At 41.2% G+C, this 60,948-nt stretch overlaps 1 protein-coding gene across 2 annotated transcripts; it reads left to right on the top strand.

The window, feature by feature from the left end:
- The first annotated feature begins 569 nt into the window (after positions 1 to 569).
- Positions 570 to 48,547, top strand: TMEM40 (transmembrane protein 40). 2 transcript variants are annotated; one of them, XM_020981093.2, is made up of 12 exons: positions 570 to 746; positions 37,018 to 37,098; positions 38,091 to 38,240; positions 38,634 to 38,687; positions 39,756 to 39,806; positions 41,265 to 41,300; positions 41,416 to 41,448; positions 42,720 to 42,770; positions 44,091 to 44,162; positions 44,260 to 44,334; positions 45,910 to 45,972; positions 47,792 to 48,547. In XM_020981093.2, exons 2-12 carry the CDS (start codon positions 37,026 to 37,028, stop codon positions 47,809 to 47,811), a joined length of 678 nt encoding a protein of 225 aa, XP_020836752.1. In that variant the 5' UTR covers positions 570 to 746; positions 37,018 to 37,025; the 3' UTR covers positions 47,812 to 48,547. The 2 variants fall into 2 exon arrangements, with proteins under 2 accessions (XP_020836752.1, XP_020836750.1); XM_020981091.2 differs by lacking the exon at positions 570 to 746 and adding an exon at positions 21,520 to 21,949.
- Positions 48,548 to 60,948: the final 12,401 nt, after the last annotated feature.

Raw genomic sequence — 60,948 nt, 5'->3', positions numbered from 1 at the left:
GGAGGAAACGAAGAGTGATAGGCACAGTAGACAGCAAGACTGTCTCTGAATGTGAAAGACCTGGGTTCTGAGTCTGTGATCATGTGTCAGTTATTTAACTTGTCATTACTGGAGGGGAGGGAAGGCAATGAATGCTTTGTAACTGGCAGGTTGTCTTTAGACTAGCTGATAGCTCTCCTAGGGTACCACTCTTTTATTTCAAGGGTTGGTATACAGCTTACTTGTGAAAACTTGCTCTTAAAAAACCAGTGGTACCCCCAGACAAAAGAAAAAAAAAGCTATTGTAGTTGCTTTATAAAGTATTTGAAATGCTAATTTACAGCTGTGATTATATAGCAGTTGGGTTAGCAGGCCTATTCAAAATAATTGAGTCTCTTCAAATGTAATCTTCCTTACAAAACTGAAGAATGAAACTAAATTGCAGAAAATCCATCCAAAAAAATCTTCTCCCCCCCCCCCAACAGGACCCTCCCCTCCTCCGGAAATGTCATCTCAAGCAGCCCAGAAAACTTCAAGATCTCCTTAAGGGAGCATAGGGACTGGATCTGAGATTGCCTTGTTAATGAGGGGCTCAGGGGAGGAAACTCCCCTACCTGTGCAGACACTTTCTCAGAAATGTGTCCTTGCCTAGTGCACTCAAAGGACTTCCCAGGATCACATACCCAGGATGGGACAGAGAGACATCTAAAATTGGGCTTTTCCCAGCTTCATAGCTGACTCTAACCACCTCACCAAGCTGCCTCTGTGTAAGTAAAAAAATAAGTGCTGTATGTCCATGTTTTGTTGGACTTTGGTTGCATTCCTAGGTGGGAAAACAAAACCTATCTTGTAAAAGGGCCCCCATAAGCAGAGATATAATGAGGATGAGAGCACCAGGCCTGGAGTCAGGAAGACTTGATTTTTAATCTGGCTTCAGACTCTTACTAACTGTGTGATCCTGGGCAAGTCACTTAACCCTGTTTACCTCAGTTTCCTCATCTATAAAATGGGGATAATAATAGCATCTACCTTTCAGGGTTGATGAGATAATATTTGAAAGCACCTAGTACAGTCAGTACCTGGTACATACTAATGGCTATATAAATGTTGTTTTTATTAGTTTAATTATCTCAGAATGTGTTAAAATTTCTCAAATTCATCACAAAATATTTCATCTCTATCACTACATTTGTGAATTTGGGCAAATTATTTAATCTCTTTGGGTCTCAGTTTCTCCCATGTAAAATAAGGGGGATGGGTAGGACTAGGCTGCCTCTTAGGTCCCTATTACTCTCTAAATCTGTGGTCCTGTGTGCGAGCCTGTGATGAAGTTTGTGAGCCTGGGCTTTTTTTTTTTCATTTCAAAATCTCCTTTTCCTTTTTAGATGGCAAATCCATTTAACTTTCAGGGCAAAAAAAAGAAAAAAAATCACTAATACTTGTGTTTTCCTATAGTAACACTGCCATCTTGTGGCTTTTTTGGGTATTGCCTCCATTTCCTTAAGCTAATAACTGCAAATAAGACCTTCCCTTCCTGACATTTTGATTACAATTTGTTTATGCCGCATCTTACCGGAAACTTTGCCTGATCCCCTCTCTAACTCACCAGGAGCCCCGAACTGAGAAGTGTCACTCCAACTTACAAATTCCGTGAACATTTTTTAAAAATCTGGTATTCCCTTCCTTATTCTGCAAGTGTAGCAGCTCCTTCCCATGGCTGATCATTTCAGAACCTTTGACCTGCTCCGTTTCAGACATGGGCTGGTTGGTCTCTCCTCTGGCATCCTGGTGGCTTCTCACTCCTAGAGGCTCATGGTAGTGATGACAAACTTAGCCAGGCCAGTAGCAGTAGGGATTAAGTATGAGCCACCATGCCCAGCTCCCATGAACACTTACCACCTTGTGTCTTGTTTACATTTTAAGTTTATATGTGTTTAATGTACCCTGTTAGATTATAATCTGTTTTAAGAGCTCACATTTATATAACACTCTCTAGTTTACAAAACATTAGTACTCATACTTCATTTGTTTCAACCAAAAGACTGTGAGCATAATTCAGAGAATCAATGTAACCCATGGCCTAATTTCCTAGGCTTATACAAACTGGGTTGTGGGGGCAGCCCTGGGGAATCATATCTTTTTCTCTCCTCTTGCCCTCACTCAAAGTTTCCTTTGGAAAACTGCAGAATATAGCAATAGCTCATGCATAGGTCTTCATAGCTATGGACAAAAGAGCTAATAGCTCATTGCAAGCACTCAAAGTAACAAAGCATATCTGAAATAGGACTGCCTTTATTTTGCTCCACAGAAAATGTAAAAAATGTGTAAAGAATTCATCCTAATCTAAACAATCAGTACATTTTTCATCGCTTTCCAATGCATCTAACCTTTTCTTTGAGGCCCCCATACTCATAGCTTGGACTTCTCTAGGAAGGGGAATGAACTAGGAGTTACTAGAAAGGCATTTTTCATCATTACTACCCCTTTGACATTCTGTTGAGTTCCATTTTTTTTTTTACTCCTGCTTCATGGTATAGTTAGTTCTCTCCCTTTGAAATGATTGTATTATTCATATTCTTCTTATTTCCACTGGCCTGGAATCTGTTACTATATTTTACATAATAACTTCCAATAGTATAAATTTGAATACATGTGACTACTTTAAGAGAGCCATTATTAAATAATGGTGAGGCATTTTATTCAAAGTCAAGGAATTGCAATTCACTGTCTTTTCAGACAAGGATGCCCAGAGAGGGGAGTTAAACACGGGTTCCATACACTCAGGAGGGGCAGCTAGGTAGGTGGAGAGAACATCGGGTCACAAGCTGTCTACTGCTTTAGCCATGGAGCCATTTGAAATGCTGGCTTTGGTGATGGGGACAGGGGGAGTCTATATGATTGAACATCAGGGTCAGTGGTGTTTTCCAGAGGCAGGTTTAACCCGGTTCTGGTAAGTTTGAACAGGTCCTGATAACACAGCCTAGACAATAGCCTTGAGGCAGCTGTTTCAACACTATTATGTCCTTTGCCCTAATAGCAAGGGCAGTTCAAAGTCCACAAAAGGGAGATGATCCAATTCAGTTTCACTCTTCCATGATTCTTTGGAACCAAGGGGAGGGGGATTGGTTGGATTCTGGAGGAAGTTGTGTCAACGTGCTGGTCACCTTCAGGAACCAAAACCCACTCTCTGGTGTCTGTGTTCTTTGGTCTATGTTCAGCTCCCTCTGGATCTTTCCTAAAAAAGGTGAGGAAAAGGGGGCCAATACTTCTTTTTTTATAGACCCAGTCAAAAGGGGAGACCTGAGATCTAAAACAGTCTGAGCCAATTCATTTATACTCAATTAATCCTTAGCCGTGAGACAAAGAAGGTGGCCTCTTTCTCCCCAGGAGATTATCAGTGGGCACCTTCACACCCTCCATGGGAAAATTGGGAAGATAGAATCTTAGTCCTAAAGGCTTACCACCTTGTAAACTTATCAAATTGATAAGGAATCAAAAATTCCTCAGACTTAACTACAGATAGCAGCTGGAAGGTACGTTAGAACATAAAATGTCAGAGCTGAGAATTTATTCCAAACAGAACATTTTAAATATAACTACTGACATTTATCTAGTGCTTTAAAATGTGCAAAGTTCTTTACACACATTTTCTTTTCACACCAGTCTCACAACAAGCCTGTGAGGCAGATCCTACTGCTATTAGTATCTTCATTTTCCAGATGAGAACACTAAGTTTCAGAGAAGTGGAAGGACTTGACCAAGGTCACATAGTAAGCAACAGGCAGGATATGAAGGGATTTCATGATTCTATGTCCAATCTTCTAATAGCTTATCAGGCTGCCTCAGGGAAGGAGACTGAGACTCAAATCTGGAGTGATGTCCCCAAGCTCCTTCAGCTAATTAGTATGAAAACTAAGAGTAGAAACCAAATCTTTGGAGTCATAATCATTTCAACAATTCAAGTCAAGTCAATAAGCACCTACTATGTGCCAAGCACTGTGTACGCTGGGGACACAAAGAAAGGCAAAAAAACAGTCCCTACAATTGAGGTCAAAGTCTAATGGGAGAGATCACATGCAAACAACATACAAGCAAGGTGACTAGGTGGTGCTATAATGCGTGAAGCTTCAGGCCTGGAGTCAGGAAGACTCACCTTCCTGAGTTCAAATCTGGCCTCAGACACTTACTAGCTGTATGATCCTGGGCAAGTCACTTCACCCTGTTTGCACCAGTTTCTTCCTCTGTAAAATGAGCTGGAGAAAAAAATGGCCAACTACTCCAGTGTGCTTGCCAAGAAAACCTCAAATAGGGAACACAGAGTTGGAACATGACTGGACAACAATATGTGAACAAGTTACCGATAGGATTAATTTACAGGTAAATTAATTTGCATTAATTTAATAAACAGAGAGAAGGCACTAGAATTAAGAGGGATCAGGAAAGGCTTCCTGTAATAGGTGGGATTATATAGCTGGGCTTAAAGGAAGCCAGGAGGCAGAGATGAGGAGGGAGACTATTCCAGGCATGGTGGACAGCCCAAGAAAATGGCCATGGCTGGAAGATGGGGCGTGTTGTGCAAGGACAATATCTCTAGATTGTGGTGGAGGTAGGTAAGGTGTGAGAACATTGAAAAGGTAGGAAAGGTCCAGGTTATAAAAGCTCTAAAAGCTAAAACTAGAATTTTATATTTGATTATATTTTATTTTATATTGGTAATAGGGTGATTGATATTAGGATTGATATTACATTTGATTGGTTTTTATATTATATTAGAAGGGAGACACTGGAGTTTATTGAATGGGTGTATGGGTGTGTGTAGGGGAGACATGGTCAGACAGGGGATTTAAAATCAATTGGACAGTTGAGTGGAGGATGGAATATAATGGGTAGAGATTTCAGGCTGGGAGGCCAGTCATTGGGTTATTGCACAGTCCAGGTGTGAGGGAGATGAGACCCTGCACCTGCGTGGTGGCAGTTTCAGACAAGTGAAGGGGATGTCTTAAAAGTAAAACAGGTGGGATTGGCAACTGTTTGGATATGACAGGTGAGCAAAAAGGAGGAGTTAAAGATGGCACCTAAAGATTCCAGCCTGAGTGACTGGAGGGATGGTAGTACCTCAACAGTAATAAGGAAGTCAGGAAGAGGGGAGGGTTTGGGGAGAAAGATAATGAATTCCGTTCTGGCCATGTTGAGTTTAAGATATGTGTGTACAGAACTTCCAGTCTGAGATATCCATTAGGGAAGCATGAGATGGCTGGTTTGGTGGGGGATTGGTAAGTAGATTGGAAAATCATCTGCATAGAGATGATCACTGAATCCATGGGAACTCATGAGAGCATCAAGAGAAATAACAGAGTAGGAGAAGAGAAGAGGGCTCAAGTCAGAGCCTTGGGAGACACCTCTGGTTAGCAGGATGACCTGGAAGACAGAAGAACTGTCACATAGACAGGAGAACCCAAAGAAAGCAGTGTCCCAAAGACCTAGAGAGAATTCCACAGGTACAATGCTGTCCAGAAAAAAATATGGTGGGTAAATGCTAATGAAAACATACAAACTGTACAAAATAATTAAGAAAATTCCCAAGGGGATCATCATGGGATCTTAAACAATGCTTATTTTAAGGTGAGTGAGAAAGGAGAATTCAGTTCAACACAAATTAAACAGCAGGAGTACAATAGTGGACAAAACATGGTGTTCATTCTCCAGGATCGATCCCCCAAACTGCAAAACTCTATTTAAATTAAAATAAACAAACAGTAAATTGGAACATACTGGGTACCAGGCACAGTGCTAGACTGGAGATACAAAAGCAAAAATCTGAACAAAAGAATCTGTATCAAACATCTTCTAAAGTCTTCCTCATTGAGGATGTCTCTTCTTCCTCTCCCTCTTCCTCTCTCTCTTCCTCTTCTTCCCTTCTTCCTCCTTCCTTCTCCTCTTTCCCCTTCTCCTCCTCCTTCACCTCTCTCTGAGATTCCCTCCAGATCTCAGTTTATGATCCCATCCCTTGCTGATTGTACCAACAAGAAAGACTATTGGATTTAATGTCAGACGTCATTTGAATCTCTGCTCTTCTACTTAACTACCTATGTGGTCTTTCTGGGGCCATCTCCAGTCATCCTGATCTATATCTTGCCACTGGACACAAATGGCTCTGGAGGAGAGTGACACTGGTGATTTTGCACAGCCTTCCCTCGCTTAAATCCAATTCACTTCCAGGTCATGATAACATCTTCCTGATGTCATGGTCCTCTTCAAGAATGAAGGACAAATGAGGCAGCTAGGTGGTGCACTGGCCTTGGAGTTAGGAGGACCAGAGTTCAAATCCAGCCTCAGACACTTGACATTTACTAGCTGTGTGACCCTGGGCAAGTCACTTAACCCCAATTGCCTCATCAAAAAAAAAAAAGAGGAGGAAAAAAAGTTTAAAAAAAGGATGAAGGACAAACCATACAATGTGACTTTTCTCTGAACCTCAGTTTCCCCAACTCTAAAATGAAGGGCTTGAATTAAGATGCTCTCTGATAAGCACCATTTCTGGAGCCTGGGATGTTTCCTTCATTACCTCTACATGCTAGTTATCCTGGATTTCTTGAGAATCATCCCAATTGTCACCTTCTGCAGGAAGCCTTTATTGGTCCTTCTAGCACCTTGTGCCTTCCCTTCCAAAGTGACCTTCTATCCATTTGTGTGTACATTATATGAACCTGTTCATTTATATATTGTCTCCTCCATTAGAATGTAAGCTCCTTGATCATAAAAAAGGGAAAAGGACCCACATGTGGTGGCAAAGAATTGGAAAATGAGGGGATGCCCATCAACTGGGGAATGGCTGAACAAGTTGTAATATATGCATGTAATAGAATACTTTTGTGCTATAAAAAATAACGAGCAGGCTGATTTCAGAAAAACCTGGAAAGATTTATATGAACTGATGCAGAGTAAAATGAGTACAACTAGGAAAGCATTGTACACAGTAACAGCAACATGGTGTGATGATCAGCTATGACAGACTTAGCTCTTCTCAGCAATACAATGATCCAAGACAATTCCAAAAGACCAGAAAATATTATCTACATCCAGAGAAAGAATTGTGGATTCTGAATGCAGATTGAAGCATACTATTTTCATTTTATTTGTCTTTTTGTGGTTTTTCTCTTTTGTCCTGTTTCTTTTTTCACAACATGACTAATGTGGAAATATGTTTAACATGATTGCACATGTATGACATATATCAGATGGCTTGTTGTCTTGGGGAAAGGGAGAGAGAAAAATTTGAAACTTGAAATCTTATAAAAATGAATGATGAAAATTATCTTTATATCTAATTGGAAAAAATAAAATGCTATTAAGAAAAGAATGTAAGCTTCTTGAGAGCAGGAACTGTTTTTGTCTTTCTTTGTGCCTCCATCACTTAGCACAGTGTCTGACACATAATAAGAAAACACAAAGTGTTGATTGATGGAGTGTGTGAGCTATTGTACAAATACAAGTGGTCTGCAAATTCCAAAAACTCTGGGTAAGGCTGTGGGAGTGTTCTCCTGAGAGTTTTATGTTTGCAAACTTCCTTTCAGAAAGGAAATGGCAAGACCAAATGAACTACCCTCTCTTCTCCTGGGATGGGGGGGTGGGTGGGTTATAATTTCTAACAGGATTTTCCCTAGAAGGGTGGGACCAAATCAGGAGGTGGTAGGGATTCTTTTGTCTACTCATACATCTTTATACATAGCAGTAAATCTGGTTGTAAAAAAGGGGGAGCATTACTGGTTCTCTTCATGTGCTCAGCATATAGAGGTGTTGCAATAAAGAGGTTTCACAAAAGAACAAGAAACCTAAGGAAGTTACAAAAGAAGAGGGTGTGATACAAAGAAAGGCAAAAACCAGTCCCTGCCATGGAAGAGCTTATATTCTAATGAGAGGTAACATACAAACAACTCTATTTATAGGATATTTCTACGGGGTAAATTGGAGGTAATTATATAGGGAAGGCACCAGTACGGGGGAGAGTTTGAGCCTGGGGAGGACCTTTTTTTTTCTTTTTTGGTGAGGCAATCAGGGCTAAGTGACTTGCCCAGGGTCAAGTGTCTAAGGTCAGATTTGAACTCGGGGCCTCATGACTCCAAGGCTGGAGCTCTATCTGCTGTGCCACCTAGCTGCCCCATGGGAAAGACTTTTTAAAGAAGGTAGGATTTGAACTAAATCTCGACAAAAACCAGGGAGGCCAGGAGGCCGAGTCAAATAACGAGAGTGTTTCAGATATGGGGGACAAGGCAGTGAAAAGGCGGCATGAAGAGCCTAGAGGGAGTGATGTATAAGGGACAATGAGGTTGCCAGTATCTCTGGATTGTAGAGTATATGGAGAGTAGTCAAGTATAGGAGTCCGGAGGAAGGAAGAGGCCCATTGAGTAGATAATTTCTAGACGGGAAATGCCCATTCTGTTGTCTCTGATTAGCATTATCAAAGATTCTGCCACAATGGACCTTGCAGTTCTGGAAGGAGGACTGTCCTCTAGTAACACTAGTGAGATAGAAAGGAATCTGGGGGTTTGAGATCTAGTCCCAGCTCTTGAAAGGGAGTGTGCAGCCCTGGAAGATTCTGAAGAGAGACACTGGTCCTCCTCCCTCACTCCCCCCCTCAAATGCCTTCTTTCTGGGATTATGACCTTGTCGTCATCGTTGTCTTCTTCTTCTTCTTCTTCTTCTTCTTCTTCTTCTTCTTCTTCTTCTTCTTCTTCTTCTTCTTCTTCTTCTTCTTCTTCTTCTTCTTCTCCTCCTTCTTCTCCTCCTCCCCCTCCTCCCCCTCCTCCCTCTCCCCCTCCCCCTCCTCCCCCTCCCCCTTCCCCTCCTCCTCCTCCTCCTCCTCCTCTCTCTCTCCAGCCCTGGGCCTCAGTAAAGGCTTTACAAGGCTTGTGAAGTGGGGACGGGATCAGTAGTGTAGGGGTATTCAAATGCAGGCATGCGCTGCAGCCAGCTCCAGCCAGCCCCCGAGATGTGAGCATTGGATTTCCAGCAGGAGCATTCACACCTTGGACAGCAGCAAATGCTACAAATCAGGGCTTGATTGATCATTTTGTTGATTGTCTAGATGGTGGGGGCGGGGAACCTTCAGCCCAGCTTCACTTGAGGACCCAGAGGGCCACACGGGGCCTCGAAGCCTCAGATCTTCCCCCTCCCATCTAGACATAAGAAAGTGATGGACGAAATGTTAACAATGCAGATTAAACTTTAAAGTGTGTCCTGAATAAATTTTTTTCCCTGTATCAGAGAGCCGTTTGTTAAACATCTACCATCACACCCCTGGTCTTCCAGTTTCAAAGCCACACTGCCCAAGTACTCTCTCCTAAAGGGCTATTAAGAATTACAAAATTCATGGGGCAGCTAGGCGGCGCAGTGGATAGAGCACTGGCCCTGGATTCAGGAGGACCTGAGTTTAAATCTGGCCTGAGACATATAACACTTAATAGCTGTGTGACCCTGGGCAAGTCACTTAACCCTATTGCCTAGACCAAAAAAAAAAAAGAATTACAAAATTCCCAACCCTCATCAGAACAAGATTTTTTTTTATTTTAAGATTTTATTGTCATCTTTTGTTTTTACATAATTCACTTCTTCAATTTTGAATGTGTCCCTCTGCCCCACTCTGCGCCCAGGGAGCCATCCTCATCGAGGATGAATAAATAATAACAAGGAATAACAATGATTAAAAAGAATGAGAGGGGGCAAAAAGGAAGTTTGAGGAAATTTGTCATCTTTAACCCAAGTATGACCGTATATTTGATGTTAGACCCTATTGCCAAACCATGTCCTTCCTCCTTTATAACATCTTTAATACACCTGCCTTTCACTCAGCTCCCACAACCACACCCTCATCCAGGCCCTCATCCCTCTCCCCTGGACTGTTTGAATAGCCTTCAAACTGGTTTCCTCACCTCAAGTCTCTCCCACTGCAGCCCATCCTCCATTTAGCTTCCAGAAAGATTTTTCTAAAGCAATCGCCTGACAACATCTGCTCAGTAAGCTCCAGGGGCCCCCTGACACACATTTATAAAACAGAGATTGAGGTGGTTTCTCTACAATTTGATAAAGAGTGATTTTTTTTAAACCCTAGGAAAGGGAAGCCTAGAGGACCAGGGATGGAAAATCCATTTCAGGAAACTCCCACTAGGCTCAGAGAGCACCTGGGTATTCAAATTCTTTTATGGGCTATGACAGATCAACGTACCTTTCAAGTACCACACTAAGAAATGGCCAGTTCCTCAGCAGTGTTGAGTCTGAGTCATGTGGGCCTCAGCCATATAGCCCTGCTCCAAGAACACCTAGAAGTCACCTTGTGACTGGAAACGATCTGGCTAGTGCATTAGTCACCTTCTAGCAGGTATCTTGAGCTCCTCTGAGGCATGTAGCAGTCACCAACTAGGCATTTCCCTCCTCCTTCTCCCTGTATTCCTTAATAGACCTATTGGTTTTTCATGATGGCCAAGATATCACTCTCTGCTCCTTGAGATCCCCAAGTCCTTCAGACCACATGATCTTCTGCCCAGGGATTTGTTTTTGTTCCCTATCCTGTGAAGCCTTTCCTTCCAGCGCTGGGGCAATAGAAAGACCACCTGGCTTCAGATCCCCTGTGACATGTGTGGTCTTACACAAGTCAACTTCTTGGTGCCTTAGTTTTCTCATCTGTAAAATGATGGCCGTTGTACTCTATGGCCTAGGAGACCCTTGTCAGCTCCAAATGTAGGCTATAGAATCTATGTTCCTAAGCTAAGGTAGTGTTTATTGTTTGTACCAAAGGCTTTTAACCAAGGAAGGAAGAAGGAAACAAACATTTATTAAATGCCTATGAGGTATCAGGCATGGGGCTAAGCACTTTACAAATATTTTCTCATTTGATCCTCACAACAACCCTGGGAGGTAGGTGCTAGTATGATCCCCCTTTTACAATTGAGGAAACTGAGGCTTGTTAAGTAACTTTTCTGGGGTCACACTCTTTGTAAAATATCTGAGGCCAGCTTTGAACTCATGTCTTCCTGACTCCAGGCCCAGCATTCTATCCATTGTGCCACATAGCTAATGAGGATCTATAAGCTTTGAAAAATTTTTCATAATTGCATTTTTATATAATTAGTTTCTTTTGTAATCCTCTATATTTCATTTTACACATTTAAAAACATTCTGAGAAGGGGTCTGTAGGTTTTGCTAGATTAACAAAGGGGTCCGTGATATAAAAAGGAGTTAAGAACCTGTGGTTTGTAATGCCTCGTATCTTGAGCCCTATCCATTGGTCATCTCTTACTCATGTCCACTTAAAAAAATCTCTGACTAACTAGGGATCAGTAAATACTAATGGGCATTTTATTCGGGGTCAAGGGATTGCAATCCGGGGCAATGCACTGTCTTTTCAAACAGGGATGCCTAGGGAGGGGAGTTACAACTGGAGTTGTATACACGCAGGAGGGGTAGCTAGGTAGAAGGATGGAACAGTGGGTCCGAAGCTGTTTACTGCTTTAGCCGTGACACCATTTGAAATGCTGGCTTTGGGGGGGGGCAGGGGGAGTCTATATGATAGACAGCAGGGGAAGGGATGGTTTCTGGAGGCAGATTTAACCCAGTTCTGTCACATTTGAACAGGCTCTGATAACACAGCCTGGACCTGGTTACAGGAGGTCACACGCAATAACCTTGATGCAGCTGTTTCAACATTGTTAGGTTCCTTGTCCTAATAGTCAGGGCAGTTCAAAGTCCACAAAAGGGAGATGGTCCAATTCAGTTTCGTACTCAAATATTTTACACAATTCAGAATAGTGGAAAGAACACTGGACTGAGTGACAGGAGACCTATGTTCAAGTACTGACTTGGGATTTGGGATAAGTTATTTGGCCGTTTCAGATCTTAGTGTATTCAATGAATGGGGTGGAACCAAGCCTAACATTCTGGGATTATGAGTTTCATTCTTGTGGAAGGCAGCGATCCTATGTTAAAGTTATCTTCATTATCCAAAGTATTCGGTCCAGAGCTCAGCACGGGAATTTGCTCACTGATTGAATGAATGCAGTTACTCTGCCATAACTCACTTAACTCATGTAGTATTTAGCATTGTTTCTAAGGGCATGGCTATGACTCAGGAGTCCTGAGCCACCTGGCAGGCCTCCTCCAAGCCCTAACCCCAGGTCATGGTGTTAGAGATGGGCTATCAGTCAGCAAGGACCTCTTCCTTTTGGAAGGAGACCAAACAAGCCTAAGTCTTCCTAAGTCTTCCATAAGGCATAAGGCACTGTGGTGCCATGAACAGATCTCCATACTCGGACTCCAGAGGGAGATCTACAATTTAAACACATATTTAGTCAGTCAATCAATCAATGAACATTGATTAATTAATGTTAATTAATTGAATAATTAAACAACAAACTGCCTTTAGTCCTGGGGATTAAACAGACTCGGAAAAACAGTCCCTGCCCTCAAGGAAATTACGCTCCATCATGGGGTCAGGGATTTCACTGGTTTAGGGAACTCTAGAGCATCTTCTCTGAAGCTTAAGATATTGCCTAGAGCACCACGAGGTTACCTTACTTGTTTGTGTCAAGCTAAAGGAAAAACTTGAAACCCAGCTCTGTCATGGCCACCAACTTTCTATCCAGTACTCCGCACTGATCCTCAATGGGAGAAGACAATATGTGTAAATAAATAGATGTGTATGTAAATGTGCATGTATTTATATATATGATACTAAGCACCTACTAACTTGGACAGACTTTGAAAGATAGTAGAGGATTAGAAGGGCCTGGTGTGTTATGAGGCATGGGGTCATGAAGAGTCAGACGTGACTGAATGAACAAAAAAGCACCTACCGTGGGTGAGGCTCTGTGCCATGGGCTGAGGACAAAAAAGGCAATAACAAATAGTGCTTGCTCTCAGGGAGTTTACATTCGTTCTGCCAGGTCAGGGCTTCGTAACTTTGTTTAAGTCATGGACCCCTTTGGCAGTCTGGCGATGCCTGTGGACCCCTTCTCATAAGAGTGTTTTAAAGGGTGTAAAATGAAAAACCTAAGATGACAAAGGAAAAAATGATAGGGAATACAGTTATCAAATTATATTTTCAAAAGTTCAGAGCTATGACTGACTTTGATAGACTTATCTCTTCTTAGCAATGCAAGGATCTAAGACAACTCCAAAAGACTCATGATGGAAAATGCTCTCCACATCCAGAAAAGGAACTTAAGAGATTGAAAGGCAGATCAAAGCATACTATTTGCTTTCTCTCTCTTTTTTTTGTTTCTTCCTTCTTGTGGTGTCTCCCATTGGTTCTAATTTTTCTTTATAAAAAGACTAGTATGGAAATAGGTTTAATAGGAATGTATATGTTGAACCTATATCAATTTACATGCCCTCTTGAGATGGGGAGAGGGGAAAAATGGGGGAAAAAATTTGGAACTCAAAATCTCATGAAATGATTGTTTGAAAACTAAAACTAAATAAATAAATTTATTAATAAAAAAATTGATCCCAAAGACTAGCTCTGAGTCTAGCATAGTTCCCATTATACAACACTGGCTCTTTTGGCAAGTAAATGCTTGATATGTATTAAAAAAAAATTTCAGAGCATCAGGTTAAGAAGTTCTGTAACCAGTAAAGACAAGTAAATATAGGATGAAGTGGAGGGGTGGGTAGAAGGAAGAAGCACTAATAAGTGGTGGTGGAAATCAGACAAGTACTTCCCTGGACCAAAGATTTGGAACTGCAAGGGACTTTAGAAGCCCAAACTCCTCTTTTTGTAACTGAGGAAACTAAGGCCTAGGTAGTCATGTGATTTCCTTAAGGTCACACATATAGAATGGTTAAGTACAGGTGGGATTTGAACCCAGGTCCTCTGACTCCATAGCTACTGTACCATGCTGCCTCCTCACTGAGTACCCACGTCGTCTGGGTGGGAGGATACAAAAGCATGAAGCAACCAATACTCTCTGCCTTCAAAGGGCTTGAAGGCTAGTTGGGAAAAAAAAGAGGATCAAAATGACATCATGGTGTCAGGGTCAAAGTACCATGTGTCCAACTGTGGCTGATCAGACCAAGTTGGGGAAATAAGGCGTAAGTAAATGTGCAAAGAGCTAAACACACGTCACTGGCCTGTCCAGGATGAATTGCCCTTTGAGTAGTGGATGCAATAGGAGTCAGAGGAGGGACACATCACTGTAGGCCTGAGGCCTGGGGGAAGGCCACTAAAAGTTATTTCCCCTGTAAGCCACAATTTCCCCATCCCTTTAAAAAAGGTTCTATCTTTTCTGAACTGCATAATTCCTAAGGTCCCCTTGAGTTCTAACGCTCTATGAGAATCAGCAGTCCAGGGGCAAAATTGAGTCTAATTAAGTGACATAAGCTTCCAAGAAACATAAAATCTTACATAATCCTTAGTGCTTAACAAAGTAGAACTAAAAGAAATAACAGACAACAAACAACTGAAAAATGCATTTGGTCTATGTCCCTTCCCAAGTCAGCCTGAGGTTTTGTTACTTTTGGCTTTGTTTTGTGTGTGACACACACATACGTATATATATATATATATACAAGTATATTTATAATGAATTCACATATGTGGTGTACATACATATATATACACACACATGTGTTACATATGCATTGGTGGACACACATCAGAGTTGAGGTAGATTTTGCTCAGGGGGAGATTGCCTTTTTTAATTAAAATTTTGTGTTTTTTTAATTAATTAATAGAAATCTATTTTCTTTCCCTCCCACCTCATTGGAAAAAAAAAAGAAAGATGTCTTACTCTGCCCTATAAATCTGTCATGTCTCTGTAATGAATAGCATGTTTCATCACCAGTCCTCTGGATCATGGATGATCATTGTATAGATCATAGGTCTTGCAGCTTTCAAAGTTGTTTGTCTTTACAATGTGGATATTGTTGTATAAATTGTTCTGGTTTTACTCATTTCATTCTTCATCAGTTTATCAAAATCTTCAGAATTGTTCATTTTTATAATATTGATACCAGAAACATAGACGGGCTCTTTTTGGACTGGATTTCATTGGTGCTGGGAGCTGCTCGAGAGGAAACCCCATTCACCTCAGCATCTGTTCTAGGACTTGGGATCTCAGAGGGCTTCCTTGCATAGAGGTAAGAGATAAGGGTGAGAGAGGTTCAATTATCCAGGGGAAGCTGGAATTTCCTCCTGCTAGGACAGAGCAGTTATTAATCTCTTCACTTGCCGTAATGGCTATTTTCATCCTTCAAAAAGTGACAGAACCAACAAGGGGAAATTGTGTTCTGGATCTTTTTGTTTATGCCAGAAAGGCATGGTTGCTGCTGAGGAAATGATGGGAAACTTGGAGCAAAGGATCTACTGCCCCCATCTTAGAGTTTGTACTGAGGAGGGAGAAAAAAGTGTGACTAGTCTTGACCTGCACCCTAGATTTGGGGAGAGGCGTCAAAGGGTCCAGAGAAAGGAAAAGTAGGTGCCACAGCCTAACATTTTATAGGGTGATATCCCAAGAGAGATGGGAAGTTCTCGAGAAGTTCTAAAGAAAGAAATTCTGAAAATACAGAAATAATTCTGAAGAGAGAGAAAAAGAGACCAGTATCACTTTGAAAGAGGTCTCCAGTGCTTAGTACTGTACTTGGCTGTGCCCAATTTAATAATAGAACATATAATAATGTAATAATAATTTAATAATATACTGCCTTCTCACACTCTTCCTCAGTCTCCCTCACTCCCATATCCAACCAACTGCCAAATCTTGACATCTCTGCTTCCACAGCATCTTTCACATACAGCATCTATTCTCTTTTCACACAACTACCATCTTAGTTTCGCTCCTTATCACCTCTCGTTTGAGCTATTGCTATTGTTTCCTAATTGGTCATTTTATCTCTTATTTGTCCCACCCCAATCCATCCCACCCATTACTGAAGTGATGTTTCTTAAGCTTAGATCTTACCATATCACTCCCCAGTTCAATAAATTATAGTGACTTCCTATTGCCTCCAGGATAAAACATAAGCTCCCCACTTTGGTTTTTAATGCCCTTCACGACATGGTTCTAATTTAAGTTTCCAGCCTTATTATGCCTTATTCCCCTAGTCACACTCTGCAGTCCAAATAAACTGGTCTTCTCTCCTTTCCTCACACAAGCTGTTCCATCTCTGGTCTCTCGGTCTTTGCACTAGAAATCTTACATGCCTGGGATGAACTCTTTCCTCACCTTCATCTTATAGAATTCCTCAAGTCTTTCAAGATGTAGATCAAGTTCCACCTTTGACATGAGCCCTTTCCTGATCCCCCAACTGCTAGTGCCCTCCCCTCGTGACTTTTATTTAACCATATTATATTTGTAATCTGGGTTTCAATATATATTTTGCATTTATTCTATATATATTTATTCTAAATATTTATTCTATTTTTTACAAACATGTTTTCTCCTTCAATAGGATGAAAATTCCTTGAGAAGCATTATTTCATCTTTTGTCTTTGCATCTTCAGCAACAAGCCTTATGCAAGAATCATTGTAGATGATTCATAAATGCTTCTTTATTGATTGACTTGGATAAGAGCATAGATGACATTGTTAAGAAATTTGTCAATGACACATTGCATGAATGTTTGGTCTCAAAAGCATCAGGCTAGAACATTGAGCCAAATCAAATAATATTAAATTTTATAAGAATAAAAGCAAAGTCTTGTCATTAGGTTCAAAAAATCACCTCACTACTTGGGGTAGGAAGTTGTTTATGTGAAAAAGACCTGGGGGCTTTAGTGGCCTGCAAATTTTGTGATTCAACAGCATGATGTGGTCATCAGGAAAACTAATGCAAACATATGCTACACATTAAGAATAGCATAGCATTCAGGAATATGAAGGAAATATTGTCCCATTGTACTCTGTCCTGGTCCATTCACATCTGGAGTGTGGTGTTCCATTCTGAACACCATTTAAGGAAGGACGTGGATAAAGAGGAAGAGATCCAGAGGATGGGGACAAAGATAGTGAGTGGCCAGTTCATACCACATGGGAATCATTTGAGGGAACTGGATATGTATACCCTGGAGAAGTCTTAGGAAGGAGAGAAGAGCTGTCCTCAAGTACTTGAAGTCCTAGTAGCCATCTTGTTCTCCTTAAATCCAGAGAGTAGGACTAGCAGTAATGGATAAAAGTAGTAAAGAAGAAAACTTAAGTTTTAGGTAAAGAAAAACTTAAAAATAATCCCGAAAGTGTGGTGGGCTTCCTTGGAAGAGAGTTGGGTTCCCTTTGCTAGTGCTTGAAAAGCAAAGATGAATTCCCACTTGTCAGGTACCTAGTATGTATGTACAACTATCAATTGCAGAGCAGAAGCTGATGGGGAGGAAGTTTCCCCACAAGAAGCTCCCTACACCAAGGAAATTGTAGATCTGGTCCAAGTATGTTGTGTAGCAGTTTCTTTCCTCAGGTCAGCCTTGCCTGAGGCACCTTCTGACATTAAAATTCTACAATTCTGTATTGACCCTTTCATTTGGAATCTATCGAAATCTTTCTGTATTGAATGAATGGATTAAAAAATAGCCAAGCATTGTACTACATACTGAGGGATACAAACAGAAAAAAACTAGACAGTCTCTTTTCTCAGGGTCATTCTAATGGGGCAGGGGAGGAAGTCCAGGGAGGGAAACAAGACTTAAAGAGAATTCAGCTTCAGGATAGATAGGAAAGCCCAAAAGTCTGTAGTGTAGCTACAGAGCACATGGAAAATCTCAGGATTCCCTAGGGTATTAAATGTGTTTAAATGTATTTTCTTTAAACAGTGTGTTTTAGGATTCTAGGTTTAAAAAATAAATCCATTCCATGAGTTGTATTCATTTTATTGGAGAGTTTCATCAGTTTACATTTAGCACAACACTCATAAAATTTGTATTTTCTTCAGTTTTTCCAACAGAGAATATGTTCTTTCTCATTGTTAGTTTTTGTAGGATTCAACCTAGGCTTAACTGGACCACTATAAGCCACTTATGTTATGTTATTACCAATGTCATTTTCTCTAAATGGGACTTCCCACTTATCAGTGATGAGACCTTCACTTTGGGATCATCCTAGTGCCCTTTTCCTTCCCCCTTTCTGTCCCTCCTTCCCTTTTCCTCTGTTTCTCTAAAGCTTTCTGAATCATTTAGTGATTCAAATGAAATCCTGACGGTAGCTCAAATTTTGTTAGCAACTGGTTTATCTAGATTTAAGAAGTATGGATTGTTTGAAACACTTTCAGTTTTGGCTCAGGGGCTTAACTATTGTTCAAAGGTTTTCTTGAAGTATATGTGCCTCTCTGTAAGATTTGCAAAATCTGCTTCTCAAATATCCAGCTCTTGTTTTAACTATGTATAGTAAATTTTTTTAGGTAGATAATTCTAGGTTTTAAATCCATGCTTCTTAATTTTGTCTATATTGTACTCTGGTTAATCTGATTGTCCCTTGCCTTCCCTGAACAGTTCACTGTGATCTTATTGTTTTTTGGAAAGTGAGTTCCTTATTTCTTCTGGCAGCTTAAAGTACTTTTCCTTTATCATTAGAATGTTGAAGTTTAATCATAATGTTTCTTGGTGTTTTCAATAATAGATTCTTTTTCTTGCAGTCCTATGGATTATTTCTATGTATATTGTAGTGCTTGTTTTTTCTAGTTAAAAATATTTTCTTGAAAATGTCCTGGAGGGACACCTAGGTGATGCAGTGGATAGAGCACTGGCCCTGGATTCAGCAGGACCTAAGTCCAAATCTGGTCTCAGACCAAACACTTGACACTTACTAGCTATGTGACCCTGGGCAAGTCTTTCTTTTATTTTGCTAAATATTGTGGAGTGTTAAGAATATTGAGGAAAACCATCCTCTAGGGCCATCACTGAGTCTGTGTATTTTCAAGTTCTTTGATAATTTTGTGATTTTTGAGCTTGTATTTCCAGTAACCCTGTATTTGTGTGCAATCCCATTCTTTGGCTCCAAAGTCCTTTGTTGGCTACTTCTGTAGGATTTTTTGAAATTTTCTATTAAATTCCATATATTTCTCATTTTCTTCATTATTTCCTAGTTTTTTAAAGCATCTTTTATTTGAGCTTTTGTTCTTCCCATGATTAAACCCCCCCCCAAAAAAAAAACCCTTTCCTTAAGATCTATTTTTTATTCTTATGGCTTTCTTACTCAGACTAATTCTTGCTTAATTTATTTAAATGTGCTATTTATCTATTTGTAATATCTCTTTCTATAAAGTTCTTTTTTCATCTGTGTAGTTCCTCATCCTTTAGCTATTTTTATTGCTCCAAAATATGTATTGGATTAGCACTTTTTGTGACTTTGCTCATTCCAGTTTTGGTGGATTTTCATTTTCATGTGTATGGGTTTAGCTTTTTTCTTTCTCTTTGATATTTGTTTGTTTCTATTCATTGTTTTTTCTTTTCTCTCCTCTTCTTTTTTCTTTTCTCTTTCCCTTTTCTCTTCTCTCATTTACTCCTTTATTTTCTTTTTCTTTTCTCTTCTTTCCTTTGACTAGGCCTTCCTTTCTCACTCAGGTTGGAAGTGCAGTGGCTACTTACTCATGGACCTGATCCCACTATTGATTTGCATGAGAACTTTGACTTCTTTTATTTCCAACCTGAGCTGGTTTGCCCCTCTTTGAGCATCCCAGTGCCTCTCTGCTCCCAGATTCTCACCATATTGGCACTGGACTTAGTGTGGTTGTCCAATCATCCTTAGTCTGACTGAAGCTCTGAACTTTTGAACTCAAGCAACCTGCCAGCCTCAGCCTCCCCCACTAATAGAGATGACAGGCATATGCTATCACATGTGGCTCTTTTTTTTTGTTTTTCAAAAGTAATGCAAGAAGCTCCCTTTGAACTTGGACATATTGCCTGGAAAGCCTCTTTCCACTACACTCTGCTATGTCATCCTTCATAGTAAGAGGATAATCCAGTCTTATGCCTTTCTCAATTGTGACTCCTACTATATATATCTAACATGAAATAGATTTCTTATCAAAATGTGAGTTCTTTGAGAACAAGAACTATGTTGCTTTTCTTCTTTGTATCCCTAGAACCTAGCTATATATATATATATGCACACACACACACACACACATATATATACATATATATGTATGTATGTATGTATGTATGTATGTATTTTGGTCCAAGCCTGTGATTTCATCAGTCTAATGAATTTCCTATGTAAAAATATCTTCTGCTTAGGAAGACTGCCAACTTAGCACATAATAGGTGCTTAATTGGTTGATTCTGGAGAGCAATTTGAAACTATGTCCAAAGGGCCATAAAACTGTGTGCACTCTTTGATCCATCAATACCAGTACTAGGTCTGCATCCCAAAGAGATTTTTTAAATTAGGGGAAAAGGACAAAAAATATCTATAGTAGCTCTTTTTGTGGTGGCAAAGAATTGGAAATTGAGAAGATACCCATCAGTTGGGGAATGACTGAACAAGCTGTGGTATATGAATGTATTGGAATGCTATTGTGCTCTAAGAAATGATAAGAAGAATGATTTCGGAAACACTTGGAAAAACTTACATGAACTGATGCAAAGTGAAGTGGGCACAACCAGGAGTAACAGCAATATTGTACAATGATCAACTGTGAATGACTTAACTGTTCTCAGCAATACAGTGATCCAAGACAATTCCAAAGTACTCATGATGAAAAATGCTATCCATCTCCAGAGAAAGAACTGGTGGAGTTTGAATGTAGATTGAAACATACTATTTTTATTTATTTATTTTTTCATGGCTTTTTTTTTTTGTGGAGGGCTTGTGTTTTCATTCACAACATGACTAATATAGGGAAAAAGTGTTGGCTGGATTGAATTGAGTGTCAGGGCATCTTATTTACTAACAATATATTCAGGTTTTTTTCTGATATATTGAGGGAGGGACAAAGATGTGGAAACCTCTTTTTTAACTCTTCTGCCCAAGGATATACAATCCATCTGAAGGAGACATGACCTAGGTTCTACATTGGCCTTACTCTGTGATACTGAGCAAGTCTCTTAACTTGTCTGGGCCTTGGTTTCTTCATCCTTCAAACAGGAGTGAGACCCTCTCCATCATCTCCACTGGTTGGTCATAAAGAATCAAGACTTGCATGTGAAAGTACTAGACAATTAAATCTTTGAATTTAGAATTGGAAGTCACCTTAATAGTTATAGTCATTTACCTCCAAGAAGGTAAGTGATTAGAGATGTTCAGAGACCCAGAGAAGAGAAATGAGTTGTTCAATTTCATATAGCCAATGAATGGAAGAGCTGAAACTAGAATTCCCAGATATGTTCCCTGAGAGAGCCCATGGTCCTCCATGGCTCACCAAGAGGGAGCTACCATAGACCCAATCTTCCAAGGAAGTTTTTCTTTATTACTGTACACACAAAGACCCCTAATCCTCATCTTCTTCCTTTCCTATTCCATCTGTTACCAAATCGGCCAGCTTGTTCTTCCCACAGTTAGGAAGTCAAACCAGTTCCACCCCCACCCAGACTCATCAGGCAGGTTTGTCGGGGAAGGCAGCTGTGTAAGACTGGGGGACCTCAGTGCTGCCTATGCCTCCCTTGGGCCAGAACGTCAAAGAAATCCAGGGAGCCTGGAGACAGGGAAGCTAGGCCTGTGTATCTGTTTGCTCCAGAGGGTTAGATAACAGGATATCAGGAGCTCCAGCCTCTCTCTGTGGTCCATGTCCTTGAAGGGGACCCTCCCCTCCTAGAAGAACAGAAGAAGAGGAGCAGCCACAGGAAAGGAGGAAGAAGGCATGACTGTAGAGATGAGTCAGAGAATGGGGCCCATCGGGGAGGGAGCTGGCCAGAGTCACATGCTTGCTCATTCACAGCCCGTCATCTGTGGTTGGGCAGGCCTGGCCTCTTCTTGGATATCTTCTTCTGTCCCTGTCAGCTGTCACATCTTCTGAAGCACATAGCAGCAGTACTCACTGCCTCTGCCTCCGAGAACAGGTACAGTAGGCACTGTGCTGATTTTCCAGTGGGGTTGTGTTTTCTTCTGGGTTGTTGAGGGGAATGGGGGGGGGCGGTGGAGGAGAGAAGGAAGGAAGATTAAGGGCAGGATCTCTGCTTAGGAGTTCTTTTTAATTAATTAGTGGTGACTTGTTTTCTTGAGGGGGGAAGCTAAATTATTGTTTCTTATTGTCTTCCCTCTTCTTGGGTGCTTTTAAGCTTGAAACCTTTCTGTGCTGTAGTAGAAATGTACTGGACTAAGAGTGGAGAGATTTGGGTTCAAGTCTTGGCTCTTACACTGATAAGTTGCATGACCTGGGGCAAGTCATTTCATCTCTATGGGTCTCAGTTTCTTCCTTGAGTTAGACTAGGTTTAGGCCTTCTTAACCTAGGACTCCATGAACTTTTTTTTAATTCATAACTATATTTGAATGTAACTTGTTTCCTTTGTAATTCTATATATTTTATTTTATGTATTTAAAAACATGAATCTAAAAAGGGGTCTTTACCAGATTGCCAGAAGGATCCATCACACACACACACACACACACACACACACACACACACACACAGCTAAGACTTTTTGAACTAGGTGATCTCTAATATATTTTGGGGCAGCCAGGTAGTACAGTGGTTAGAGCACCAGACCTGGAGTCAGGAAGACTCATCTTCCTGAGTTCCAATCTGGCCTCAGACACTTACTATGTGTGTGACCCTGGGCAAGTCACTTCACCCTGTTTGCCTCAGTTTCCTCATCTGTAAAATGAGCTGGAGAAGGACATAACAAACCATTCTAGTATATTTGCCAAGAAAACCTTAAATGGGGTCATGAAGAGTCAGATATGACTGAAACAACTCAACAGCAGCAGTATATCTTTGCACTGAAGTGTTCTGTGTTCTAAGGGGCCTCAGGTATCTGACTTAAGTTCTAAGGTCCCTTCCATTTCTCATGTTCTGTATCCTAAGACCTTGTCCTAATCTCTGATATTCTATATCCTAAGGACTCTCCTACCTCTGATATTTTGTAATCCTAGAAGCAATCCCCTTCTAATTTCACCAGTGTGTCTAACCAAAAGAACATGAAATTGCTCTCAAATGAATGAAATTAGCATTCTCTGCTATTCCCAGAAAATTGAGGTTCCTGACCATTAGAAAAGTTATTTCTAAGGTTGGTTAGTTTCTCCTTGGGAGGATGTCAAGATTCCCTTCTTTCAAGGCTTCTCTGTCCCTGTGTTTTGGATGGAATCTTTGGGTTTCTTGATGGGAACTCACCTGTACAGCCTATGGAGTCTCACAGAATCACAATATCTTTGTACTGAAAGTGACCTCAGGAGCTATTGAGTCCCATCTGAATCTGAACAGGAATCTCTTCTATGATATCTCTGACGCAGGGTCATCTAGCTTCCACTCAAAGACCTCCTGGGATGAAGAACTCACTGTTCCTCAGTGCAGTCCATAACGTTTTAACTACCTCTATAGGAAGACCCATTTTCCTGACTTCCAATCTGGCCTCAGATACTTACTAACTGTGTGACCCTGAGCAAGTCACTTCACCCTATTTGCCTCAGTTTCCTCATCTGTAAAATGAACTGGAAAAGGAAATGCCAAACTATTTGAGTATCTTGGCCAAGAAAACCCCAAATGGGGTCAGGGAGAATTGGATACAACTGAAAAAATGGTTGAACAACAAGAAAATTTTTCAAAAGCTTCCCCCCCAAATTCAGCTCAAGTCTTCCTCTCTGCAACTTTTACCCATTTTCCCTTATTCTGTCCTCTGGGGTAAAAGGGAACAATCCTACTTTCACGTTACAGCCTGTAAGACTCTTGAAGATAGCCATCAGGTCCCCTGTAAGTAAGCCTTCTCTTCTTAAGGTTCATCTCCTGGTTCTTAAATACATAGTCTCCAGGATGGGAAGTAGCTTCTCATTGGCAAAGGTCAGCAGGAAATGGCAAACCACTCTAGTATACTTGCCAAGAAAACCCTTAGTGGGGTCACAGAGAATCAGACACAACTGAACCGACTAGAGAACAACAGAAAAAGGGACTGGGTAGGTGACCGGATATCGGGATATCTGTGAGGCCCAGAGAGTACTCAGAGGATCAGATGGCAGACTAGCCCCTCTCCATGCAGGCTGGGTAAAGGGGCCACATATTTGGGAAATCACAAAGATCACAGATTTTAAGCAGGAAGAGACTAGTTTAACTAGCACAACCTTCTCATTTCACTCCCGAGGTCCAGGAAAGTCAAGCGATTTGTTCCAGGCAATAGAGGCAAGAAGCGGTAGAATCGGGATTTAAACCAGGATGCTCTTATTTCGAATCCAGGACGTTGCACCAAGGAGCCTTTGTGGGATAACTTAAGTCCTTACCATCTTGGTGGGAATGATTTAATCGATTTGATTGGTGTAGTGGGAGAAGGAATGTTGGGTATCTAAGATTGTGGGGACCCTGGGCAAGCCACTGAAAACCAACTCATTTATATAGCATCCTATAAGGTAGGTAGTGTATATCTTATTATTCCCATTTTACAGATGGGAAAACAGAGACTTAGTGAGCATAGCGTGATGATTAGAGTGCCAGAATTAGTTAGGAAGAGCTGAGTTCAAATCTCACCTGAGAAACTTACCAGTCCAGTGACTTTGGGTGAGTCCCAGGATCATAAATTTAGAAATAGAAGGACAAACTTTTATTGACAAGCAAACTTACTGACAAACTCTTCCAATGTCTTTACCCTATTGGGGTCCCAGAGAGTCTGCCGTGACTGACAAACAACTGCCTCTAAATTCCAAATCCGACACTCTTTCCACTGTGCCACTTAAACTCTCAGCCTCAATTTCTTCCTATGTAGAATGGGGATAATGACATCTACAGGACTTCAATCGCAGGCACGTTGTGAGCATCTAATGAGATCATGTAAATTCCTTTCAAACCTTAAAGTGGTACATAAATGTTGTTTATGTATTATGTTAGCTTATTGTTAGCATTGCTCAAAGCTACATAACTGATAAGTGTGAGAGAGCCAAGACTTGAACCCCGGTCTTTTTAACTCTCAAGAATGGCGCTCTTTCTATAACATACCCTGTTGTTTGTAGACCAGAGTTGAACATACAGCCAGCAACTCTCTTCAATGCTGCAGAACCAGATTAAAACATAATTGGGAAATACTAAACAAAATAAATAAAAATACAATAGAACATAGGTAATGTTAATATGTGGTTTTCTAAGTTAGTTATTTTTCAGTCATGTCTTACTCTTCATAACCTGGAGTTTTCTTGGCAATGATTCTGGAGTGGTTTGCCATTTCCTTCTCCAGCCCATTTTACAGATGAGGAAACTGAAGCAAACAAGGTGAAGTGACTTGCACAGGGTCACACAGCTAGTAAGTGTCTGAGGCCAGATCTGAACTCAGGAAGGTGAGTCTTCTTGACGCCAGGTCTACTGCACCAATGAGGTAGAATTTAATTTAATTATGTTCATTGACTCATTTAAAGAATATTCCTTGAGCCTCACCTTAGTGCCTCTGAAAGGAATATGAACTGTACAGGTTGTCCGTTGCCTTGGGACAACATCTGTTTTGGTTTCTGTATTAGCACTGGTGCTAATAAATGTTTGATTGGTTGATGATTGATGGGGGTGGGATTGACTGGTCAGTTAAGAGGCTTAGGCCCCACCTCCAGCTTAGCCCCTGCAGTGTGATTTTAGGTCTCTAGACCCCTGTTTCCTCACCCCTGAAACACACATGGATCAGACTTGCTGAACTTCCAGGTGCCCTTCTGCTCTGAAACTGAGGATTCTATGTTGGTTTTCCTCCTAATGCCTCATTGTGAAGGGGCCAGGAAGAATCAAGAAAAAGAAAATTAGGATGTAAGCCCCTTGATATCAAGGATTTTTTCATTCTTTGTATTTGTAGGTAGGAAGCCATTGCCCTTGGGACAAAGTTTCATTCTTCCATTTATCTACCCCTTCTGGTAGGGCAGTTTTGGCATCTGGCATTTGGAAGCAAGCATTTATTAGCACTGTGCTAAGCACTTTACAGTTGAGTAGCACAGTAGATAGAGTGCCAGGGCCTGGAGTCAGGAAGATTCATCTTTGTGAGTTCAAATCTAGCTTCAGACACTTACCTAGCTGTGTGACCCTAGGCAAACCACTTTACCCTGTTTGCCTCAGTTTCCTCACCTATAAAAAGAGCAGGAGAAGGAAATGCCAAACCACTCCAATATCTTTGCCAAGGAAGCCCCAAATGGGGTCACAAGGAGTCAGACATGACTGAAAAACAACTGAACAAAACAAATGTCACTTTGAGTTTTTTCCCACTACCATTGCGGTTCAGAAGAAGGTCAAACTGTTACTTGATCCTCCCCCAGCATTCTGGGAGTTAAAGAAGGTAACTATTATAGTCATTATATGAATGAAGAAATGGAGGTCAAGAAAGGTGAAATAGCCTAGGGTCAAACTCAATAGAAATGGGGCTACTGTACCATATGTAAAGATCCCAGTGGGCCTCATTGACTTAGAAAATCACATATTTGATTTTCCACAACAACTCTCAAAGGAAGGTACTATTATTATCCCCATTTTACAGTTGAGGAAACTGAGGTAGATAGAGGCTAAGTAACTTGCCCAAGGTCACATAGTAAATGTCTGTAGCTATATTTGAACCCAGATTTCAAAGCCAAAACCTTCAAAGCCAACCTTCCCATGGAAGGATCACAGGTACTGAGTGGGATGAGTCCTCGAACACCATCTTGTCCATCTGCTACATTTTACAGATGAGGAAATATAAAAACCAAAGATGAAATGACTTAGCCAAGGAGACAAAAGCATATGGCAAATCAGGATTTGAACCAGAAATATAGTCACCCCAAATCTTTCACTTCCAAGCCTTTACTACTGTCCTAGTCCAGTCTCTGCCACTGATTAGCTGTGTCACAGTGGTTAAGCCAATTCCATCTGGCCAACCTACCTAGCCTACCAATTCATGAAACATGCATGTGGAAGCGTTTTCAAAGAGATAAAGTACTACATAAATGTGCGCTATTATTAATTATTAATAATAATATTACCAATTATAATGAATAATGTTATTAATAGTCACCTCCTACATGTCTACTTCTGTCCTTTAAAGGTAATATGAGGACCAGGAGGGTGGAAGGGAAATGGACTGCCCTTGGAAAAGCCTGCAAAAAGACACTATTCCAAGCTTTCTCTTGCCGTGATCAAATTGGTGTATGGCAGTCAGTTTGGGTCACATGATGCTTTAAGGACTTTGATAAGCTCTAGAGTATGAAGAGAAGGGCAACCAGGTTGGTCAAGGACCTGGAGATCTTGCCATATATGGAAGAGTTGGAAAAGTCATGGAGCAGGGAAGACTAAATGTTTGAAGAACTGTCATGGAGGGAATGCATTTGATTTGTTTTCGTTGGCCCCGGAGTGCAGAACCCAGAGCAAGGCATGGAAGTGGCCAAGAGGCAAATTTAGGCAAGACAAGAGGGAAAAAATTCGTTCTGGGTGGAGCTGTCCAAAAGTGGAATTTGTCTCCAACTTAGTCCAGGTCTGGCTCAAGTTCAAGATCTAAAATGGTTGATTCAACTCGGCAAATTTGTGGAACACTTTTTTCCTAAATATAAACAAACACTAGGAAAAGCAATATAAACAACTCTAGTGTAAATAGTGTAAATAGGGGCAGCTCTCCAGGCCCCCACCTAAGAGTATATACAAAAGTCAATAACAACAGCCTTCCAGTGAGAATAAACAACTCATCAAATTGGAAGGGTTAATTAAACCCTCCCTCCTTCCTCCAGGTTTCTAAGGATTCCCTTCCAGAGAGGGCCTTAGGCCATTCCCATTCAAGATCCAGTGGTGACCAAGGACTATTCACCTACTTTAAAGAATTAATGGTGTTTAGTCTGATCTCTCCCTTAGGGCCTAAAATCTGGACTGAAAGAACAAAGACCCCGGCAACCACAAGTGTGACCCCTCGTTGGATTAGTCTTAAAAAGAATTCTTTTTCGAGTGGGTCTTTGGGGACTAAATTGGATGGGGTGGGTATATGGTCCCTGAGATTTCCTTCAGCTCTCAGATTCTAAGATTCTTTGGGAACAGTCCTGACTTCAAGGTTGACACTGGGTTTTTCACGGGGACATAGGCAAGTGCTTCTCCCGTTTGGGCCCAAATGTGCTGGTGACCATGCACTAGTCTCATTTGTCTCCTGGGGAGGTGAGGAACAGGAGTGGGACAGGTCTTCCATTCTGTGCTAACTTCCCAGCACTGTCGGTACAATCTGTAGAATGGGGATAATACTTGTACCATCTACTCTTTGAAGAGAAAATATTGAGCTTCTGGAACTCTAAATCTAAATGGCTCAAAGGCAGCAGGATTTAGAATCTCAGGCTATTAAAGAGGGGGAGGGGCGTTGGGGATTACGTAGTCCATCCCCCACCATTCTATAGATGGGAAACCTAAATCCCAGGAAGGAGAGATGTGTCCTAGGTCCTTCAAGGAATTAAAAGCAGAGTCCAGAGAGTCCACATTGTAATGTGGATTCTTGAGAGTAAGATTCCAGGAGGGCAAAAATTTAGAGTTTTCATCACCTTGAGAATTCATAGGTTTTGTAGTGGGAATGGGAGGAAATGCACAGGTGGAAGAAGGCACAGAATTCTATATTCTTAAAGAGTTGGGGTAGCTGGAAGCAGAAATAATGAGATATCACCTCTTCTTTCCTTCCTTCCTTCTTTCCTTCCTTCCTTCCTTCCTTCCTTCCTTCCTTCCTTCCTTCCTTCTTCTTCCTTCCTTCCTTCCTTCCTTCCTTCCTTCCTTCCTTCCTTCCTTTCTCCCTCCCTTCCTTCCTCCCTTCCTTCCTTCCTTCCTTCCTTTCCTAGTTACCACCTGGGTCTTAATTCTGTACTGGCCAGAGTAGTCCCCACCTATGTGATCTAATTTGAGAAGTTCCTGCGTGGTCCTAATTCCCACCCACCCAAAGACACCCCATTATTATAGGTTAATGATTGAAATTCCATCATTAGTGATTCATTCCTTTTCATCAAGCATTTCCTTTTCCTTATCTTCCTTTAAAATGGAAGTATTGCAGAGATAGGCAAAGAAAGCATTCAGGGTTACTCAGAACTATCAGTTCCTTTCATCTTAGTGGGGGAACAGGTCCTAAACTCTTATAAGTCAGGGAAAAGACCATTGAAAGGCAGGATATAGGGCAGAAAGTGAAGGTCAAACTACTGATCTTCCAGGCACTGGCACCGTGTGTTAATTTTTTTTTTCCACATCCCAATCTTCACATGACTCCAGTTAGAGAAACTAAATCCCTCAGAAGCCCAAAATAGCCCAGGAGGCTGAGGAATGTACTCTTAAGTCTGAGAGAGCTCCATTAGCTTCCCCTGTGTCATTGTCAATGTCTAATTATAGCTGGTCTATATATAACTCATGCATAACTGTAATTACTGTTTGTTACCTACTATGCTTGGCTTGAACCTGTTCCCCCTCACTCAGGACTAGAGGACAACAGTTGGGATCCCCTGGAAGAGCCCCTAATGCTGGCTGATGTTTAGGACACGTTGGACTAATCTTGTATGATGTGTTTTAAGAGAATGAGTCCAATGAGTGGGAGGAATGGGAGTCTCTTAAAATCTCATGTTTCCTACAAAGCTCAGCTCAAGCACTGTCTTCTATCTACGTGAAGCTTTTCCTGATTACCCCAACTGCTAGTTCCTTCCCTCCCAAAATTACTCTGCATTTATTTGTATATGATGTGTACACACACACACACACACACACACACACACACACACACACATGATCAAATCAGCCAATACTTAAAGAAATTAATTCAGGCTATTCACTGGAATGTCGAATACTGAAGATGGAGCTTAAATACTTTGGCCACAGAATGGGACTCATTGGAAAAGATTTAAGGCAAAAAGAAAGGGGGTTGGCAAAGGATGATGTGGATAGACAGTGTCATGGAAGCAACAAACTTGAGCTTGGGCAGACTTTGGGAGCTAGTAGAGGATAGAAGGACTTCATGTGATATATAGTCCATGTGATCATGAAGAATCAGACACAATTGAACAACAACATACATGCACTTATGTACATTCTACACCTCCTATAGAATGTAAGCCTTTGGAGGGCAAGAATCATTTCTTTTTTATTTTCTATCCTCAGTGCTTAGCACATAGTAGGTGCTTAACAAATGTTTCCTAATTAATTGATTGATCAATTATGGGGTGATAATAGATATAGAACTGAAAAGAACTTCAGAGGCTAGTTAGTTGCCAGATCTTGTCTTGGACCCCTTGGCAGTCAGGTGAAGACTAAGGACCCCAACGGTTGGCCTGTTATGACACCTGAGTATCTATAGACAGGAAGATTGCAATCAGGCTCACTCAAGGGGCAGGTCTGATAACTGCAGTCATTTTGAAATGGTGATGAGTCTAATGGATATTTTGAGACATCTGCAACAACTGTAATGTGTTATGGAAATATGGAAACAATATGTATGGAAATAATACGTAAAATGTTGTGGAAATGTGATTTCTATTGGTGATGTGCTATTCAAAGTCACCCAGTGGTACTGCTAACACAGCTGAGATTGGTTGTCTGTATTCCAAATTGAAGGAAATGCTAAACTTCATTTAGAGGTAAGTGAAAATAAAGATGAATTTTATTTTCCCATCCAAGTTCATAGACCCCCTGACCTATATCCACAAAGGTCCTTGGACCCCAGGTTAAGATTCCCTTCTCTACTCTAAGACATATCTTGGAGATGTTCTTTTGTCTCCATTTACACAATCCGCTTCTCACCTCCTCACCCCTAGATCAAGCCCATATCATCTCTCTCTAGCTACTATTACAATAGCTTTCTATTTGGGCTATTTGCCCCAGATCTCTCCCCTCTCTGATTCACCCTCCATAGTGCTGCCAAAGTTGTTTTCCTAAAGCGCAAGTCTAACAACATCACCCCTCTACTCAAGAAACTTCAGTGGCTCCCTATTATTTCTAGGAATTCTATAATGTCCTTCATAAGCAGGTCTTTTCCTATCTTTCTAATTTTCTTACATATTACTCCCTTCCATGACCTCCGTTGTCCAGCTATGCTCATCTATTTACAATTTCTCATCCCCAGCCTCCATGCCTTTTCATTGCCTGCTCCCTCTTCCCCATGCCTGGAATGCTCTCCCTCCTAACTTCAGACTTTTAGAATACTTGAATTTCTTTAAGACTCAGCTCAGACAGCCTCTTCTGAGTCTTTCCATGGCCCCCCAGCTCCCACCTTCTCCTCTAAGACTACTTTTCATCTACTCTGACCAGTTATTTACAAGCTCTAGCCCCCATTAGCATTGTAGCCCCCTCTACTCAAGGGCAGAAATTTTGTTTTTTTCCTTCTTTTTCTTTGTATCCTCAGAGCTTAGTCCAATGCCTGACAGGTAGTAAGCCCTAATAAATGCTTGTGGATAAACGATCGATCTATTCTGCTGGGAGTTTATAGGAGAAAAGTGAGATCATTCACCCAAGGTTACACGAGTATAAGTGTCAGAAATAAGTGGAGAAGTTTCCCAGCAGGATCTTTAACTGCTTAAATTTTTTCAGTTCATTGTCAACTGGCCTGAAATTTCACATTCATTCACCTGTAGGTATTTAGCACATACAAATGAGTTAACCATGCAAATAACCTCCTGAAGAGTTGGAACTAACCAGTCATCCATACCTTATTGGAATTAATTTAATTTGCTGTTTTTTTCTGAATATTTAGATAAGATTAGCCTGGAGCAAATGGGAGTTTTTTATTGGAGGGGAGGAGCAAATTACGATAGAGATTACCCAAAGAATGTAGATAAAGTCGGCTATCAGTTTAAAAGTGGCTTGTCAGATCCAAGCACACTTTTTAACTCTACTTTTCTTGTTTTTGTTTTAATTTTTTTTGGGGGGGGGAAATCTTTGCTTTCTTTCACAACATGACTCATGTGGAAATATGTTTTGCATGACTGCAAATGTATAACCTGTATCAAGTTGCTTGCTTTCTCAATCAGGGGGATGGGAGGGAGGAAGAGAATTTGGAACTCAAAATTTTGAAAAACAAATGTTAAAAATTGTTTTTATGTGTAATTGGAAAAAAAAATTATAAAAAGAAAAAAAGAAGTGGCCTGATCCTGCAGTCCCCTTGTCTCTGAAAGCTCAGTGGGAAGAGCTGGTCCTTCTATACAGCCAGGTGGTGAAGTGGCTACAATGTTGGATTTAGAGTCAGGAAGTCCTGAGTCCATATCCAGCCTCAGACACCAGCTGTATGACCCTGGACAATCATGTGACCTCTACCTCAGTTCTTCATTTGTAAAATGGGAAAAATAACAGCACCTACCATAACAGTACTGAGATGATAAAATGAGACAATATTTGTAAAATACTGTGCAAACTTTAAAGCACTATAGAAATGCTAGGTATAATTAACATTTTTGGCATTTGTGGAAATATGAAAAACATTTCCCATAGCTTCACGTGCGTAATAGACATAGTGTTTGCCTTCTCAATGGTGGGAGTAAAGGTGGAAGCTGGAGGGAGGGAGAGAATTGGAACTGAAAATTTAAAAATGAATATTAAAAAACATTTCTAGGTTTGAGTTAAATGAAAATACAGATGACTTGCTTCTTATATTTGTGTGTACTATGAATCTGTGGCTGTGTATGGAGGGGAAGAAAGCTGATATGTTTGGTGACAGAATAATAATAGCTTACATGCATTTAGGCCTTCAAGAGCTGCCGAGCACATTTTATCCATTTATTGCCATGCAATCTTACGGGTTAGGTATTACAGATATCAATCAATAAGCATTTATTAAGTGCCTACTATGTGCCAGGCAAAAAGGAGCAAAATACAGTACCTGCCCTCAAGGAGCTTGCCATCTAAGGGGGAGAAAATATGCAAACAAATATTTACAAAGCAAACTATATAAAGGATAAATGAGAGATAATTAACAGAGGCGAGGCACAGGAATGAAGAGGGGTTGGGGAAGGCTTCCTGTAGGAGGTGGGATTTTAGCTAGGACTTGAAGGAAGCTAGGGAAGCCAGCAGGCAGAGAAGACAAGACAGCATTTCAAGCATGGGGTAGAGCCAGTGAAACTGCACAGTCAAAAATGGAGCATGGCATTGGTGAAAAAGCCAGGAGGCCAGTACCCCTGCATCAAAGAGTACACGGAGGAGAATAAGGTATGTGAAGACAGGAGAGGTAACAAGGGACCAGGTTTTAAAAGGCTGAACAGAGAGTTTTTTACTTGATCCTGGAGGTGACAGGGAGTCACTGAAGTTTATTGAATGGAGGATGACATTTAGTAAGATTAATTTGACATCTCCCTAATAGATCTGCTTTCTCACTCACCACAAATGCTTTTGTTTGTTTGTTTGTTTGTTTTTTAAGGCAATTGAGGTTAAGTGACTTGCCCAGGGTCATACAGCTAGTGTCAAGTGTTTGGTCTGAGGCTGGATTTGAACTCAGGTCCTTCTGACTTCAGGGCTGGTGCTCTATCCACTGCTCCTCACAAATGCTTTTCCAAATGTCTTTTATCGCTCCTCAGGCCTCCCACAACTCCCCCTCCTTCCACCCTGTCAGCTGACAACATGGCCTCAACTTGAAAGCCTTGGCTAAAAGGTCCCTCTTCTCCCCCCTCCTCATTTCACATCACCCAGACCCCTTCTGCCACTGGATTCTCCTCCACCCCTGTCTCACATGATGAGGTGACCCTTCTCCTTGCCAAAGCAAATACTTCTACGTTTACAAGTGATCACATGCCAGTCCATCTTTTCTAGAGGATTGCTCCTTCTCCTCCCCCTCCCCCATTAGTATCCACTCTATCTCACTAATAGTCTTTCCCTCTCTATGTGCTACTTCAGTACTGTCTCCCCTGGCAAGTCACCTAACTTTATTTGACTCAGTTTCCTCATCTGTAAAATGAGCTGGAGAAGGAAATGGCAAGCCATAAAGTATATTTGTGAAAAAATAAACAAACAAAAAACCCCCAAACCTAAATGGGGTTATGAAGAGTAGGACAGGACTGAAACAAAAACAAATATGCAGGTATCCTCCCTATTCTCAAAAAAACCCTCCTTTGTTCCATCCAGTATCTATTGTCTCCCTCTTTCTTTTTATGGCTAAATTCTTTGAAAAAGCTGTTGACTAACAGAGGCCATCATTTTCTCTCCTCTCACTTTATTCTTTTTTAAAAAATTAATATTTTAAAAATTACTTGTAAAAACAGTTTTAACATTCTTTTTAAAAAATTTTGAGTTCCTAATTCTCCCCCTCCCTCTCCTCTTCCCCGTTGACAAGGCAAGCAGTTTGACATATGCTCTCACTCTCTTCTTAACCCCTTACAATCTGGCTTCAGACCTCATCATTCAACTAAAACTGCTCTCTCTGGAGTAACCAAGGACGCCTTAGTAGACAAATATAATGGCTTTTTCTCAATCTTTGTTCCTGACTCTCTTCTCCATAATTCTCTCTTCTCCCTAGGTGTTTGTGATACTGATTTCTACTATTATTCTATCTATCTGACCACTGTCTGTCCCCTTCGCTTCATCCACATCAGACTCACTAAGAGTAGAGATCCCCAAGGCTCAGTCCTGGGCCTTCGTCTTTCCCTCTCTACTATTTCACTTGGTGATCTCATCAGGTCCCATGATTTCAGTGATCATCTCTATGCAGCTAAATCTCAGTTCTGCTTGTCTGTCACTAACCGCTCTCCTAATCTTCAGTCTTGAAGCTTCAACTGATTATTAGACATCTCAAACTGTACAAGCTACATTTTACTAATTGCAGATATCCCCCACACGTCTTAAACTCAACATGTCCAAAATGGAATTCATCTTTCTTCTCCAGCCACCTCTTCCTGCCTTCCTAACTACTGTATTTCTGTTCAGGGTACCACCCTATCCTCCCAGCCACTTACGCTCCAAACCTGGGTGTCATTTTTGATTCCTCACTCCCAATATCCAAAGAGTTGCCAAGCTCTGTTGTTTCTACCTTCCTAACATGTCTTGTACACTGTCCCTTCTCTCCTCTGACATTGCCACCACCCAGATATAGACTGTCATTACTTTATACCTGGAATATAACATAACATAACATAACATAACATAACATAACATAACATAACATAACATAACATAACATAACATAACATAACATAACATAACATAACATAATATAACACAACATAATATAATATAATATGACATAATATAACATGATACAATATCATATACTATATATTATAATATAATACACCATACCATAATATAATATATTACACCATGTAATATAATATAACATAACACGACACGATATGATACAATACGATACGATACGATATGATATGATGATACAATGCAATATGACATGATATAATAGGCTGCTGGTTGGTCTCCCTGCTTCAAGTCTCTCCCCACTCCAATCCATCCTTCCTAAAACCCAAGTCTGACCATGTCACTCACCTACTCAGTAAACTCCGGTGGCTCTCTATTACCTCAAAGGTCAAATAGAAAACCCTGTTTGGCTTTAAAGTCCTTCATAGCCTGGCCCCTTCCTACCTTTTCAATCTTCCTCTATCTTAGTCAATCCAATGACCTTGGTCTCCTCACTGTTCCTCAAACAAAACTATCTGCCTTCCACCTCCAGGATTTTCATTGGCCATCCCCCATGTCAGGAACTCTTTCCCTCCTCATCTCTGCCTCCTAGTTTCTTTGGCTTCCTTCAAATCTCAGCTAAAGTCCCATCTTCTGCAAGAAGCTTTTCATACTCCTTCTTGATCTCTGCATCCTTCCTTTGAGATTACTCCCAGTTTATCCCCAAAATATCTTGTTTATACATAGCATTTTCATGCTGCCTTACATTGTATACTTAGCACTTAACCACAGTCCCTGACACATAGTAGTTACTTAATAAATGCTATTTGACTGACTGACATCTGAGTTTAGGGTGGACTGGACTGCGGAGGAGGGAGGGAGACTATTACAATAGGTGATGAGGGCCTGGACCATGGTGATGGTGGTGTCAGAGGAGAGAAGGGGGTATATATTAAAGATGCTACAAAGGTAAAATCTACAGGACATGGCAACAGATTGGAAAAGGTGGGGGGAAGAGAATGAGGAATCAAGGATAACGACTAGGTTTCATGTCTGGATGACTGGGTGGACAGTGGTTCTCTTACCAGTCATAGGGAAGTTAGGAATAGGGGAAGGTTTGGGAGGAAAGATAATGAATTCCCTTTTGGACGTACTGAGTTTAAGATGTGTGTAAGAGGTCCAGTTTGGGATGCTTATTACTCAATTGGAGACTCCAGTCTGGAGGTTAGAATAGCGCTTTGGACTAGACAATTAGATCTTAGAATCCTCAACATAGAGATGATAATTGAATCAATGGCAGCTGATGAAATTCACCTAGCTAGCGAGTATCAGGTTGGAGCCCAGGTCTAACCTCGCTCAAACTCCAGCTCTTTCCCGCTCCAGCCACTCCATGTTGCCTCTCTCAGGAATAACAACAATAAATAATAACAATAGCTGGTTTTTATGTAGGGCTTTAAGGCTTGCAAAAAGCTTTTGGAGGCAGTTGGTGGCACAACACCCAGAGCACTGGGCCTGGAGTCAGGAAGACCTGTGTTCACGTCTGGCCTCAGACACTCACTAGCTGTGTGACCCCAGGAAAATCACTTAAACTCTGTTTGCCTCAATTTCCTCAACTGTAAAATGGGGATAATAATAGCACCTACCTCATAGGGCCATTGTGAGGATTAAATGAAATAATATATGTAAAGTGCTTAGCCCAAAGCCTGGCACATAGTAGGGGCTATATAAATGCTTATTCCTTCTCTACATGTGTTATCTTATCTTCCCCCCAGAGAGTGGAAGGGGCTTGCCCTAGGTCATAGGGATTAAATGTCAAAGTCAGGATTTAAACCTTCTGTACTCTGATTCCGTGTCCAGTATTCTTCCTACTATATATACTAGATTGCATTGCATTTCACTGAAATGAATTGATAAGTCTAGCATTATCATCATTGTGATTTCTGCAGGGAAAGCCATGGCCACTACTGGAATACCCCCTCCACCTTGGGATGAACACAAGCCAATCGAGGAAGATACTGCACAATCAGGTTAGACCAGATCTACCTCTGATCTCCAGAAGGCGAAGACCAAGCAGTATGACCTTTAGAAGAAGGAGCTCTTTGCCAGGGGGATGGGGGAGGATGACTTTGGTCCAGCATATATTTCCACTACCATTGGCCCTGTGACCTGGGGTCTAGGTAGCTTCCTGCACTTCTTTATGTAGTTCCTCAAGAGTTCCAGATGCAGGGATTTCCTAGGCTATAATCCATATCCCAGGATGGAGCCTTGGAGCTCCTGAATGTTTGGGTTGGGGTTGGATAGATCTAAACTTTATAGTCATCTGAAAGAGGACCCCATCTGGCCCAGGAATAGAAACTATGGTAAAAAGTTTGTTCTGTTCCCTTTCACTTTAAGAGAGACAAAGCCAAAGACCATAAGATCCCAAAGTCTTATTTAAGTAAAATTTCAACTCCCTTAGTACTTACCACAGTTCTCTGCCCACCATGAATCTTAAATATTCATTGAATCTGTCATACTGAAAAGCCCACTGGTGAAACCACTCTGGGATAGATCAAAGATTTGGGGGTGGGAGTGGAAACCAGGACTTAGAATCAATTGACAGGGGAGATTATTGGGACTTCCAAGTCAGAGCCATGTCCAATGAGGACTATTCCACTAAAACTACTGTCCATTTGTTCACTAGAGTGCCAAGGACTCTGAAGGTCACCTAATGAATTGTAGTTGTGGGACAGAAACATTCATAAAATAGTAAATTAATTATTCCTCAGATTCATGGGATTTTGGAGGTGGATCATATAGTATCAACTCCTCATTTGTAGGTCTGTACTACTGCCATTACTACCCCCATTTTACAGAGGAGGAAGTTGGGGCTCCCTCTGTAATGACCCTCTGCTTACCAAAGTTCAAGAGAACTCCTGGTTGAGTAGAAAAGCAAGAAACTCTCTAGTGATCCTTGATCTCTGATACAAGAGGGTGAAGGCAGGCCTGATCAAAGTCTTCTGTCTTATGTGTTTCACAGAAAAAACAACCAAAGTCACTGAAAAAGAAGAGGAGCATCCTCTTTCAGAAGGAGAATATAAAAATGCCACTTACTTTCCACCTCCATCACCACCGCCACCAAAGTCATCATCATCATCATCATCATCATCATCGTCCTCATCATCATCAGGTAAAACAATTTTCACTTTGGATCTACTTTTAAAAATGTTTTTTATTGATATTTTCTGTTTCTTACATCACTATATTATCCCAATTATCCCTTCCCTAGCCTCTGTTATCAGTAAATAATCCTCTATTTGGGATGTTTAGGGCAGTGTTGGGTATGGTTTATTACCCACTTGAACAGGTCAGTACTTCCATTTATTCCATTACCTCTTGCCTTATGTTCCTCATCTCCATCCTCTTCGGGAAAAGTTAAGTTCATTGAAACATAGCTCTGACTTTTGTGGTTGGTTAGTTGTAATTGTGTTCTTTTTATTTTAACATTTTTATTATTCTTTAATTAAAAAAAGTTTTATTAATTTTCTGTGATTATCCTCAAATCTGGACTCTGTTCTTATAGATAGCAATAGTGATGAGGACCAACTCCATGGGATTGACAAAAAAACCCATCCAGGTGAGTTCACTAGCAGTGGTGTTAAAGTTGACCTGTGTGGAAGGGGAAAATCAAAGCACTAGAGACTCTTAGAGCTGGAAGCAGAGCTACAGCTGTGATCCTGCACTGGGGCAGCTGCAAGTTTACCTCCAGTCCAACTTTTTAAGACAAATTCAATTGGGAGTTGGTAGAAGAATGGGAAAGACCTGGGAAAAGATCGCTGACCTTTGGACAGAAGTAGCCATATGGGGAAAGACCCCAGCATGCTGGCTCATTGGTGTGACCCTGAGCAGCTGTTGGGGAGGCTATCCCCTGGGGAGACACCAAGGAGGTCCAAGATTCACCTGATTCAGCAAGATATTGCTGAAAGGAGGAGGAAGTACCATCTTTTAATTGACTAATTATTCTTGCCAACTTGGTGCTGTGCTTAATTATTTTAATCTGCTAAAGTTTTCAATCACAACTGCTCCCAACGTCCTTCACATTTTGGCATCTTCTTGCAAAACCCTAGTCACCCAACCTTAGTTAGAGGAGATGCTGGAGTTCATTTAGTTCAAACCTTTTCTGAGCACAGGAGTCCCTTCTATAAGTAACCCTGATGAGTGGTCACCCAGCTTCTGGTAAAACTCTTCCTGGAAGGGGAATACATTCCACTGTTGGAAGGCTCCAATTGTCAATTCTTCCTCGTATTGAGCTGAACACAATGTTCGCACTCATCTTAGTTCTACCTTCCAACCGCACAGACCAAATCTTCTCTTTCCCCATGGGATGGTGTCTCCAAGAGGCTCCAACCATTGCCTTGGTGCAGAATGCTTGCCCTCCTCCATTCCCCCCATCAATTCCTTCCCACCCTTTAAGGCTCAGCTCAGACACTGTCTTCCCCATGATACTGTCCTTAAACCCAGCAGAGTGTAATGTCCCTCGATCCCATTTTCTCCTCTTTTGCATTTTCCTTATATTCCAGTTATTTGGCTTCATGGTTCTCTCTTGCTAGACAGCAAACTCTGTAGAGACAGGGACCAAGGCTTCTTTATCTCTGTATTCCCTTCTGGTGCCTTGCACATAATAAATGTTTGTGTTCTCATCCAGATATCATCAAAGATGAGCCAGGGATGAAGAATGAACTTCAGCTCTACGAAGGTAACTCGATTCAACTTAACAGACATTTCAGAAGACCATAGATTGAGGGCTGGAAAGGATCTTAGAGGCAGTCAAGTCCCACCCCCTCATTGTACAGGTGAGGAAGCCAAGACTGAGAGAATAAGTAATTTGCCCAGGGTCTCACAGCCAGTGTAAGAGGCTGGATTTGAACCCAGGTCTTCTTAATTCCAAGTCCAACCAACCACACTGCCTTATATGCACAAGGCACTCTAGTGATTGTTAGGAATACAAAACCAAAAATCAAGCAACTCCTGCCCTCAAGGAACTTACATTCTATCAAGGAGAGGAGGAAATTTAACTCCTACGCAGGTAGGTAATTACAAAATCAAAAAGTTAATTAATTGATAAGTAATTAATTAATACATTGATAATTAATAAGAAACAATTTTAATAGTAATTCAGCACTAACCATTGGGTAGGTGAGGAAAGATTACCATCTTTTCAGAAGAAGCCAGAATGAGGTGCTATTGGCATGAAAACAATCAGCAAAGTGGTTTCCAAAGAAACGTTAATAGCTCACCTTTAGGAGGCAACTAAATGGTATAGTACAGTGCCGGACCTGTAATCAGGAAGTCCCGAGTTTGAATCCCACCTCAAACACTTGCTAGTGGTGCAACCCTGGGCAAATCATTTACCTTCTCAGCCTCAGTTTCCTCATCTGTAAAGTGGGGATGGTATTAGCACCTCATGACAGGATTGTTGTGATGATCAGATAAATGAGATAATACATGTAAGCTCAAAGTGCTATATAGTTGTTAGCCATTATTATTATTATTTGCACTTTATATAGCAATCTCAAGTTTATAATATGTTTTACATATGTTATCTTGTTGCAGTAAATTCTTCATAGCCTCAAAAATGGCAACAACATAGTAAGAATGACCAGAAAAATTCCTTGTTTTTCTGGGAGGAAAAGGGCCAAAATTGAGAATGACGTCCCAGAAAAAGCAACTTATTCATGTAAACAAGAAAATGAGTTTTAATTTATTTTTGAACTCACTGCTTCTCAACTTAGTAGGGGTATAACTTAGGCCTTCTTTATCTATCAAACTCCAATAGTAATTGTTTTTGTTGGAAGTTCTGCATCAGTTGGTTTGCAGTTAGGCAGCTTCCATTAGCCATTTTATAGAAGGTCTGGCCAATGTTCACAAGAACGTAGGTCTTCATGCTTTTGACAACTACTCAGTGCTCATGTGTATATAAATATAAATATATATATATATATATATATATATATTATATATATGTGCATGTGTATGTATGTATACAGGTATATATATATATACACACAGACATATATATGCATATACATTTCTAAAACAGTCTTATGCCTCCTAAATAATATGCTACTTAAAACTTATTCCTTATTTTCTATTTCCAAATGTAATGATAATGGTTAGATACTAATCGTTTTCATTTGTTTTGGGGTTGGGGTAGATCCACCTGGAGAGATAAAACCCTATGATGAATCAGGTAAATATCCCAGTTATAAGTCTGTCATTATTGGAGAAACAAATGTGTTCTCCACATTGTTGTGTTCTCCATATTGTAGGAGGGTGGAAACTAATGTTTAATTTCTTGTTTACAGGGCTCAGAAGAAGAGAAGTTTTACCATCAGATGGTAAATACATAAACTACAAGTGTGGTTACAGATAGTGGGTGTGCCTCTAGGGTAAAACATTGCCAGAGACATTCAAAGGCTGTAGGTAGTTAGTACGCTAGCAACCCAGGGATGGTCCTCTGTACAGGTTGAACAGATAGGCACCTGCCTAGTGGGCTCGGAGGTACACCAGGAAGGGGTCTCTGCCTCCTAAAATGCCTCAGTCCTTTCCTACCTAACATAGCATCTGACATTCCACCATTCATTCACTTGGATCGTTAAGGGTTCTTGGGCAGCAGTGTTAGTGAAATGTGACTTGTATTTGGTTTTGAGTCTTTCCTCTACCACCTCTGAGCTGTGTGACATTGGACAAGTCACTGGTCACTTAGTACCCATCTTACAGGGTTGGTGTAATGATCTCATGAGATAATAAATGTAAGGTGCTTTGTGACTGTAAAGCACCATATAAAAGGCAGCTATTGTTGTTTTCAAAGAGAACTAATGATGTCATGGGGTGATAGTTATAGCTATCCCTAGGAGGGACCACCTGAAGCCATCACTAGCTCTCCCCTTAGCAAGAGAGTTTCTGGGGAGCAGAAGAGCACTAGGATTGGGGAGAGAGAGAAGAAAGGGAGGTGGGAAGACACCAAAGTCAAACCTTATAGACACCTTTGAAGTTTTGCCAGCTGCAGACCAGCCTTTGCAGGTTAATCATTCACTCAATAAATATTTATTGAATGCCTACTGTATACAAAGCATTATGTTAGGGGCTGGAGGAGATAAAAAAATTAATTAAGACATGGTGCCTGCCTTCAAGAAACTTTATAAGCTGTGGAAATATGTTTTGTATAACTTAGAATATGCATAATGGGTATTGCATTTCTGGTCTTCTCAGTAGGTAGGGGAAGGAGTTGAAGGAGAGAGACAATATGGAGCTGAAAATTTTAAAAAACCCAATATTTTAAAAGAAAGAAACTTTCAGTCTAGTAGGTGATGCCATCAAAGGTCTTAAGTAGTATAAGTGGTGATGTCAATAAGACTTACTATGGGTTTAGAAGTCACTGATGGACTAAACACTATATTTGGAGGTTTATACTCACTGGTCTTATACTGTGAGTTTACAGAGTAAATGAACCAGAGCTATTCCTTTGGTTCAAGGAGAAAAATCCTTTGCATTGAAAAAGAAAATTGAATTGAAAAAGAATTTAAAGAGAAGAAATTAATTTTTCAAGTGAACACCACCTGCTGAGAAGTTATTGTCATCTTTACACAATCATCCTTTTGTTTTAAAGAGCCAGAAAAGGAAAACACTCAGGCAAGAAGAGTGAACATAAAGAAAGATGGTAAGAAACTTACCGTGTGGCTCACAGCTTCTTCTCCCCGTTTTGGAGTCAGAGTTTTAAACTGAGCGGACCATATCTTATTGTAGTTCATTGTTCACACTTGGATAATAAAAATGGGGCAGAAACATTGACCACCTTCCCACAATGCTGAGATACTAGTAAGCTTTCTAACCTTGAGCACATCACTTTTCCTTTCCCTTATATGTAAAATGAAGGAGATGGATTAGATGGTCTCCTATAATTCCTTTTAACATGGTTATTCTATGTTCAAAGGTACTTCCTAGGTCTGACATTCCAACTCTGATACTACCTATGTGATATTGGACAAGGTATTTCTACCCTCTGGGCCTCAGTCTCTTCATCTGTAAAATGAGGGCATTGGATTAGATGATCTCTAAAACCTGAATTCCCTTCTCAGTCTAATATTTAATGACTGGACAGGAAATGTTTAACAGAACTAAGGGAAACCAAAAGATTAGGCTCAGGAGAGATTCCTGAGAAGGTCATTAGTGGGAAAAGACTTGGAAGACAGAGTTTTAAATGATGCTTGTTTCAACCCCAAAGGATGGCTATGGACTGAACTTATCCTGAAGGGAGAGGACGGGAAGTCATATAATAGATTTCTGTGAAAGAAGGACCTAGTGATCCTAACACGATTGAACTCACCTGTCATATGAAGGGGTTGGACCAGGTCAAGGGGATCAAACTTCAGAGCAACCATTATCTGGGAAACATTATTTCCCAAGTTTGAGAAATGTTAAGCAAACTAAATAAAAACATTAAAAACATAGATAATGTTAATTTGTGGTTTTCTTAGTCAATATGCTACCTGTGATTTGAGTTTGACACTACTGAATTAGATGACCTAGAAGGTCTTTGCTAACTCTAATGTTCTAGCATTCTAAGTCACGAAAGGAAAATTTTATATGATGTAAGGAAAATGGGGCTGCGACAAAATGTAGGCATTATAATGTTCAAAGGCTAGGCAGGAGACGGTATAGCAGAATTCATAGGCCTGCAGGGTTTATTCATTTAGAGCTGAAAAGGACCTTAGCAGCCGTCTAGTCTAACCCCTACATTTTATAAGTGAGAAACTAAGACCCAGAGATTCCCAGGTAGGACATGAGTTCAAATTTAACCAATGTTATAATTTTTAGATAAGACGTGGTCCCTGTTCTCATGGAGTTTATAATTATAGTATCTGTGAAGTCAATGACCCACTGGAAACTCCGTATTGGAAACCCAATAATTCCTGCAGTTATTTAAAGAGATAATTGGAAGAGCAGAATAGAGTTTAATTTTCGATTCTTTCCTTTCCAGATGAATTTTTCCATTTTGTTCTGCTTTGCTTTGCTATTGGGGCTGTGCTAGTCTGTTATCACTACTATGCAGGTAAGGCTGGCTTGGGGGAAAATGAGGAGTGAGAGAGAGAGGCCTATTAGTGCTCATACAGAGGTTAACCCACATTCTCCTTTGCTCAACTTCCCAGATTGGTTCATGTCTCTGGGCATTGGGTTGCTAACCTTTGCTTCTCTGGAGACTGTTGGAATATATTTCGGCCTGGGTAAGTAGAACTTCAAGTACCCCATGAATCTGGGTGGTCCCATGGTGTTGTAACTTGGTCTGCGGTAGTCATAAGCCACATATTGCAAGATAACCATGTTACAATACTGGTATTTATTTCTTCATTTAGGATTTATACCTCATCTACTTCCAAAAAGAATTTCAGAGCACTTGCAAAACTGAATAGAACAACATAAAAGGGGACGGCTTTAGGTGAAAAAGAGAAAGGTGCATTAAAAGGAACATAGAAATAGATGTTAACAGGTACCTGAAATAAGTAAATTGTTGAAGTATGCACAGTGTGCAGCTCTGAATTTCTTGGCAACTCAAAAATTCATTCATTCGTTCATTTGACAAGTCTTCAGACCCCATGTACTGTGGGAGAGACAAAGATAAATTAAATCTAATTTCTATTCTCAGAAGTTTTATTCTAGCAGGGGAGGTAAGAATATGTACACAGATAACAATAATACAGTGTATAATGTGAATGACCAGCAAAATGATCACACAATACGAATGAGAGTAGTAATAATACCAGACTGACTTAGGCCCTAAAATTCCTACTCTAGAATCTGCCTGATTTTAGGCTTTCTCACTTGACGAAATGTCACCTCTTTAGGAAGGCTTCAGCCATCATTAGTCATTTACAGCTCAATAGAAATGAGTTTTTCAGAGCCTTTCCTCATAGCAGACTTTGATATAGAGTAAAGAGGAGAGAGCATGAGGGCAAGGGGAGCGAGGACAAAGCCAAGAAAAGGGTGTTAAGAGAGGGGACAGGACGCTCAACACAAACTTCCCTTTGTCTATTGAGAAAAGAGTCCTAGAAATGTGGCTGGAACCGGGCTGCCCAATCTCGTTGCTTCTAGCCGTTAGCTAGAACACGAGTCCAGAAGCAGGAGAAACTGTTGTCCCACTCCACACTGAACAGCAAGGTCAAGTAGGGCTGTGACCTTTCTTTAAGGCCATAACGGGGAATTCTGGTGCTAGGACAAATTTAGTCAAGTAACTATCTGGGGGGTAGAGTAGAGGCGGGAGAACAGACTGCCTTGATCAGCTGCAGTTGCTCGGGGTGGTAGGGAAAGATTGTCCGAGGGAGTCTGGTCTATGAGTCTGAAACTATGTTAGCCAACAGTTCCTGACTCCCAACCCACTGGAGAAGATGAGCTGGAAAGCGAAATCAGCAAGTAGGAGAAAGAAGACTCAGGGAGATAATTGTCATAGTGACAAGAGCTAGAGGATGCCCCCCTAGTGCAGTTCTCCTGCAATGGTAGGGATTTGTGAGGGACAGTGAGGAGTTAGGGCAGTGAGCCAGAGGAAACCTATAGGGAGAAAGTATACTCCTCATGGAGATTGGTGCCCTATGACAAAGCTCCTGTTACCCTGCCCTAGCTATGGCTCTGCCTTTGTTGCCCTGGAAAGCTTAGGGAATGTCTCAGAGACATGCGGTCCCAAGGGAGTAGAGCGCCCTGAATTGGTGGGAAGGTCACTTGTCTTAAGGGTTGAACTAGATGGTTCTTAGCATTTTTCTAGCTTTAAATCTCTGACCTTAATGCATCCTGTTTTTGTTTTTCAACAGTGTATCGGATTCACAGCATCCTTCAGGGTTTCATTCCCCTCCTTCAGAAAATAAGACTAATAGGTAACTTTTGAGGTTTTCCTATGACCCCTTTGCTTTTACATGCTTATATTCTGCTCTGGCAGAGTCTCCTGATTATAATAATGGTGATCCCTCTCTGACTTGTTATCTACAAAGCACTTTGTCATCCGTGATCTCATTTGCTCTTTATAACAAACTTTGGGAGGAAGCAGGAGAAGAGATTATTATCCCCATTTTTAGGTGAGGTAAGTGAGGCCCAGAAGGATAAAAATCAGCCATCCAGCATCATACAACAATTTAGTAACAGATCCAGCACTTGAACCTAGGATTCCTGGCTCTTAATTTATAATAAGCCAGCTTGGTGGCACAGCAGACAGAGTGATGGAACTGGAGTCAGGAAGAGCTGAATTTGAATCCTTTCTCAGCTATTTACTAGGTGCGTGACATTGGACAATTCCTCTAACTTCTCTGGGCCTCAGTTTCCTCAGCCACAAAAGAAGGGGTTGGACTAGACATTTTGAAGAAGGTCCTTCCATCTCTAAATCTATGATCTGTCAGCTTCAGAAGACCTGGTTTCAAATCCTGCCTCAGACCATTACTAGCTGTGTGGTTACAGCCAAGTCACTTCTCTTTAAAATGAGGATAATGTTACCTGCAGCATCTACCTCATGGGCTTGTGGCATGCTTCAAATGAAGTGATACACAGAAATATCTAATTGTCACTTGGGATGATGTTATCCTAGTATCTGATGCTTTTTTTTTTTAGAGCCCTTTGGCACATCTTATAGAAATGGAGATTCACAATAGCCTGGGGAGGTAGGCAGGTATTATAACTACCCTATTCCTATCCCTAGCCCTGGCAGGGCTAAAGCACAGGGTCTAAGTCACCATTCCCAGCTGGATGTCGGCAGAACTGAGACCAGAGCAAAGGTCTCGACTCCTGGTCCATTGTTCTTTCTGCTAATCCTAGATAGCCATTCTGTCTTGGTGCTAAGCAGCTGAAACCAACCCAATTCCGTGGAAAGAGTGCCAGCTTTGACATTAGAGGACTGAGTATCAAATCTTTGTTCTGCTACTCACAACTTGTGTGATTCTGAAAAAGTCACAAACTTTTAAAAGTTGTGTTTTGGAAGCACTTGGAGTTAAGTGACTTACCCAGGGTCGCATAGTGAGTAACCATCTGAAGTCACATTTGAACTCAGGTCCTCCTGACTCCCAGACTGGAGCATTATTTACTACACCACCTATCTGGGCCCCCCACCTCATTTATTTAAATTATTTTACACTCAAAACCTGTGGAGTATACTTAGAGTTGATCCCAGCTCTCTGGCCCTCACTTTCTACATCTGTACAATGTTGAATGGGAGAAAAGAGTTTTTAATGTTTTTTAGGTCATGAGCCCCTTTGACCTTTGAGGGAAAGCCTACAAACTCTTAAAATAATGACTTTAAATGCATAAAATAAAATACATATAACTGCAAAGGAAACCAATTAAATTGAAATATGATCATTTTTTTAAAAGTTCACTGATTTCAGATTAAAAATTCTTGGACCAGAGGATATGTAGGGGCACTTGTAGCTCTAGCTGTGAACCTACAGGGCAATATCTGTATGTCACCCAAATATCAGGAGAATACCAATTACAGTGCATTCAGGTTTATATGTAATTATTGTGCAATGAAACAATTAAGCAATTAATCATTAAATCCAATTAGTTCTAAGAGAAAATAAGTTGGTCAAATAGGACATCTTGGAGACCAGAACACAAGGCAATGTTTTCATTATAATGGAGTGTTCTGGTGAAAGAGAAGGAGGACCTGTTATGCTCAACACCTCTTCACATTCTGCCTTTGCTTCACAGGTTTCCGGAAGTCAGACTGACAGGTTGGTTTCAGAGGACAACTGGCATCAGGCTGGACTTGGGCCTATCAATCCAGAAATCATAAAATTAATCACTGCAGAACAACAGCAGGGTAAAGGAACCTTCAGCCCTATGCCTTGGGGGGAACTGCCCTTGAGAAATAAAAACACCTTGTCCTTCGGCATCACCTAATAAGTCTGAGCATAGGATCAGCCAAGTCTTCAGGTCCTAAGCTCATGTCAGTTTTATTCTAAAAGTTGACTTAATAATCAAGGGGAGGGAAAGGGAAATGGGAGGGAATGGGAGAGGGTACATGGCTTCCCACCTGACTGGTTCTGATTCTGAAGAGGAGATTTCATTGGAAAAGCCTTGGGAGACAAATGGTCTTGTAGAGTGTCCTCAGGGCTCCTCCCAGCTTTGATCTGGTCTGTAATGGCCTGACCATGACCTCCATCTTTGGGTTTCCTGTTTGCTCGACAATCTTCAGCCAAATGGTATTTGTTGGCTTGGTCTCCCCATCGGAGGATGCTTCCCTGCAACGGCAGGAATTCTTAGGCATCTGAACTCAAAGAAGAGCTGGTCAGGCTCAGGACCACCATCCAAGCCAAAGGGGATGGGATACTTTGACCAAACTGTTGAGTCATACAGAGATGTATGGTTTCTTCAGCCATTCAAGCTGAAAACTATGACCAATAGCTACATATATTGTGTTGGGAGTGGAAAGAAGTCAGAATAAATTGTTTATAATCATGAAAATCACATTTGTGTGTTACATCCATCCCCCAGAGCCAGTCATGTTATAGCTGCTGTTGGCTTGACCCGACTCCAAATATGTTTCTCTTTTTCTTGCATTTGTACAACTTATATATAATATTCCTTTGTATTCCTGTATTGTATTTTCTCAAGGAAGGATCATTCTCTCTACCCCCACCCAGCCTCCTAAAGATCTAGGATATGGGTGGAAACCAGATGGGAGGTAGTGTGGCCCAGTGGTTTTGGAGTCTGAGGACCTGAGTTCGAATCTTGTGTTTGATGTTCACCTGTTTGCCTTTGGGCAAGTCACTTAGTTGGGCCTGAGTTTCTTCATCTATGAGAGGTTTCTTCTCATAAGGGGTATTGTACTAGATGGCCCCATCTTGCTCTGGACCTACGATCCTTTAAGATGAACTTCAACAGGAATAAATGGAATGGGGATTATTGAATTTGGTTTAAAAAACAACCCACCAACCCAGTTGTGCAAGCACAGAACTGGGATCGTGGGGCTTAAAGGCACATCACATGAAAAAGACCTGAAGGTTTTAGATGATGAGGAGTCACAATGAGTCAACAACAGTGTGATGTGACTGCCAAAAAGGTTAATTTGGTCTTAGGCTGGATTAAAAGAAATGTGGCAAATTGCTCGAGGCAGCTAGGTGACTCAGTGGATAGAGTGCTGGTCCTGGTGTCAGGAGGACCTGAGTTCAAATCCGGTCTCAGACACATAACACTCACTAGCTGTGCGACCCTGAGCAAGTCACTTAACCCCGATTGCCTCACCAAAGGAAAAAGAAAATAAGAAATGTGGTGGCCATCCCAATATCCTCTGCTTCTGGTCAGTGAGGGCCTCATTTTATAAAGGGAGCCAGCTGGAGTATAAGCAGAGGAATGTGACAAGATGAAGGGTCTAGAAGCTGCCACATTAGAAAATGATTGAGGGAAGGGGGCATGGACCTTAAAGAAAACTGTATTAAGTAGAAGAAAGGAAAACTGAGTTTTCCTCTCAGCCGTACTGCTAACTGACTATGAGACCTCTGGCAAATTGCTTCCATCAGTCAATAAACATTTAGCAAGCACCTACTAAGTTCCAGGTACTGTGCTAAGAACTTGGGATGCGAATACAAAAAAAGAAAGACAATCAGAGCCCTCAAGGAGCTTACATTCTAATGGCAGAAGAAAACACACAAGGAAAGTGAAAAGTGGTGGGGTGCTGGGTGGAGTATCCTGTGCAGGGGCACGATGGAGCCCAAAGGCGTGCAGCTGGGTAAAAAATGGAGAGTCACCTGGCTTGGGCATCTTCCTTAAACGAGGTTTTGGGAGCAGCTCTCCATTCTGCTCTTCAGTCGGAGGGGTCCCAGGCCAGAGTCCTGATGAAATGTGAGTACCAGGGCTGATGGGATCTTGCAGGATAATGAGGTTTCTGAGGTATGATGAGGACTCTGTTACAGGGCAGCTGGGGCTGCAAGGGGAGCCAGATGACAGAGTGCAGATGCCGCAATGCAAAGCCATTGTTAAAATTAGAAAAACAACATGGGGGATGGGTGCCCGAGGTGGGGGGAGGGGAAGGAGAGGGAAGTGGGTGGGGATCCTTATTCTTGTGCAAAGGATGACGAGACTATGGGAAAGTTAATTCCTGCACACCGAGCCTTAACTGGCTGAAACTTCCCTTCAGGCATATTCAGTTGGTGGTTGTTGGTGGGAGTGGGGAAGGAGACAAAACTCAGTCCCAGAAGAATAGGATGGGCCAGGAGAGAGGGCTAAACAGGGTAGTGAGGGACGGTGGGGAAGAGCCACAGGTGCTGCAGACTGGGCACAGTCCCTACCTCAAGTGCAATCGTACCAGAAGAGGGCACCCAACAACTTAGAGAAATCTGCAGATATAATGGCACCCCTGCCAGCCCTATTACACCCCACACTCGGTAAGGTCCTGGTGCACTGGGTCAGTTTATTGTGTACTTCCCATTTAGTCACTGGTTATGACACTAGAAATAAAAGCAGAGTAGAAAAAGTGACGGCTGGAAGACCCTATTTCAAATCCTGGTTCTGCCACTTAGCAGCTGCGTGGCCTCGATCAAGTCTGAACTTTCTTTTGCTGGCTTTTGTATGTTTTAAAATGTTTTATTGATGTTTCCTTTTTAAAATAAAGTTTATTGATATCTCTTTTTTTTTACATCATCAGAATTTCTTCCAATTTTCTTCCATTTCCTCCTACCAGAGAGCCATCCCATATAACAAATAATAATTTTTAAAGAAAAAGAAGAGACAGAAAAATCTGTAAAACCAATCAATACATCAAAAAAGAAAAGGCTTAAAATGTATGAAATGTAGCACACCTGTGGCCCTGCAAAGAGATGGAGTGGGAGGTGTCTTCATAGGAGCTCTGATTGTTCTTCCTAGTTTTGTAAAATTCACTTTTGGTTTTTCTTTCCATTGACATGGTTGTGACCATTGTGTGTATCAGTTTCTTGGCTCTGTTAACTTCACTCTGCACCAGTTCACGTAGATCTTGCCATGTTTCTCTATATTTACTCGTTACATACATCTTTTCTTATGGCACATCACATTCATGTACCACAATATATTTAGTCATTTCCCAACTGATAGGCATTTAATTTGTTTGCAATTCTTTGCTTCCACAAAAAGTGCTGCTATAAATATTTTGGTGTATATAGGGACTTTCTTCTTATCAGTGACCTCCTTGGGGTATAAGCCTAGTACTGAAATCTCTAGGTCAACTGGTATAAACATTTTAGTCAATTTATTTGCATAATTGCAAATTACTTCTCAAAATAATTGTACTGAGTCACAGCTCCACCAACAATGCACCAGTGTGCATATCTTCCCACAACCCCTCTAACATCAACTATTCTGTCTTTGTCAGTTTGCAGAGGACGAGGTAAAACTTCAGGGTGATTTGCATTTCTCAACCATAAAATGAGGAGTAGATGTTCTCAGAGGTCCCTTCCATCTCAAGATCTATGATCCTACCCTTTCAGGATTCCTCAGGTCCTTTCCAGCCCTATATCTATGATACTTTATAGTTTGGAAAAATACAACCCAGAATTTCTCAGTTGGAGACCATCAAGTTAAACTTGAACCTGCCAGGAATCCTTCCCTACAATAATGAAAATAGCTAGTATTATGAGAGAAATATCTCCTCTCTGAGTTTATTGCTGACAAAGAGATATTTACCACAGAAATTGTGGAGATAAAAACCTTGGTTTTGTTGGTATGTTCAAGCATAGATTCAGGCCTCAGAGGAAACCCGAACCATGAACAGGAGTCTTCAAAAGCTCTCTTATAGGCAAAATTGCATCAGAGTAGCAGAGAAATAATTCATTTACATATTGCAATCCTATACATCTTTCTTAGGCCATAAAAGCTGAAGAGAAGATAGATCCATAATTCCATACTTCCTTCAAGGTCATAAAAGTTGAACCAACGTAGTGAACAGAGTCATGATCTAATACGTCACTTAAGGAAACAAACCTCATTAAAAAAAACAAACCAAACACATACACAGAGCCAGCTAGGTGGCACAGTGGATAGAGCATTGGCCTTGGAGTCAGGAGGACCTGAGTCCGAATCTGACCTCAGAGACTTAATCCTTACTAAGTGTGTGACTCTGGGCAAGTCACTTATCCCCATTACCTAGCCAAAAAAATAAAAAATAAACCACCTCTGTAGGTAAACTAAGTCAGATTATAGGTTAAACTACGTCTAGAGGATTTGCAAATTGAACCCTCTAAATGTAGTTTAATCTGCAACCTGACTTAGTTTCCCTGATTGAGCAGGAGGATTTATGTGTTGCCCAGAAATCAGGGACAGTTGAGAGTCTTCCTCTGGCTTCTTATCTAAGGAGTACTTAAGGCTCTTTAATAAATTTTTATATCCCATGAGACAATTTTTGTTCAGGTGAGGTTAATATTAAAATGGACTTTTAGTCCAGCAAAATTTGTAGGAGGAATGGCCCTGAGTCCCGAATAACAGATAGAAATTTTAAAATTCCCATAACACTAGCATGTATATAGTGGGTAAGATTCACATGGGTCATCTCATCTAATCCTCATGACAACCTGGAGAAGTAGGTGCTTTTGTCATCCCCATTTGATAGATGAGAATACCGAGGCTGAGAGTGTTTCAGTGTGGCTTGCCCAAGGTCCCACAGCTAGGTAAGTGACTGAGGCAGGCTGTGAACTCGCACCTTCTTGACGCCAATCTCCTAAAAAATGCTGATGCAACTGTAGCCTGCAGACTTCAAGTGAGGGGGCATTCCCGGCTTCCTCAGGAAGACGGGCCCATTTTACAGACACTGGTAGGTTCAGGTAGGACAGTTTTCCTTTCTTGGAGCTGGTCTGTCTTTCACACTCTTCCACAGGCTGTTCCTGGTTCTGCTTTCTGGAGCCAAGCTGAATTAGTCTGATTCCTCTTGATTCTCTCTTCACAACAAGCCTGAGAAACACATGGTCTTATTATCCCCACTTTATAGATGAGAAAACTGAGACTCAAGTGGGTGAAGTAGCTAGCCAGTAAGTTGGGCAGAACTGTTGGCTCAGCACAAGTCTCCCCGCTGCCAGTCGAGCCAGTGTTCCTTCCACTAAACCGTACTGATTTTCTATGTCGCTGTAACTGCAGGTGTAGTCTACAGAACACTGTGTATAATGAATTGGATGCTGGCCTCAAAGTCAGGGAGACTGAGGTTTCTGCCTCTAAAATTCTGCTTCAGGCAGAATTTTAATCCCCGCTCCGCCACTAGAACTGCCTGGGTGACCTCAGACAAACCGCTTAACCTTTCTCTCTGCCTCAGAGTCCTCATCTGTAAGATGAGAGAGTTACGGACTAGATGATATCTATCTTCTTTTCTAACTCTGGATCTCCTATCCCAAGGTCCTGTGATACTATTTGCTAGCTGGGCAAGTGACTTAATTGCTCTCAGCCTCAGTTTCCTCATCTGTAAAACGGGGTTAATAATACCTGTAGCAATTACCCCACAGGCTGGGAGGGTCTAATGAGGTAATGTACATAGTGTACTTTGTAAACCTTAAAAGCATCCCATAAAATGTCAGCCAGTGTTATTATTAATACATTATAACCAAACAGCCCCATAAAACTGTGAAGCTTCTCCTTAAATATCTTGTTGTTCTTCTTAAGCTAACTGCCCCCAGAACAGCATTTTGCTTACCTTGGGCTTTTGCTAACCCAATCAAGGACATGAAGCGGGTATGTTTTGTTGAGCTATACTTTCTTACCAAGTAAAACTATTTATTATCTCACTTAAACTCCTCTGTGACTTGTCCAGAGGGGCATACCGGGTGAACAGCTCTCATTTACGTTTAGGGCTACACTGCTCAAGAAGAAGAGCATGGGAGCCATTGAGTGACTTATCTATTCTATGCTTCCTTGGTTCTGGATGGGTGATCTCATCGATGTGGACATTCCCTCCAGTGGTGCAGATCTCCATCTCCCAATACACGTGGGTTCTTCTTGTGGGACTTCTTTGATGTCCTCCCAGAAATCCTTCCCAGGGGGTCTGTGTAACCTGCTAGACGTTCTCCTTTTTTATTTTTTTCCAACATGTTTCAGTAGAAAGTGTGATGACCTCAGGATCAGAGGAACTACTTTCAACTTCATGCCCTATCACCCTAGTGCCTTCCTTCTGATGATTACCTCCAAATTATTCTGTTTTTACCTAGTTGTTTGTATGTTATCATCCCCATTAGACTATGAGCTCCTGTAGCACAGGGCCTGGCACACAGTAGCTGCTTTAAAATGTTCATTAGGGGCAGCTAGGTGGTGCAGTGGATAGAACACTGGAGCTGGAGTCAGGACAACCTGAGTTCAAATCCAGGCTTGGACACATAACACTTACTAACTGTATGACTCTGGGCAAGTCACTTAACCCCAATTGCCTCACCGAAAAAAAAAAAAAAGAAAAAATATTCATTGCCTGACTGACTACTGCATACTATGTGTAGGACCTTGGGCAAGTGACTTGACCTCCTTAGATCTCAGCTTTCTCATCTGCAAAATGAGGATTTGACTATGATCTCCACGGTCCCTTCCAGCTATAAATTTCTCAACCAACCATTCGACAAATATTTATTAAACACCTACTATGCACCAGGCATTTTTTAAGAAACTGGACCTGTAACTGCAGGTATAGGGAACTCTCAGTGAAAGGTTCCATCTGCCGGTGTAGACTAGCACCTTCTCTGCAATTCAGAGACCTAGGGTGCTGCTTGGGTCAAAGAGACATTCGGTGACTTGCCTGGGGTCACAGAGCCAATACGTGTCAGAGTTGAGCCAGAGTTGAAACTAGGTTTTTCTAACTCCCTCACTCTGAGGGCGGCCCTCTGTCCACTGAATCATGCTGCTAGGGATAAAAAGACAAAAATGAAATAGCTGTTGTTTTCAAGGAGATTGCTTTCTCTAGGGTCAGATTGCATGTGCATATGTAAGTATATGTAAAAAAAGACACAAGATAGCTTTGGTAGGGTTGGCACTATCATCTAGATGGAGCACAGTAATTGACTTTTTAGGGAAGAGAGGGATTGGATTCTAAGAGGGAGAGGGGAGAAAGGAGTGCATTCCAGGCGTAGGGGACAGCCTGTACAGAGGTATGGAGAATGGAGATTGCTGTGGTACAAGTAGGCAAGTCTGGCTGAGGTCCGGAATGACGGTTTTATTTATTTATTTTTAACTTCTCTCTTTTTTATCATTCATTTAACAAATATCAGCAGACACAAGCATTTCATTATATAAAGTAAAACAGGAAAAGAGAATTTAACAGTTTGGACTTCTTTTAGGTAATTTTGCTTTTTAGTTCTGCATTTAATTTAACACTGTAGTAAAAAAGCTGTTCTGCTTGCCTGTCTCTGTTCAGACCTTTAAATGATAGCTCTTTTGGTGGTGGCAACGAATTGGAAACTGAGGAGATGCCCATCATTTGGGGAACGGCTGAACAAGTTGTGATTGTGATGGAATATTATTGTGCTGTAAGAAATGAGGAGCGGGATGGTTTCAGAAAAACCTGGGGAAATTAATATGAACTGATGCAAAGTGAAATGAGCAGAACCAGGAGGACATTGCACATAGTAACAGCAATATTGTAAGAATGATCGACTGTGAAAGACTTAGTAACTCTTACAATGCAATGACCTACCAGAACTCCAAAGAACTAATAATGAAAAATGCTCTCCCCCTCCAGACAGCAAACTGATAGATTGAAGCATTTTTTTCACTTTTTTTTTAGCAACATAGTTAATATGGAAATATGTGCTGCATGATTTCACGTGTACAGTTGATATCATATTGCATGCCTTCTCAATGGATGGAGAGGAGAGAATTTGGAATTTAATTTTTTTTAAATGCTGACAATAAACAATAAAGTTATTTAAAAGAAAAAGACCTTAAATGCCAGAGATGAAATTGTGTTAGAGCCAAGAAGTAAGAGGCAACTGGGAGTCACTGCTATTGTTTCAACAGCAAATAACACAGTGAGACCTGTGCTTTAGGAATGTCACTTTGGCAGTCATGGGGATTTATAACCCTGTTTTGTGGATCTATTTATGAATATTTCATGGGCAATAGAACAACACACTGCTGTCCATCTGTTATCTTGTGCTCTTATTACATGACTGGATCCCCTCCTTTTCCAATAATAACCTTTGAGTGATATCTCTTATGCTACTTGGTAGCATTTACTATGTGACCCTGGGTAGGTTACTTGGCATCTGTCTGCCTCAGTTTCCTCAGCTGTAAAATGGAGATAATAATTGCATTTACCTCCCAGGATTGTTGTGACGGTAAAATGAGATAATATTCGTAGAGGACTTTGCACAGTGTCTGGCACATAGCAGGAGCTTGAGGCAGGCGTGTTTCCTGTCTCCTCTCACCCATAAGAAATCACCGGTGATAAGCTACAACCAACGTGTCCCCTTCATATTTCTTTTTCTTCCACGTCCTCTTAGAGATTGTGGTATTTCATGATTTGCAGTCAAATAACATTACTGGAAGATCACTGGTGATCGGAGTTGGCTTTTGGATCAGGAAGTAGTTTGAGATCATGGAAAACAGTGAACAATTTTTGAAATATACATTTTTAGACTAAGAAGAAGTAAAATTTAAGCATTTGTCTGCCATCTACTGTCAATAGGAGGCAACTGTAACTTTCCATTCTTCACATAAGATCATAGATTATAGAATTTCATAGCATATTAATTAGAGTTGCAGCACATCTTTGAGACCATCTAATATGACCCTACCATTTCATAAATGAAGAAACACTCAAAGATTAACTTTCTCAAGTATAAGAAAATGCTCTCCCAGGCTTCCACTCATTCCTTCTCTCCTCTTTGGGGCTATTATTGCCTAAATAGGGGGTGGGGTGGGAGGGGAACAGCTGTGTCCCTTTCAGGAAGACCTATGAAATTGAAATGATCCCTGGGCCATCCCCACCCAACCCTAGGATCATAGACTTTAAAGCTGGGAGGGATCTTTGAGGTTATCTAGTCTGATTTCAAAATAAAAACAAAGGTTATGTAACTTGCCCAAGGCCACATAGGTAGAAAATCTGGGATTTGAACTCTGGTCCTAGTCTTCTGATTAAAAAAAAAAAAAGCATCTTCTGTCCCATACCTGCACGACCTGCTGCTTGCCTAAAACCCACCAGAAATCTCAAAAATAATATCGTGATTTGAACAGAGCCATTGGACATTCCACAATCAGGCACCTGGAGGGGGAGTCAGAGGCCTGAGAGAATTAAGCATGGAGATGATTAAAACTGGAAGCCAGGAGATATACTCATCTCATAGAAATCTTAGGATTTAGAGCTGAGAGGGGCCTTAGAGTATAGAATGTCAGAGCTGGGAGGGCCCTTGGAACAGACAATGTCAGAGCTGGGAGGGCCCTCAGAACACAGAAGCTCAGGGCTCCAGATTTTAACAGAAGAGGAAACTGAGGCTTAGAGAAGGGAAATTACCTAGGTCATGGGTAGCAAAGTTGGGATTTGAATCCAGCTCCTTGGATCCCAAATCCAGGTCTGTCTTCCCCTAACCACTAGCCTCTTCTCATCATTCATTCTGCCTTGCAATGAAAGCTCTGATTCTCTGTGCTAGTGAAATGGAGGGAGTCAGGCTAATTGGGTACATTAACCCACTCCTTTGCAGCTCAGCTTTCAGACTCATGTTCACAGTGGGCATCCATTTCGCACAGACTACCTGCCCAGGACTTCCCTTCTCGCCATCCCCTGGCTCCTCAGTGAGTGACCTGAAGCCCCCTGCCTTCTAGGCTGGTGCTGCTTCCTCTCCACCTCTGCTTTTGGGCACAGGTGGGGCCAGCAAAGGGTAGCCCAACGACATTGCCAGGCTTGAGTCACTGGGCCTCGTTCCAGGACTGGTGAAATCACCTAGGCTGGGGTGGCTCAGCTGGTTTTCTTGTGTGCTCAGGAGGTGGATTCTGGCTTCCCTAAGAGACTGCAGTTGCCAGGACTATTACAGGGGCCTCCTAACTGACCTTCCTGGGTCAGTCTTCTCTCACATCCCCATCTTCGACATAGCAGCCAGATTAATATTCCTAAAGCACACGTTCTAATATGGAGTCAAAGCTTTCCTGGCTCCCCACTGCCTGCAGGATCAAACTCTAACTCACCTGCTTAGTATTTAAAACCCTTCCCAATCTGACTCTGACCTACATTTCCAGGCTGATTGCTCACTTCCCTATACACAACATTCCATCTCTTGCCTCTCTGTACCTTTGCATATGCCTGAAACATTTTCCCTCCCCTCCTCTGCCTCTGGGAATCCATAGCTCCCTTGGAGGGTCAGTCCAAGTGCCATACGCTTAAAGAGGTCTTTCTTTTTTAAATTTTTATTTGTTTATTTTTTAGGCAACTGGGGTTAAGTGACTTGCCCAGGGTCACACAGCTAGTGTCAAGTGTTTGGTCTAAGGCTGGGTTTGAACTCAGGGACTCCTGACTTCAGGGCCGGTGCTCTGTCCACTGCACCACCTAGCTGCCCCAAGATGTCTTTCTTGACTCCTCTAGTTGTTAGCAAATTCCTCCTACCTCTTCTACTCCCCCCTAAAAATCACTGAGTGTCTATTTTGAATCTCTCCTGTATGGACTCATCTGTGAACAGGTTGTATCCCAACCTGGCTCATGCTCCATACCTTTGCCCAGGAAGATTCCTGTGCCTGGAATGCATTCTCTCCTCATCTTTGCCTTTTGGCAATCTTTGCCCAGCCAATGAAAACACAGCTTTAAAAAGAGGACCTTCTTGTTTCCCCCTAAATTGATAGTAACTAACATAGCCAGGTGCTGCTAAGCACTTTATAATCGTTATTTCAGTTGACCCTCATAACAACCCCGCAAACAAAGTAGGTGCTTTTTTTATCCCCATTTTACAGGGGGAAACTGAGGCAAATTCATAGTGTTCTCTCCCTCTTGAAACTACTTTATATAAGTCTGTATCTAGAGAGGCAGGATTGTGAGCTGGACTCAGGGTAGGGAAAACCTGAGTTCAAATCCCAGCCCTGAAATATTTAGGCTGTGTGACCTTGGGCAAATTACTTAACCTCTAAGTGCCCTAGGCCAGTGGTGTCAAACTCAAATAGAAATGGGGGCCACTAAACCTTACGTAAGGATTCCTATTGCATATTGACTTAAAAACCACATATTCACGTCATCTATGGTCAATTGTATTTTTTTAAAAATGTTGCTCAATATTTTGAAATTACATTTTAACCTGGTTGGGGCTGTGGCTGTGTTTGACATCTCTGCCCTAGGCAGCTCTCTTCAGAATATCTGTATCTAATCCATCCATCTATCTATCTATCTCAATAAGCAAAAACCGACCTGCCTAGGTAGATAGAGTTTCCTCTCCTTACCCTGATAAATCTTTATACACTTTGTATTTGTATGGTAGACTGTAACCTCCTTGAGGGCAAAGACTATTTGCTTTTTGTCTTTGTAATTGTAGTATCTATCACAGTACCTTACAGCTAGGTAATTAATTAATTAATACATGTTTGTTGCTGAATCGAATTGAACTGTGCTCAGGAAAACTTTAAAGTCAGTGACATTTGTCTTTAATGTTCTTTCAGAATGCTTCTACGCCATACTGGAATTTGGTTCCTCCATCTTGCTCTCCTCTGGCTGTCAGTCCATACTCTATTGACTAGAGCCACCGAGGTATCTGTCTTATCAATCAATCAGCATTTATTAAGTACCCACTATTACTCTACTAAGAAGCATTGTGCTAACCTCTGAGGATACAAAAAGAGGCAAAAGTCAATTCCAATCCTCTAGGAATTTACAATCAAATGCCTCTTGGGGAGTTTAACCTTAACCCTTTTGTGTCCTGGCTCCATTTCGCAGTCAAGACTATTTTTAAATGCATAAGATAATATGTATGGGATTACAAAAGAAACCAATTATATTGAAATACACTTATCAATTTTTTAAAAATAAGTTCACAGACCCTAGGATAAGAACACTAGCCCTAGGGGCTTCAATGGTATTATAGTAATAATTGTAGGGTAAAACAATAACAATTATTATTTTATCTTTCAATTGTATAGTGCTTTTACTTCTTCCAAAGCACCTTGATATCTATTACTTCATCTCATTAACCCTCACAAACAACCCTATATGGTAGATAGGGCAAGGGTCCATCTTTACAGATGAGAAAAGTGAGGTTGAGGGACATGAAATGAGATAAGCCCAGGGTCACACAGCTAGGTAGGGACAGAGGAAGGTAGTCTCAGCCCATGCTGCCCTTGGGGCATTAGGGCACCATTCACATTCTCTCCCATCTAGGTCAATGCCTTTCCTTCCCAGACTCCAGAACATCTGGGTGTACTCAGCCTTTGTCTTAATTACAAAGGTGCTCTAATTAAAGTATTTTCTTTAATTACAGAGGAGACTATTTGCTGCCAAGATGACTTTCCAAAATGTGTTTACTTCTGAAAACAGCTCTTAGCTGTATTCCCTCGATGCTAAACAGAATATGTCCAAAACCAAACTTGTCATCTTTCTTTCCAGGGCAATCGCTTTTTATTTTACTCGTTTTTGTCAACAGCACCCCCATTTTCTCAGTCACTCAAGGCTTGAAAAAATTGTATCACCTTTGACCCTTCCCTGTCCTTCATCAATTAATCAGCCAGCAAGACCCATAGGTTCTTTCTCTTCAGTATTTCTGGCATCCATCCCTGCTTCTGATGTCTCAATGCCTCCACCCTAGCCCAAACAGTCATCACCTCACACCTGAATTTCTGCAATAGTCTTCTAACTGGTCTCCCTGACTCCTCTTATCTTCCTGAAACACTGCCCACCCTCCATCACCTCTTGGATCAAGTCCAAACTCTTTTGTTTTGTTTTTTTGTTTTGGAGGCAATGGGGGTTA

The sequence above is a fragment of the Phascolarctos cinereus genome, unplaced genomic scaffold, assembly GCF_003287225.1.
Source record: "Phascolarctos cinereus isolate Bilbo 61053 unplaced genomic scaffold, phaCin_HiC Scaffold_4;HRSCAF=312, whole genome shotgun sequence".
Classification (NCBI taxonomy): Eukaryota; Metazoa; Chordata; class Mammalia; order Diprotodontia; family Phascolarctidae; genus Phascolarctos; species Phascolarctos cinereus.
This window is presented reverse-complemented; position numbering and strand designations above follow the sequence as displayed.

Excerpts from the sequence above, each read along its gene's own strand:
- TMEM40 (XM_020981093.2), top strand. The coding sequence starts at position 37,026 with ATGGCCACTACTGGAATACCCCCTCCACCTTGGGATGAACACAAGCCA. Across the intron at positions 38,241-38,633 it reads ATCGTCCTCATCATCATCAG|ATAGCAATAGTGATGAGGAC; the intron begins GTAAAACAATTT and ends CTGTTCTTATAG. Across the intron at positions 42,771-44,090 it reads AGTGAACATAAAGAAAGATG|ATGAATTTTTCCATTTTGTT; the intron begins GTAAGAAACTTA and ends TTTCCTTTCCAG.